Source organism: Numenius arquata, chromosome 1 (genome assembly GCF_964106895.1).
Source record: "Numenius arquata chromosome 1, bNumArq3.hap1.1, whole genome shotgun sequence".
Classification (NCBI taxonomy): Eukaryota; Metazoa; Chordata; class Aves; order Charadriiformes; family Scolopacidae; genus Numenius; species Numenius arquata.
Genome location: NC_133576.1, coordinates 41925287 through 41997375, shown reverse-complemented (window position 1 = coordinate 41997375; position 72089 = coordinate 41925287). Strand labels below are relative to the sequence as shown.

Sequence of the window (72089 nt, the reverse complement as noted above, 5' to 3'; positions counted from 1 at the left end):
TGGGCCAAGAATACTGAATGACTGACTCACAGATCAAAGGCTGCTCAGTGCTTAGTAGTCACATTAGTGCCTTCTCATATCAGAGGTAACCCAGAAAACCTCAACTCTGACTGATTAGCCTACTCGTCCCAGAAAATTTCTTCCTTCAGTCCCTTGCTCCCTAGTGGTTAGTTTAGTCTTGATGCAGGGCACAACAGCTGGCAGTTCCTGGATGGAAGACAATGTTACAGGCGGTGCTCTGTCTCATATAGACCCTGGCTATTTCTCAAAACTGTGGTACAATATGGCACTTCTCACGTGAAAAGACAAAACAGCTTGATGTTAGTAACAGCTTGATTAAATACAAGGTAGAAAAGGCATAGGAACAGTAAAGCTGTGGAAACATTTTGCACTTCTCTCAATCAAGCGTGCTCCTCCTCACTTCCCAGATTTCTCATTAGACTCCCAGAGTCCAGGCTACCTCACCACTGATGTGGAAACTTCAGTGCTTTCTACACAGTTTGCACAAAAATCTTTATACTACCCTGCATTTCCTATGGTGGCTTCATGGTCCAAGTAAATAGGCATGAGGAGATTCAGAGGAAAGTCCTACAGCCCATCAGGTCCCTAGATCTTACATTGTTTCCACAAATAGCTTGATGAGGGAACAGGGACCAGGCACGCCAGGAAGTCAAACCTGTTGGAATTGTTCTGACAAAAAATGGTCTTGAAGAACTTTTTTCTTTGAAAGGCAAAATGTTTAGAAAGGTGGGTTCCAGTTTCAGGAAAAACAGCACTGGGAAGGCTTTGAACTGGACTGTCAGGTCAGAGGGACTGCAGAAGGGAAGACAGGTTAAAAAATCTGATCCTGCCAAGACAAAAAAGGATGTTTTCCACAGATCCATTTCACAAAAAACATTCTTAAGGATTTGTTTTTCCTTCAGCACAGGAAAAAGAACTTCACAACCTCAGAAGCTGTCACAAAAAATGCAGAAGCTGTTGTGAAACACAAATTATTCCCTGGCCAGCTTTACCTGCAAGTCTTTAAACAGCCATGGGTTGAAGTTTAGGTTTGCAAAGTACTCATCTTGCACATTGAGATTTCATACAATATGTCTAATACATCTAGATCTAGACTACTTCTCTTGGGGAAATCTGAAATGAAAGCAATCTCTGGGAAAGCCAAATGATTTTTGGAGTCTTTCTGACTCACCATGGAAGAGTGCTTAACCCATAACAAATTAGAGCAAGGCACATAACTCCTACTTCAACTGTAGTGAATTCCATGTGCAGTGGTGGATTGCGGGACTGTGTCCCTGCAATCAGGGAAAGCAACACATTTAGTGATTCATGTGTTGGCAGGTAGCAGATGAACAGCTACAAGCCCTACTAATACTATAGTCATGATCAGGAAATCATTTCCATGTTGGGAGGACAGACACAGAGCTGAAACCAGACCTTCAACCATTTTCAGTATTAAAACTTTTTTTTTTAAACTCTCGCACTCTTGGAGGTTATTTGGGGTGTTTTGCTTTGTTTCTTAAACCTTGTCAATTGGACCTAATTTACAGGTTTCCAAAGACAGCAGGTATAACCTCAGTTGTTCAGGCAATTACTGGCAAGGGACAATCAAAATGAAGAAATGTGCATTTGACTTTACGTATCTGTTGATTCAGGTACTTTTGGTTTCCATGGAATCTGTGGCTTCTGGCTTTGTTAAACCTGTTAATTTTCAGCTTTGAAAGCAACCGGCTTATTTTAAATGTGTATGTTGATAGCAGTCCTAAGTGAATTACACCTGCCTGCCAAGTTCCAATGCATCATGAAATATACTACACAGAAGGTTTCCTGGATTTTGTAGACAATTGGGTAGCAAAACCAAAGTTGTGATTAAAAGCATTTAATCTCACTTTTGTAGATTAGGAATTTGAAAGTCCTGTTACCATGTTTTTATAATGAGTTTATGCTAAAATTTAAGGATACATTTTGGCAGTGGCTGGATACCTATTAAGCACTTCTTATTTCAGATGCAAGCCAACCGTGCTTAGAAACAAAACTTTATGAAGTGTCTCTACTAATTTTTGCAATCATCCACCTAATGCATATTACAGAATGAATGGAAATTAAAGTCTAGTTGGGGACATCAGGCAGGGATATATTCAGGTTTCTATGACTCAGTCCAGTATGGGAGTCTGAGCAGGCAGTGAAAGCAGGAAAAATACTCCTGAAAAGTTATTTTCACTGTATAGCCTACAGGTCTTTGAACACTACGGGTGTTTTCACCTTCTGGAATCATGCGTTATATGAGAATCTCATATCAAATCTCATAATCTCAATACAAAAGGTGAGTTTCTTCTCTGTCATGATTGCAGAGGTAACCTAAAGGTTCAAAAACCTGTAATGGCTTTTTCCTTTTAAACTTAATCAAAGTGGAAAATGATGTTGGTGTTTGTCCAGTATTCAGAACGGACTCGACTTTATTATTTGCTAAATCATTACCTGAAGAAAAAAAAAATCTTAGAACTCTGTAGTAACAGAGAAAATCAACTTAATTTCTTTTGTCTTTCTAATTTATATCCCTCTATGTTTCCATTTTTTTATATGCTAGGAAAAAATCCATTGTTTAGGTGCTTTGATAAAGTTCTGCAACAAAAAGTTAATATTCTTTGAATTAAGCTTTGAATTCACTTGTTAGATTTCACCTGCAATATTCAGCCCATAGTCTGGAGTGGTAGACAACACAGTCCTTAAGCAGTGCAGATGTGAATGCAGGTCTACAGAACATATTTAGGTGCTACTGTTCATAAAGCTAATGCACACAACCCTTCATTTGGTCCCGTAGAACTTGTAACAAAAATCTTTGATGTTATTTATTCAACACATTATATCTTCCCAAGATTAGAAAGCACAGAAATGCAGCAAAGTATGACTGAGCACTGAATAATCCACTTGAAAGCCAGTTGTGCAAGCTTTTCTTAATCACTGGTTACCACCAGTTAATGGCTGGTTTGTTGTTCCTTTTAATAGCCTGTAAGCATTAGCTTTTGGTATCATTTTAGTAAGTGGGGTTTTTTTCTAAACAGCATCCTGAGGCTAAAGTATGTTAAAAGAAAAGGAAATAATTCTTTAAATAAAAAGACTCGGCAGACACTTGTCAGAAAGAGCTTCACTAAGTGTCAAGTGACTTGACTATCCCTGCCAGGAAAGCTGTACTGGGTGAGCTGTACTAGCTCTCCACAGCTGTGAGAGAGTATCCTCCAAACCCTTCCTAGAGGATGAGACCTCATCCTTCATAACAAAATGGCAAACACAACAAGAGGAAGTCTAACCTTGCAGTAGCATGAGCATCTTGCAATAACCCTGTTCTCTCAGAACAATGCCAAAGCTCGAAGCAAAGCTTTTTAACAAAAATCCCTCTTTGCCTTTCTCCTTCTGACTTCTCACAGGCATATCCATGCCAGAAGACTACCTTTCAGGCAGCTCCAAGGCCAGAGACAGGTTAGCCCCGTTGGAGAGCTATGCTCCCATGCACCCTCAGGGGATGCTCAGGCACGGAGTGTCACACAGCTGGAGAGGTGTGGGTGTAAGGCAACATTTCCATCAGCAGGAGGTGGCCTCCCTGGGCTAGGAGTTCAGGCACAGCACTGTACTAGTATGCCAACAGCTCACTCAGGAGCCTGGCTGGTGTCCCCATGCATTAGGGCACTGTCGCTACACTGCATGAATGTTTGAGCTCGGGGCGCTCAGCTGCACTGATGGCTCCAGTGACAAATTCAGGGTTTACATGTGTTCTCCATCCCATCCAACCAGGGAATGTCAACAATGTCATGGGATTTATGTGACTAGTCCCAGCTGAAGAATCGAACCCAGATTTCAAGTGCAACATATTGAATATTTGCAGTAAACTCTGTAGGACCAGTTCATCAAGGGAAAGTGGAAAGGGAAGAAAGTATCAGAAATTTTTATCAAACGCTTTCCAGCATGAGTGCCAAGAAATCATGGGATGTTTGTGAGTAGAAAATGAAAGAAAAATCATCAAATTTGGCTCTAGAAATTATCTTCTGCTCTCTTTCTGACATAGTTTTGGAAGAACTCTAGCTCCTTGCTGAATAAAAAGCACCTCATGTGACTTACCAACTCTTGCTCAGCTGCATATTCATTTTCCACTTGGGGCTTTCCTTACTGGCTGTAAGAAGGTCCAAAAATGGGCAAAGGGCCCAAGAAAAGATCCGACATAATAAGTTTACTCCAAAAAACTAGAAAAGAAACATTGAAAACATGGATCACAGGTCAGGGTTTATCACAGATAGGGCTGGGGGGGCTTGTTACCATCCAGCCACTAGAGGGGACAGGAGACACTCAGCCAGAGCAGTGAATAAACAAGCAGAAAGCAATACACCATGTGTATAATCCATTCTAATGAAACTGTTTATATGAGAGCCCTTGGAAGGACAGAGTGGGAAACACAGAGACCATACAGAATATCCTACCTGAAATGTAAGTACCTGCCCACAACCTTCAGACTGTCCTTCTCAGTGATGCAGTTTTCACTTTCAAATGTGCAGGCCAAGGAAGCATAAAGACTCTTGGTTTAAAATAAGATAAATTAAATTAAAAAAAGGGGGCCTGCCCTGCTGTTCTGCAGACAGAATGCTCCTGGGAGCAGAGTATGATAATTAAATTCACACTAAAGCTCAATTTTCTAGGTGGAAGAAGCTCTGCATTTTCCCTAGACAAGAGAAACCGTAATTGAGCTGCCTCCTTCTCCCAGGTACTTCCCTCCAATTCAAGCAATAAAAGAAATGAATACAAAGTGATAGGATGATGTTTTGGTTTAACAACAAAACCATACATTTATTCCCCAAAATAATCTTACCATTGCCATGAAAATTGCATCTCACATTCTGTTTTCTGCAGTGAATGTGTTTACAGACATACAAAACTAACTAGTCTGGTAGTGCTAGAAGTTGTAACAGAAGAGCACCGGATGTGCTTGAAAACAAAATTTTAAGGAAAATTCTGGAAAAAGTAGTAATATGAAATTGAAGTACAAATAGTCATAGTTAATAAAACTGTAGCAATGTGAAAACATTTAACTCCTTAATTTCACAATAGGAAAGTTTTCATTTCTTTAAGGTCACCTGAGACAAAGCTCAAAAAATGTAAAATGCTATCTGGGAGGGAGGAAACATCGGAGATATAAAGAAAAAATCAGTAACTCTTGACTTAACTTTCAGTTTAGGTGAAAATTTTCAGATCACAAGACTTCCTTTCCTGCCCCTAAAAACGCTGCTCTTGACAAATGCCTCTCTTCCCAGACAATGTCCCAGTAGCAGTTACACAGCCAAGTGCAATTTTGAATATGCTCTCTGTCCAAAGACAAAGGAGTTGAACTCTTACCCTCTGTGTGGCATAAGCCACGTGTTTCTGTTCTTAGCAGCTTCTTTGAAGACAATTATTTGAGTTTTCCTAAATCCCCTCTTTCTGTACAGTAAGCTTCACAACGGCAAAATATATCACAAGCTCTCCATTGCATTGAACAGTTTACTACAGAATGCAATCTCAACAAAACCAAAAAATCCACGTGTTCCAGCTTTCCAATTCTTCAGTGAGATTTTCAGGTTTTCGATTCCTGGCAGTTTTGGTTTCAGATCTCTTCTTCTCCCCTGGTACCCACCCCAGTCTGCAATGGACCATTGCACATCCACTTGAGTACAATGTCCTGTTTAACTTCAGTCCAAAGAGCATCCTTACTACTGGAGCTTTTGGGGGGAGGGGTCAATCTAAAAAATATTATTTAGGGTGGAAAAAAAAGAAGATAGAGCTTGTATGAGGGAAAGGATAATTTTTTTTTTTTTTTACTGAAAAGAATGACTTAGAAGACTACAACTGGTAGGAGGTGACTAGATTTATAGCATGTGTGAACACTAGGCTAGTGCTCTACATAAAGCTGCCAACTGCCTCATCTGAAATGCTGTAACAGGTTGACAGTTTCCACAATAGAAAGAAGAGGTAATATTGATAGTCTTAACAACTACCTTGGCATGAATAATTACTTTAATGCTAGGTACTGAATGCTGAAAGACATTGTTTAGACAGAACCTGGATAGTAAACTGTATTTGAAAAGGCAGACCAATATCTCCGTTGTGGCTCCCCTGATTTCTCATTGGCTGTTACTCATTTTTCCTCCATGCTTAACACTGTCTACAACCCAGAGATTTAAGACTTTTAAAGCTCTGCTTTTCTACCCACAAGTATGAAGCTCAATAGTTATTGGATTATTTAGCATATTTGGTGAGAAGAGTTTAACATCTGATAACTTGAAGTGTTTAGGGTACTTGTACTGATAAATTACATTAGCCTGACTGACACCTTGACAACTCCTTTTAAAACATGTGAGCAGAGTGCACAATTCAAAAAAGACTATGAGAACACAAGATAAAAAGGTGGTATTAATTTCCACCATTTTTGTAACCAAAACCTGTGCTACAAAGCTCTGAAAAACAGAAAGAGCTATAAAAATGCAAAATAAAATGACAAGGAGAAAAGAAAACAAAACATCCAAATTGGTTTTTACATTCAGATCCATCCCAGTACAACTTGGAAGTCAATTGTTTTCCTCTTGTATTTTAGACAGAAAAGTTATTGAGACTGAAAAGTCTAGTGAAAAGAAATAAAAAACAAATCCTGACACACAACCTGTCTGTCTTCTTCGCTGTTTATTCCATTGCAACTAACATATTATTATCTCCCATGTCAGTTAAACTCTACTTAAGATTTTCCCTTCTTTGAATCCCTTCATTTATAACAGATTCTCTCCATTTCCAGAGCATCTCACTTTTCCATTCCAAAGAGTTACCATACATCCACCACTTCATACAAAGCACAAACTATGAAGTGTTAGCAAATGCTAATAATATCCCTTGTCAACAGAGTGATCATCACACTTCTTTCATACTGATGTTTACAAGGGTCAGGAGAGAAATGAAGTGCTTTCAATACTTCTAATATTCCTTTCTATAGAAGAAGTTTCTTTAGAATTTGCAACTAGCAGGAAGTCTGATTGTCCTCATCAAAGTGGATTTATTAAAGCTAAATATCAGCATGTCCATTAAAATTAGTGAATAGGTTACTTTTATACAATTTTTTAAAAATTAATCAGGATTTTACAAATCCCAAGCTGGAAGATGCACTCCAACAGCCCAATTCTGCAAAACCTTTCAAAAGGGAACAAACATTACTCAAATCAGTTCCTGCTGGAGCACCACTGAAATAGGAAACTGAAACCCTGGAATATCAGGACACAGTGGCGGTCTTAGAGGAGTCAGTAATGGGATCTTTTTACTTCTCTCCATGGTAGGAATAGGATGTTGTAAATTTTTATCCTCCTTAGAATATTAGAATAATTACATCAACAGAAGCCTCAATTGCATTTCCCCCTGGTTTTGCACCATGAAACAAATTGGAAGTTTCTTAACAGTCTTCGAAGAGAGACAATGAGCAGAAAATAGAGACATGGATGCTTCTGAGTCTGTATAACAGCAGTGAAGGGGGTCTATGGGGGACATATGCTACAAATGTCTGAGAGTACAAACAGCCTTTCATAACCAGGCGTGGGAAGATTTGCAGCCAAGCCCCAGCTCAGTGCAGGAGTTTCATACTTGACACCCAGCTTTCTATTAGGCTAATGCTATCGATGACAGGGAAGGCTAAACCCACATCTTAACTCCCATCAGACCTCTCCTTCAGAGCCCACCAGCTCCAGGAGGGCTGAAGTACATCAGGAATCAGCAAGCCCTTCACAATGAAAATAAGCAGATCTGCCAGTAATCCCACAAAGTGTCTATATATAAGCAAGGCACCCACATCATCTTCCTTTATTAAAGCCAAAGGGCAGAGAGGTTTCAGCTGCTGACTGTACTAGAGGACCACACAAAACACGTCTCAGGTCCCTTTCCTTCTCTATTGCCCTCATTTGTAAACAAGCTAACTGGATACAGGAAAGTTACTCTCACTATTTAATAACAAGTTTGCATATAGTTTCCTTCTTTTGTTTTCCTTATCCAATATAAATTGGATTTGGAGCTATAAAACACTTGTAGGCTAAGGCCTACAAAAATGAAGACTCATCACCCTGTAAGCAGGCTGGGCTGCACCACCAGTGGGAAGAGCTGTGTGAGCTGCCTTTCCCATGTCCCCCCATCTGTATGTATGACTGAACAAATTCTTAAGGAGAAACAGATAAACCCAAGATCCCTTCACCAAGACAGCTAGTTTTTCCTACTTACCATTCTCCCCTTGTGGATTATGGGCAGATCTTCCTTTTCAGCACCCAGGTACTAATGGAAAACTGTCTCCCCCTGAGTCCCCCCACTATGCAAACTCCCTGTGTGCATTACTCCTGTGGGCAAGCAGCTGACAAAGCAGCTTCCCACACCCCCTCCCTGGCAACCTTCTCTGCTCTGTGCATGCACTGGTTGAAGTCAGCAGGCACCGAGAGCCCAGGAGTCCTCACCAGCACCCAGATACCCCCACGGCAGGCAGCTTGGCAGAGCCTCAGTCATCAGAAATAATCTGTCCTGGAGTTTACCACGTTACAGAGACAGCTTTTACATTCTTTCTCCTCTGCAGTTGCGCCTTGCAAAGGGGAAGAAAAAAAATTATCTCCTGAACCAGGAGTGTTACAGTTCAGAGCTGGCTACCTCTTTCTGACAATTGCTGGCTCCCAGTTGCCAGTGCCAAACCCCCCCACATTACAGCAGTGTATCTTCTCTGTAGCCCCCTGTGAAAGTACCAGGCCACTTCAGCAACAGCCACTTGGACAAAAACATGTAGGTGCCAGGAGTAAAAAGTCTCCGGGGCAGGTTCATCCCCTGCTTTTGGATCTGACAAGAATTTGAGCACTTAGTCAAGTAAAACAGGATTCGAGGCCAATACTGGGTCTAGTCTTAAGTGCCTCACCAGGTCAGAGATCCTATACCACGTAACTGCCAGTCCTCTACTTTATCCACCGGTCCTGGCTTTACATAGGAAAATAGAGTGTAGGTGTCCCCTCCTATGGATACAGGTTTGTTCCCCAGCTCAAAGTCACTTGGCCAGAGGCCAACAGTTTAATTTTATTTTAAGTAGGAAGAGAACGGAACAGAAGGACTGAAAACAGTGACAGCTTTATGAGGAGGTGGAGGAGAACAAATGCTGGGAGTCTTTTTAATCAAAAGGTCAAAAAGGTCTTTTAAAATTCTAAATCTGATGCACAACATAGTACGGCCCCTGAAATTTCACCCTGTAATTCCTGACTAAGCTATGCTTTTTCTTAGAGGAGATACCGGGCCACCCATATTTGCATTAATGTTCCTAGGGTAACACCACAGAAGATTAAACGTGTTCAGTCTGCCAGTAACTGCCAAAGAGAGGGAGCGTTTTGTGAACGGCACGGAGCACTACTTTTCCCCCACCAATGTGGAGATAACATAATACATTGCTGCCTCCTACAAACATACTTACCAATGTGCCCAGCTGCATTTTTTAGCTCCTATTAATTTTATCTGGACCCAATAATATCAGCACACTTAAACAGTACTGAGAGGATGAGCAGGGTGAGTGTGGAAACACTGTTCCTTATTGATTTGAAGAAAGGCTTTACCAGACACAGGGCATACTAATGCCAAATATAAAAACAAATAACCAAGGTAATTGCAAGAAAAGGAAGGTGAAAGCAAGCAAGTCAGGCAACTTGTTAAAACTGATCACAGATGAAAAGCAAGAGGTTGCCCATTTAGCCCCAGCATTCCTGCAACAGGAACTTGTACTTAATTTACATGTGAATAGTATTACGGTCTGATTGCCTATGCTCAGGTCAGCCATGAAACGCTGAAATCAGTTGTAACTAATAGACATTTATCACAGTCAGCTGTTATTAATGGCTTGCCAGATGTTGCTAGCAGAGCTTGCTCTGTATAAGACGACAGTGATAATAAATACATTAACACAGCGAAGGTGTAGTGGCTGTCATGTTCTGCATGGGAGGCAGTCCTGTGGCAGTTCAGGGCATCAGCTCCTTGTACAGATCAGAGCTCAAACTGGAGATTAACTTAGAAATGGGGTTGCGGTTTCTTTGGTACCTGCACCCAGTGTGGGTCACTGTACATTTCCTTGCTCTTTCTGAAGGTCCATAAGTGACATTCTCTCTGTTTTAGGGGTGATGACTGAGTCCCTGGAAGGCTTAGATGACCGTGCAGCAGGAAGTCTCTTTATTCCCCAACCCCATTTACCAAACCTCAAATAAGCTTGTCTAGGACCCTCAGATAAAGCTCTCCTTAGGGTCCCTATACCTACACTAAAATGAGAAATGTGAGGAGACCGATACCTCCTATTACGTAACAGTCCACAGAAAGTACTTACGTCATTACCTTTTTTATTCCAACATTAGCAGAGGTGTCAAGAGAGTGAATGTCTCATTGCATTATTATAACCCCCTTATCCAGGCCGCCTTCCCAGTGTTGTGTATGGGAGCAGGTAAATCTTACTTGCTAAGTCTGCCACCCTCCACCAAGAGAGTGGCACTCTGTGACAAGAGAAAGCACTGCTTTTTCCACTTCTTTTTAGTGCTGCTCATCATTTCAGGTTCCTCCGGGAATGCTGATTTACAAACTCACTGCTCTCTTGGGCTTCAGAGGAAAACAGTAGTTTGGGAGCTATCTCCAACAGCCAAACACATCAGGCAGAAGGAAATGCTTGCTCTGCTACTGCTCCCTGTTGCCTGCTTGAGGAAGCGTCAGATAAAAATGTCTCAAATGCAGTTTAATGTACTGGCCTTCCAGAATGAAATACCAGTAGCACAAGCTGGAGGAGGAGTAACAGCCCCAAAATAAAGGGTTTAGTCACCATTTCAGAGCTCAATATCCGATGGAAAAAAAATTGTGTTTATATACAGATAAGAAAGAGGTTCCTGTGCATCTCCCCCACTCTTCCTGAACACATTCTTTGTTTTGTATTCCACGTCTCAGGTCCTCATTATTCGTTTCACTCATGACTCCCACATAGTCAGGGTAGATGGAAATAAATATGCATTTGTTAATACAAATAAAGTCTGTATTGGGATATATGGAAGATGTGAAAGTCAGAGACAGGCTCAAAATCATAATCCTTATAAAGATTGTAATAATAATGATAAAACTTCCCTAAGTGACAAGGCTAGAGTAAACTAGCAGATTCTCCGCTTTCTACCCAAGGGTTGAGTCTCAGTAACTCTCCGCCACACTGACCCTTCCACAATCAATAACGCAAAGAACTTCTCTTCTAAGGCTTGTCTTTTAGCATCATCCTAGATGTTGCTGAAAGTTACATGGAGACATAGGCTATGAAGCATTTTAATGGCAAGTAGCTTATTTACTGAACTTATGATGTTCAGTATGCTTGATCTGTGCATTTGGGTCAAACTAGGTAAATATTTTTCAACTAAATTTTTTTTTGTTTGTTTTTCCTAAGGAGTGAAATATAGCTATTATGTACAGAAACAGGACTAAATTTGTGGGTCAGTTTAATAAGGAAATGCAGGTGGCATTCCCAAGAGAGTTAGTAAGAGTTAAGACCCTCCTTACCCCTCCTTCACACTTCCTCACTCCAACACCCATGGTAAGCATCAGGCATAAAGGACAGCCCAAGTTCAAATCCTATCTTTGCCTTACTGAAAGGCAAATCCGAGGCTCTTCACCCCACGTAATGGCTAAGTCTGTGTAGCATAAAATGAGGAACATTTTATGAATGGCACCTGCTTTTGCTCCTCCCTGCCTTATGACTCTATCATTTTCTGAACACTGAGTTATAATTCCAAACTATTATTATTTATAGGCAGGCAGTATAATTTGTTGGATCCTATTTTTAATTGCCAGATATTCTGAAAAAAAATCCCACCCAAAACAATCTGAGGACATTTTTAATTTTTCTGTTCAACCACAAATCTGAAAGCCAGTTGTTTACAAAACGATACTGTGAAGGCAAATGAGGATGCCTTTTCAAAGCCTGAAAAGAACTGATCAGATTGCTTCTGCATACTAGCCATTAAAAGAAAGAACTGTTTTGAAAATTTGATTTTTGCCAAGAAGTTCTTTGTGTCCATCTAGTTCATTTCTGGCTAATTACCACCTTTGCAGACAATCTACATGGTTAGATCTCCTTGGAAACTAGCAAGGCTAGGAAAAAAATAAGTCTAAGACTCTATATTTGAACTCAGAAATCATTTTATGGCAGTGAAGTAAGGCCCAATCACCTCTGATATCAACTGATCACAGTATTTACATGAACAACAAAGTCATCCTATCAGAATAGAGATAGAATATCTTTCTTGGCATCTGTCCATTTTTTATGACATCACCCCACTCCCCATTAACCTCAGAGGACATGTTAATGAATTCAAAAAGAGAAACAGGTATATTATACAGCTGGGAGAATATAAAAATAAAAGCACTCTACCATGCCATGATAGAGTGAGCAGGTAAGACTGGCAGTCCATTACCCACCTACTCCCCTGTAACCCTGCCTCCTGCACTAGCCCTATTGGAGGGAGCATCCCTGCTCATCCTTTCACTGTCTATTCAAAGACCTCTTGTTTATGGGCTTGTCAAACCACTTTTGAACTTCCTGATATTGTCCAACTTCAGTCTCCCAGGGGCAGCAAGCTTCTGAAGCCACTACTTGCTGTTCTTGTAGGAATACGTTCTTGTAACTGTTTTAAAACCAATCTCCTACTAGTTGTGTGAGATCCATAGTATCATGGGATTCTCCATTCTCCATTCCCATACCACCACTCTTGACCTTCACCCTTTGGACTGACGAGTCCAGGCTTTTCTGATCATCTCTTTGAGTGGCATGTACTGGGACCCCTCCACCCTTTTGGCTGCCCATCTCCTTTACCTTCTCCAGTTCTTCCATGGCCTCTGGAGGTCCACGGACCATATGCACACACAGTACAATATGATGTGACCTGGTTTTAGAAGGTGGTTCCTTGCCCTGAGAACAAATGAAACCGTGAATATCTTTTTTTTTTTTTTTTTCTCCTTTTTGGAAGCCAAGCAGCCCTTGGGCCTCAGGTCTCAGATGGGAAATAAGGAATATTAAGATTCACCTTGGCCATCCATGGGATGCCAGGGGAGCTGGGCAGGTACTCTAAACTCATAGCTGGTACGTCCAAGTCCCGAGGCCTCCAGCACCAGCTGAGACCCCAGATGAGAGTTAAGGAGTTGAGTAAGACTTAGGCAAGTCACTGAAAGAAATTGTCAACCCCTTTTTCCTTGTCCCATCACAATTCGTCCCATCACAATTTGTCCCATCACATTTCATCCCATCACCATTTGTCTTGGACAAAGAGAAGGAAGCTACAGCTCAAGCATAAAGGGGGGTTTGCCACCAGAATTGAAAGGTCTGAGACAAAGGTACTCTCTGTAACACAATAAATGAATCTCACCCTACGCACAAACCCAGACAAGTCTGAATATTGCAAACTCTTTCTTTCCCATCACCCTCCCATATACAAATCTGGTCCCTTATCTCTGTTACTGTAGCTCCTCCTTCCTCCTTTCTCCCCAGTTTCCAGCACTTTCTGTTTCTGCCTGCTTACACATGGCCATGCCAGTGCTCAGGTATTTCACTCTGCCCGCCTAATACCCCCCCACATCTCTAAAATCCCAAGATCCTCATTTCTTTCCCACACACCCATGCCCTCTGATGCTCCCACGTCGACACACACAAGGACAGCACAATCAGACCTCTAGGAAAGGTCCTTTAAAGCTTTAGTAATTTCATTAAAAATGAATCCATGTGTATTTCTGCCACTTTACATGCTCTGATATGAAAGTCCTCTTTTGCAACTGCTGTCCCTAGCCACTAGTCGCATCCTTTAGACATCCTTTATACCAGCCAGGTGGGCTCCCATGGTGCTTGAGCTGCTGGGGGTACTCAGGCACCAGGGCAGGCAGCTGAAATCCTACATAATTCCTGGCAAAGCATTACCCTTCTGCTGCTGGTTGCAGCCTCACAAATGGTCTTCATGTTAGTTTTAAACAGAAGAAAACCAGAAACCTACCCAATACATAAGCTAATTTGTTTGCAAATGTTCCACTCACTTCATGTACAGAATGCCACTCTGGAGCAGCCAAGCTCTATTTTTACCATCTCGGTTTTCCATTTAATTTTGCTTTTGGATGCCTAAGAAGTATGTTCTTGTTATCAGTCTATTCATTTATCAAAAGCTCTCCTCCATGGGCTCAATACTTTTGTTTACTGCACAGGAGCTGTTTTCTCTTTAAAAGGCCAGCTCCTTTATCAACAAGTTCTTTAAGTGCATCCAACTACATGTACCTGACTAAAAAAGACATAGAATTCTCATTTTATTCCAGCAAATTTATTGTTTCACATAGCAGCTCTAACAAGAGCAATTGGTATTTCTGATGTCTATTAGCAACTCCCTGAAAGATAGCTCATACATTTCAGAGGTCGATCATCTCCCTATACAAATCAGGAGATATGTGAAAAGCAGAACTACTCTTTTCTCCAAAGACATCTAAAGGCTATGAAAGCTTTGAATTATTTGTGGTCATGCTGAGCTTTGCTATCTCCAATAAGGTAGATGGGCTTTGTTAGCTGAAGGCTAATGTACCATCTAAAATGCCAATTATTTAAAAAACATAATACCAATTCAGCCTGTTCTGGTAAGATCCATACATCTTGTAGAAAGAAAATTTAAATCCACACTAGTATTTTATTTTTTGTATTTAATTCTACATTCAGCCACCCAGAATCAAATGCTATCAAGACTCCTTAACAGATTTGCAGGAACTGGATGTTGCAATCTAGCCAACTGGAACAACATGGGAGTCCAGCACCATCATCTCTTTCTACTCTTTCAGAAAGGTTCCAGTTACTTGTCAAAGTTCCTTATTTTTAGAAAGGAAACTGTTGATCTAGTGGCTCGTGCATGGGACAATCCTGGTGAATGATGGGTTATTTTCAGTCAGACTAGAAAAAACTATAGAAAAAATCAAAGAGCAAATCAAAGAGACTTTTACATGCTTTTTGACAAAGTGTGTAAAAACAAAGAGAAAATCCCTACCTCACCCAAAATAAGCAGTACAAAATCTTTCATATAATCCCTTCATTAAAGTCACTTAATCCTTTTGAACAACTGTGTTTCCTAAAGCTAGGTAAAATTCTACTGTGAAAAAGAAGAGAAAATTTGAATTCTGAAACTGTTGCTAAAAGCTCCTAGATTTCAGTATTTCACAGACAAAATATCACATTTTTGAAAGTTTGAAATTAAATGTTGTCTTTTCCTTCACAAAATATTTTGGAAAATCCTGTTGGTCAAATTGAATCCAATTTACAAAAGGTTTCAGTACTTACAATTCTTTTTTGCTACATGTTTTCCTATAGAAAAGGATAATAGCAATTATAGCAATTATAGCAATTTCACAGTAATTCCTTTGATTGTTTTTTTTGAGCAAGTTTATAGATCTATTTACTTTATTATGTAGCATAAGTGAAATAACATAGTAAATGGTGGTTAAGACACCACTGAATTGTTCATTTCAAGACAAGAAGTTGTTATTTGTTGACATGGAAATTTGTTTTGTTTTGTTTTGATGTATATTTTCAGTCATGTTGGGTCTGATAGTGTACTTTTCCGAATAAAAATTTTCATAAATTCATATGCAGATGGGTGTAAAACCCTGTATAGCTGATGCTCATTGCAGAAAGGGTCTATAGTTTTTCATTCAAATTAAACAAAGGTAAGAAAAAAATCTGGATTGAAACCAAACATATGTTCATTCAATCTTTTGTTCTGATTCAATTAGGCAATTTATTTAAAAAATTAAAAAAAAAAAAAGCATGAGTTGACTCAGTTTTATTTTCTTGCACTCAATTTGCTTAGTAGACAAAGCCACAAACTCTGACCTAAACAAACCTGTTGTTGAATGTGGAAGTCCTTCTATCAAATATTAGCATCAGAAAGATCCAGCCTGTGGCTGCACTCCTACTGCCTGAAAATAAAAGCACACAGCCCTTCAGGTTCCGCACAAAGCAGGAGCAATTTTTTTGAAGATACTTCACAAGGACATTGAGTGGAATAGCTACTTGAAAAAAATATTTGAATGTAACTTTGGGAGCAGTAGCACTCATGAAAAAGAAACATTTCTTGTAGCTCCATCATATAGATTCCTTGGCATCTGATAGTTTGGTTAACTCAGTCTGTTTTCATGACACTGGTAGGAATTCAGTATTTCTGAGACCTCCACACACTGTCAAATGCTGCTATGCCTACCTTTCAGAACTTAACTGAAGATCTGAAAGAAATCTAAAAGCATAAATACCAGCCAGACTTTCAAACGTGATTGGGGGGAGGCCAGACAGAGTGATGGATAGGGCTCATTTCCTCAAAAAACACGGCTAAAGTACTATTCTGCATTTACCATTTCCATCTTATCAAAATACTACAACCTGAAACAAAACACTGACCCAGCTGAAATTATGGAGTTTTTTTTTTAATTTCTTTTTCTAAATGTCTTTTTAAATGTCACTTCCAGCCTTATTTCTCAGTTATTTTTTCTCTGCAGTCTATAAACTGCACAAAGTAGAAATGGGAAGTCAGTAGCGAGAAACTAGGTCTTTGTATTTCACTGTGACTTCTTTTGGCAGGGAATGGGGATGAAGCTAGTGATGATCTAATTATTTAGCTTAAAGAAAGCAGCCAGAATCCTGGTATCAACTGCAGTAAGAAATGGAAGAGGAGGGGGATAGAAAGAACATGGCAGCTGTTCAGATAAACTAAGCAATTGTTAAGAGGCGTAACTGCATGGTCTCTGGGGCAATGTTATTTTGGAGTCAAAGTTTGGATGCAAGAGCTTGGTTTTGTATGGTAGGTCAAATAAACAATGTCACTCACCTCAACCAACAGAAAACTGCGTACAATCATCAATTCACCACCATGAGAGGCAGCAGCAATCACATACATGATGTTTCCCCAGCATCTATGAGGAAAATTTTAGTAACATTTCTTCTCAAGCGTGCAAAAAGTAAAATTAAAATCCTGCCTGATTTTTGTAAGAAAGGAGTACCTTGCTCTTCTGAAATACATTGCCTAGAAGCAAAAGCCACCAAAAACTTCCTCTGACTGCAAAGAAGTTATCAAGAAGGAAATCTCCATTACCAGATTAAATAAATAAATAAATAAATAAATAAATAAAAAGGTTTTGGCTGTTTCAATTTTCTCAGTCTTTCCAGACCCTTACGTAACCTTGTGCAACAGTAATAGCATGAGGAAAATCATGCTTAGGCAATGTCTGTGACCTGGGGCAGCCTGTTTGGGGTGCAGCTGAATGTAAACTGAGGGAGGAAAAAATATAATTTAAGGAAGGAAATTTGTGACATTTTTTCATTCTTCTTTTGAGAATTGGGGGGTGGGAGGAATCAGGTATCTGTACTTCAAAGTCATTCTGTTCTCTGTAGTCCATATTTCTTGAAACAGGAGGCATAGCAAGTAACAGTTCTTTCTTGCTCAAATACTTCATCTTTACCAATGTCATTCAAACTGCTCTGCCAAAGTCTTGCTTCACTAGGAAACTGCTGGTGGGCAAAATCAGCTGCAAAGTAGCAGTCAGTAGTGTGTGTACACACTACTTTACATCATAGCACACACACACTACCCAAAGCGCCAATGTCAGGTGGTTTCACCAGTGAACAATCATCTTGACCTAGGGAAAGTTTACTCAGTGTAGGTGATCCTTCACAGAGAAAAAGTAAACACTCTCAAAGTCATCTCAGATCCCCTAACCCTACGCTGATCAGGTTCAAGATCTGTATCAATACATAACATCTTCTAGCCATTTCTGTAGGAACATACTAGAAGTTCTTGTGCTTGGTCTACAGGTTTACTTCATTTCCTAAGTTATTGGCTTCAGTTGACTGGTACGGCATATTGATTGAATCAACTCCTTCCTTTATGACAAAAATATTCTTCTCCATTCTTTCTATGCCTTATATTTATGATACTTCATTGATCAAAGCAAAGCAAGCTGTCAGAGTATGTCTGTGCAGCAGTCAAGACAGTTCCAACACCTGCCCAAGGAGCTCTATGAATATTCAGGCACAAAGCTATCTCAAGGTTGCTCAGTAATGCAGGAAAAAATTGTATTTGGCTATCCCAAGGAAGAAGATTCAAGTAAAGCCACCCTTACTTTAGGAAGGGGAGGAAAAAAGGACAGGAGCAGAGCTGGGATAGAAAACAGCAAGGAGAGAGAAGAGCTGGCTTCTCCTGCCAACAGGAAACTGGGAAAACTGGTCGTATCAACTCCTTCTCTGAGGGTCTATTTCTCTCCCCTCTAATGACCTAACTGGACAGCTAGACTTTGGCAAGGGCAACTGCTGTCTGCCTTGATTTCTAAACTTTTCACATACTGGAATATGCATCAAGCCCATCACCAATCTGACTACATCTAAAATGCTAAATAAAAAAAGGCGAAGAATTGTTGTGCAGCCTTGAGAGTAAGTGGTACGAGATATCCATGCCATGCTGCAGAACACTTGGCCCGAGTCTTGTCTGGACTTCATGTCTCTTGGTTTTAAAGCATAATTAGTATATTAACAGTGATTTTTTCCCACTTCAAATTATCTGAATAACATTAGGTCTGTGTTGCAGACCAAGTTTATATGTTGCTTGACACAGAGGTGTCATGAGGGCCTGTGGAGATGTCTGAGGGAGCAAAGCCTGCTGGGACAGCATTGGCAGATGGAGTGAAAGAAGCCAAACCTGATGCAATCTCATACATGCTGTCTGCTGGGAGCAGTCCCTGGCACATACTGTCTCCCAAACCGTTCCCACATATTGTCTCAGAGTGCTAGTTGGCATGGGCCAAAGCCAAGATGCATAGCTTGCTAACATTCAGCAGTACAGATAATCAGCATTGGATAGGCCCTCCAAGCTCCTATTTACACTTCAGCTTCCAGAAACAACCAGGGGCACTCTCCAGATATCAGTGACATTACAGGTACAGAATTAAATTAGTCAGAGTCTATAAGAAATGTTCAGCTGATCAGCTAATTTTTGTTTCTAGAGTTTTCAGTTGGGAAAATTTTAATGGGAAGAAATCACGAGAAGAAGGAACTGATTCTTCCCATCTCTTCTCACAAAACTTGGAACTACTCTTTTTCCATGTAATCAGTAAGAAAAATACGTGGGGAAACCATGATTTAACCAGCCCTCACACAACTTCTCTGGAAGGCTGAACTGTAAATTAACCGCACAGATGCAAAAGAGAAACTGCAGAGATGAAGTCATACCCTTCTCAGAGATGCACAGGATAAAACAAGGAGCAATGGGCACAAGCTGCAATGAGGGAAATTCCAATAGGATATAAACAAAAAAAAAGTCCCTGATGAGAGTGGTGTAGTACTGGGACAGGACCCAGAGACACTGTGGAATGTCCCACCCTTGGCCCTGAGCAACTTGATCTAAATTTGAAGTTGGTCCTGTGTTGAGCAGGGGGTTGGTCAAGAGACCTTTAGGGGTCCCTTCTGACCCAAACTATTCTATGATTTTACACAGGTTTAAAATTTGCTTATTTATTATTTCTAGCAGTTACAGCATGTATACACAAACAGTTTAAAACTGGTAACACTCAGGTCAGTATACTTCCTTCATGCTTCTCCTTTTCCTGGTACACCCCACAAAGACGAAGAGTTGAGTTCTTAGTAAACCTCTGAAGAAATAGTACAACTGACAAGTAAAAATTTTGGTATTAGTACATGTGATAGTAACTGGCAGAAATAGCTAGAGTTGAGTAACTGCAAAAAGAAATCTCTCAGGGGGCACATCACACAATGACACGTTACAGCAATTCAAGGAGACATACATCTGACGCAGAGGCATCAGAAAGAAAGCATGTGGCCAGTATTTGCAGCTATTAAGGCCTGTCAGCATTGTGAATCATTAATGATCCCTATTATCCCTACTACAGCAGTTGTCAGTAGTTTTACCACGTGAAAATACTAGACATGAGCCAGGGTCTGATATTACCAGGTGGCATGACTCAGGGTGGGACGCCTGGGCTACCTCTGCCTCTGACCTTACTCCACTGCTTGCAGCAGCAGTGACAATAGTATGCATTTTCCAAGTGCAAAAAAATGCATCCTTTCTATCTTTCTCACCTTCACAGAAGAAACATTGCTTGCGAGGAGGCTGTTTTCTGCATTGGTTGTAGATAAAACAAGAACACTATAGCAAAGGAGATTGATGTCTGATTTTTCCAAAAGAGACAGAGTACCTCTCTGGCTACTTTGTACACTGCTATGAGCAATTGCATGCAAGAGTCTCTGATTTTAATGCCAGCTTTTCACACTTATCTCAGCCAGGAATCTTCATTCTGCCTTTCTCGTAGTCCTTCATTTTTGAGTCTTCCATTGGTAGGCCATGGTTTTCAGGGTAACCACTGCTCCCTCCTTATGTTGAGTTTAGCCTCCATTGTTCTACATTCTCTGAAATTGTATGGGACACCTGTTTGTCTCCCTTTTGTAGCTCTATGGGTTTGTCATTCTCAGACTTTCCTATTTATTACCTGCTTAATGTGAAAGTATCTTTGCTTTTGCCTTTCTGATGAGAGCAAGTGAACAAAAGTGGGGAGGTTGAGCACAGAGTGGTAGTGAGAACTAGACAAGGGTGATAGGCCATCTGCCATAAACGATAAGAAGGAGTTGTTAATTTAATATATAGCTTGTGACAGAGATTACTTGTACCATCCAGGGGGATATGATGAATAAGAACATGGCACAAGCCAGAGCACATGTGCAACATCAGTGACAGCCCATACATATGCTGAGTCTGCTCAAAAGAACAACATCTAGACTCCACTGAACTGGGCCCCCAAAAAACACTCTGAACATTGGTCCCAGTCACCAAATACATAAAGAGGTTGATGGCCAGCATGTATGCTGACATCAAAAACAATAGGTTAATTTGTATAGATTCACAGGGTTTCAGAAGAGCCCTCACCTGCTCTGAACCTCCAGCTCAAGCGTTTCTGGAAGTCAAAAGTCTGGTAAAAAACATGTATAACTAGGCTAATCAGAGAGGAGCAGAGATACGTAACAGCAACCTCTCCTTGTTCCAGAAATCTATTTTCGATGCCAGGCGTTTGCACTAGAGATGGCTCTGAATAAACACTGATTCCAAACACTCAGACTTCAGGTAGTAAACAAGTTTCATAATCCAATTTGGGATCCCCAGCCTAACGAAAGACAGAAGACATTGGTAATTAACTGTCTCCACATCTCTTTGCAGGTTCAGAATGTGTGGCCTTTTTACACTGCCCCATATATATAACAAAGCCGAGGCTGTTTGGCTTTCCTGTGCTTCAAATGAAGCTACATTTAGCAAAGCAGATGTAAAAGCAGCATTCTGGAGCCTTTAGTGGTAAATTCTGTAACAAAATTGGTTAGAATTCAAAACAAAAACTACAAGGTCAGATGAGTACCAAAAACAGTGTCGTGGTTTTAAATTCAGGTATTGGCTTCATTTTGTGTCCTCCATAATAAAAGGGCCAAGGATCAGAAATAAATGGAAAAGCTTTTACTGCGTAGAGGCAAAGTGTTTTCGCAGCTGTACAGGCTTAAAAGAAATGAAAATAGTAGAATGTTGTATTTATCAAGTTGGATTGAAAGGCAATGATAAAGCAGGTAGTGTAAAAAACAAGGTATCATCCTTACAGCCTCTTTTAATCATAAATATACTTTCATTTGCATTTCTTTTCTAGTGAAAACTGCTGTTGAAATAAATGTAAATCACATGCATGCTCTGTCTGAAATTATATTTATGATTCTATGGGTGCAAATAAGTAATTTGGTTCTTGAAGAAATTTGCCAAGTCAGTGTTTATTGAACATTTCACCATTTCAAAATGAGGACTAAACAATGTTCCCAGCCAAGTGAATAGGCAATCTTGCACTGATTTCAACAGCGCAGGACCAGATCTTAATTCCTTTCTTTTTTGGAAGAAAATCTGCATTTTGTGATAATGACTGCTTACAATTGTTAGCTGATCACAAAAAGCTCCATTTTTTTTTCTGTAAACAAGACTCTTTCTCCTCATATCTAGTGATAATACACAGTGTCTTGCAGTAGAGATTACCTGGTCTCACTAAGAGCAATACAGGCTGAGTTCATGAAACAGGCAAATCCCACTCTGTTCTGAGAATATCTCTTCCTGTGCCTTTAGTTCTCATCAGGCCTGAGATTTTACAAAGCTCTGAAACGGTGACTAAAGCAAGCCAGAGAACAGGCAAAGCATTTCAAAAGCTCCCTGTCTGCTTCCTCTGATTTCCCCTTGCATCACGGCAAGAAATGAGACAGAAAGACCATGTCTTAGGGAAGAGTATTGAACATTGAAGAAAATGTCTTGTGCTGTGCAGTGCTATGCCTTTTTCTCCTGGTGTCAAAGCCTAACAACCTCGCAGAGGCAGCGGGGAACAGAAATAGCCGCCTAGTACTGCCAAATATTCCACAGATGAGTTCAGTGTCAGGGAGGCTTGCGATCAGAGCAAATGAGGGGTGAATACTGAAAAATATTCACAAAAGGCAGGCTTGGACCTTACAAATGCGAACACCTGCGTAACTTAAAAGTTGCCTTCATTCTACCAGGAAAGTGGGGAATGACCTGCAGGCAGACAGAAATCACAGTCAAAACAATGTCTGCTTGATGTTTGTATATGTGCAATAAAGCCCATGAGAACAATTTGTAGATTACAAATGACTATTTGAAATTAGTGAATTTTCAATAAATTTGCATACAAACCATTCACAACTATGTTACCAGAGCTAAAATTAGTCTACTAAATTACAGTGAAATACTCACTGAACTCTCTATATCAGCTTCTGTTACAAAAAGGTCAGTTATCATTTGTAATATTCTCTGCTGAAATTCCTAATTTGCAGGTCATCCTACAACTCTAATAAATTATGCAATCAAAATAGACTACAAGTGTTTAAATTAGACAAGTATGCCCTTTACATACGTCCTTTTGCTTTGTATTTATACAGTACCATGACAAGATTTCTGGAGTGCCACCAAAGTACAAAAAAAATCACATCGCTAATGATAAAACGATTGCTTAGGGATTATAATAATATGTTATGTTCACAGCCATGAAGGTCGTGAGAGCATCTCCTGGACAGTTCATAGTTGGTTGTTGACACTGGACTTGTGTTACAAACTCTGAAGAAAAATGTGGTCTTGGAAGCACTGAATTGGGCCTTTCCAGTGCTGTTCTGGAATAGACAAGACCAGGACATCAACATTGGTTGCATCCTTACTAGAAAATAAAGTGTTCCTGAGCACTGGCACCTGACTGCCTGTATGGTAAAATTCCTAGAAAAGCCTCTGGCATGATTTTGACCAGTGGAGAGCTGAGTACACACAATTCCTGGCTACATTTCAGGTGTTAGCATGGGACATAGGCTATTCCTAATAAGCAGATTGTATGAGACTACCCTGCTTTGAAAACAACGGGAGTTCAATAATACAAGCGTGGGCTGTACCACTCCATTTAGCCTCCATGCTAAAGAATAGGCCTGGGCACATTTAATTTACTAATATAGCCACAGCCAGTACATACTGCTATGATGAAACACAAGGGAACTATTCAGAGACTTATTTAGGAGAACTCCTTGTCATTTGCTGGAAAATGAAACAAGTCACCGAAATCGCATACATGTTGTATGCGTTTGCTTAAGGAACTCACTGAAAAAATGCTTTGAACAGAATGCTCTAAATTGGCTTAAATTGGCATGGTATTGCTACCTGGACGTTGTGTTCAAACAAACATATTGTTTACTGGGAGAGGGGGAAGCATTCAGAAGTACATAATTTTTTTGCAGTGCAGATTAATAATATGTATATATTTTTGTCATGAAGAAAAGCGGAGAGAGTAAAAATAGCTCTCAAGTGAGATAGCTGTTATTCACTCCTCTGTTCTTGGAACCATGACAGCCATTATATAACCAAAAGGAAAATTAAATGAAATAAACAGCATAAGCTAATTGGGTTGATATCAAGTAAAAATATAATTAGTCAAAGTGTTTTGTGGCAAAGGCGCTGACAATATGTGGCTGTTCCTCAGCCTTAGTGGTGAACAGGGATCCTGCCATGTGTTTAAAACTTATTCATCAAGCATTTCCATGGAAACACACAGATGCACAATCCTTGGATCACTTCTTTCAGGAATTGCTGCTCCCAAGGTTCCCTCTGGAGTGAGAACTCAGACCAGGAGAGGGTGAAAGGCTGTGATTCTGATCTAAAACCCTCCCCATATAGATATTCATCGGGTGTCACAGTAGGAGAACTTGGGTGAGAGAAAGAGTAAAAAGGCATCTTGCATAAAGAGAAAAAGACTAAACACTTGACCTTAATTTTTCCTCTCAGAAGCTGCCTGAGAGTTGAGAAACGACAGCACTGGAAAGAGCCTGAAGAGTTTACAAAATGGCCAGATGCCCCCAGGGAGATCAAAATGTCTGCAAGAGTGTTAGCGAGATGCTACACCTCTCAAGATGCTAACTTCTCAAGGTTAAGAAAAATTCTGCCACGTTGGAAGTGGCAGGTCTCTGAAGCCCTCTTACAGTGACAGTTACAGCCCACCACCAAGTGCTGGGGAGCACAGTGTCTCCTTGCTCCTGCTACAAAACCTATGGCCACTTGAGAAAATGTGGCCCTTACCTCTCTTTGTGAGTCAGCTCGTGTACTGTAAAAGGCAGAAAAGGCTGGTTATGATGCACAAGGGCTTAATCAGGACAAAGCATTTTGAAAGCATCACTAAAATTTGTTGTATGAATAAAAGGTGCTTCATTGCTAGCAAGTACTTCTATAGGAAATAAACACCATGTGCAAAGAAGGCTAGATGGGTGCAGCATATGCCTGGTAGGCATCCTTGGATGGGGATATCCCTTCAGATTTCCCCTGATGCCATGAATAAAACTAAAAACTGTGTCCCCTCCCAGCCCTGCTATGCTTTTTAGTACACTTTGCTGTTTCTGGCAAAAGATGCTCCGGCAGGGGGGTCTAGGACATGGTTGCCTTTAATAGCAAGGTCAGAAGGCATATTCTCAGAGGCAACAGGTGACACCTGTACCCTGTCTCTGTGTTCATGCCAGGCTCTAACTGGGAGGGGAAAACAAAATATTCATAATGCCTTAAAGATGATGAACCACATTAAACTAGCATTACTGCTCTAACATATATGGCATTAAATCCTCAAAAGCCAGAGACTTCATAGGCTGTTCATAAGTATTTGAGGGGTCTATTACTGCAGTGATGTGATAGCTCCTGTGGACTGAAATCTCCTTAGGCACAGTAGAGAGTTAAGCATAAAGTATGAAGCCTTAACTTCAGATTTTCTAGCTTTGGCTTAAGTCTGCCTCACAAAGCTCCTGCAATGCCTTTTTATTGTGTTTATTTCGTCATACATTATATAGCATTAGTGATAATGCAAGTAGGCACACTGTCACCAACCAGGGTAAGTTCATTCAGAACTGACTGCCTTGTGACATGACTTCCAGTCCTGTCGCTACCATCAGCCTGAATAATGCTCTCTTTAGACACGACATCAAGCTAAAAAAGTGACACAGGATGGAGTGCACAGTCTTTAAAGACAGAGCTGCTATCAGGTTTCCGTGCTACAGTCAGCCTTTGGGCCTTTCTTTTAACACAGAAAAGGCTATGGGGCTGAACAGAGGCTTGGCTGGCAGGAGAGTAGGCCAGAAGGAGAGACAACCAGTCTGCAACCCCTTTTTTTTTGTTCCCCCTGTGTATTTCAGTCACCTCTGAAACTTTACAAAGGTCTCTGATCTTTCTTCACAGGGATGAGTCTGTACATCCTGAAAAAGCTACAGGTGCTGTGAGACTCACAGACCATCTGCTACATAGCACATGTTGCTAAGAGAGGTTAAAACACTCTTTGTGCCATACTGACCCATCAAGAGCAGCCCCTTGTGCAACTCTCTCTCTGGACAAGAGCCCAGGCTTCCCTGGTACGTCCTCCACGCAAAAAGGTTTGGATCTACTGTCCAGGTCAGTGCCAGGCAGACACGCAAACCTGTGAGGTGCCAGAGACAGGACTGCTCTGTCAAGCAGGAGCTTTGGTGGGTTTGTGCCCCCATTTCCCAGCCAGGCAAGAGGTGCTCAGAAGAAACTGGAGCTCAGGGAAATAAAGTGTTTCCCAACCCAAGCTGCTTGCTTGCAGCTCTCTGCTTGAAGGTCGCCACCCACAGCAGGACTGGACAGCACACAACTGAGCCTGCACAGAAGTTACCACAGTACATGAATGTAAACTGTGGCCATCGCAGGGTGCACCAACAACACGCCCTGTTCAGGAAGAGCATCTCTATAAACCGATGGTAGAACTTCACATCAGTGCTACGATATTCAGAGCCAAGCATCTAGGCAGAGCCAGCAGAAGCCTTTTCCCTTCGCAGCCTGGCAGCAGAATGACAACAGTTAGCCAGAATAGAGAAAATTAGGAGTTCAAGAGCTGAAATTCCCACAGGAATAAGCCCCAGAGTGCAGAAGTATTTCCAGCAAAAAGACAACAGCTACCCAGACCTCTCTGTGTCCTCACCTTCATGCAAAACCCATTCAACTAAACCATCTCCTTCTCAGTAAACTCTTCTTTCTTGCATATAAACATAATGAAGCTATTTATCTCAAAAGACTGGGAAGTTAAAGGAAAAAAAAGCAGTTACTGTCATTTCTGCTTTTTAAATTCTGCTAAGGCACTTACGGGCTGACGTTGTGTAGGCCCACACAATTAGAGAAAAAGGCACACTTGAATTAAAGTCCACAGGTATACTGAATTGAAATGAAATCATGTTCTGAAGTACGGTATGTTTTATGTTACTGGGAGAAGGACACACAATTCCCTGTCTCAATATCAGCAATACATTGATTTTCTATGGAAATGTGCTTGAATTGCTCTTGGTATATATTACACTAAAGTCTGCCTTTCCTTCAACAAGAGTAGGATTGGTTCTTTCTGAAAAATGTTGGGTTTTTTTTTTAAATCCTTATACTTATTTAATACTTTCCCCATAGCAATGCAATTGATAGAAAAAAATAGCTCAACAATTGCTCGTTTTCTCTGCTCATCTTGTTGACTGAAACCCCCAAGCAAATCCATTTCCTCATTTATATCCGCTATCTCCCAGAAGATCTTTCTTGGTGCATAAGAAACCTCATTTTTTAAACTGTAAAGGAGGGTGGGGGGAAGAAAGGTCTGCTTGAACACATCTTGCAGAATTTAAGAATGCGTGTAGATAGGATGACTTGATAGAGAGGAAATAAAAGAGTTTTCCTTCAAAGTATTTCTATTTAGCAATAAATTGAAGATGCTTGGCATCATTTGACTTTTCTGTTGTATGTTTCATAAGCAAGCAAAGAACAAAGATAATAAATTTACTAATAGCAATTTCATGCCAGTAATACAGGAAGAAGTTGTGTGTTGACTTAGAGAAATAATAAGAAAAATAATGCCTGCCTTTTTCTTGTTTGTTTGTTTTCAATGGCAGCTAACGTACTGGAAGAAGACTCAATGGAGCAGGACATAGAGAGCCCTGTCACTATCCATCAGCCAAAGTTGCCCAAACAAGCTAGAGAGGATCTTCCAAAAAATATAAGCAAAGAATGTGCCAAGAGAAAAATCCAGAGGTATGTTAGGAAAGATGGGAAATGCAACGTCCACCATGGGAATGTCAGAGAGACTTACCGTTACTTGACTGACATCTTCACTACCTTAGTCGATCTGAAGTGGAGGTTCAACCTGTTGATTTTTGTCATGGTTTACACTGTGACCTGGCTCTTCTTTGGAATGATCTGGTGGCTAATTGCCTACATGCGAGGAGACATGGATCATATAGGGGACAGCACGTGGACCCCATGCGTCAGCAACCTCAATGGGTTTGTCTCAGCCTTTTTATTCTCAATCGAGACAGAAACCACCATTGGGTATGGTTACCGGGTCATCACGGACAAGTGTCCCGAGGGAATTATTCTGCTTTTAGTGCAGTCTGTTTTAGGTTCTATCGTCAACGCTTTCATGGTTGGCTGCATGTTTGTGAAAATATCCCAACCCAAGAAGAGGGCAGAAACCTTGGTTTTTTCTACAAATGCAGTTATTTCTATGCGGGATGGAAAGCTGTGTCTCATGTTCCGAGTAGGAGACCTTAGGAATTCACACATTGTAGAGGCATCAATACGAGCCAAGTTGATCAAATCCAAACAGACAAAGGAGGGGGAATTTATACCACTCAACCAGACAGATATCAACGTAGGTTATTACACAGGGGATGATCGTCTCTTTTTGGTTTCACCACTGATCATCAGCCATGAAATTAACCAGCAGAGTCCTTTCTGGGAGATTTCCAAAGCCCAGTTGCCCAAAGAGGAGCTAGAAATTGTTGTAATCCTAGAAGGAATGGTGGAGGCAACAGGTAACATTTCTTATACTTTGTATAAGGTAAATGCTTTAATTTTAGAAAGGAAAACCAGTGGGTTTGCTTCATGTTAAAGGAATCACTTCAATAGTCATTATATTTGAAAAAGGCATCAGTTATCTGCCTAGCTTCAACATTAAAAGCATGCCCAGTTTGTCTGTTCCATCTTGCCTAATGGATTTAGTGTTTTTTCTACTCTGTTTGGAAAACGGGATAGCATTTCTCATTTTCTAAATTTTTCACAGTGTGTTACCCAGTTATTTGTCATTCTATTGCAGGAGCAACTCAACCACTAGGACCATGTGGGATAAAATGATTTAGAAAAAAAAATCAATACAAAACTTTGTTTATGATTAACATGGAAGCACCATAGTTCCTGCTGCTTCCAGTCACACATGGATAACTGCAGAATAACTGCCTCATCCATGAAATTCCTAGCCTGTTTGGATCCAGTAGGAAGTGATAATGTGTTCAATTTTCTCTTTTTGCTTGCTTGTTTGCTTGGTTTTGTTTTAACTTGTAACGTGGGGCTTGTTCTGCTTTAGTTCACAAAAGATCTGTCTGATTTTGTATTGCACTGAGGCCCCCTACACACTGCAGAAGTGTACAGAACACTTAAAGCTGGTATATATAAATAAGGCATGTTATGTCACCAGAGCCTTGTTAAGAGGCTGTTTGGTCATTATCTACAATTATACAGCAGAATGTCAGAATCACTTGACGCGGAGAAAAGAGTGTTTGGAATTCACGGCAAATGGACTAGTCATGTTTCTTCTTTGCATTAAAACCAGAACAGCAGGAGGATGCTTTCTCTAAAACTGCTGTACCTCCTGCGGTCAGAGTGCTGGTATACTTGTTTTAGGAGCTGGAAGGACTTTTTTCCTGTTAATGACAGCATCAATCTCTAAAGTGAGTAAATATATTCAATACAAGGGAACAGTGACTATAGGATAAAGAAAAGATGTGTTTGGGAGGAGGAAACACTGAATATAGAAATAGAAGAACAAGATTTGCCATTCTTCCCCACTACTGTGGCAAAAGCTAGGAAAGTTTGAGGATGCAGAGTACACATCTCTGACAGAGGTAGAACCTTTCTAACCCTGACTCATGTTTTGCAACTGGAGCAGGAAATAAAGAGCAGTCTCTTGCTAGAACATGTGTGTGTGTTTCACACATCTATTATGTGGTGTCAGAAGAAAACTGCATTTGTCACCATATAATAAACGTGTGAGACAAAAATGGAGGAAAAAAAAATTGAAAGGAACTTGGCAGAGAATTTGAAGTGGTAAATGCAAGGCTTCCAAATTTTACAGGAAGTAGGTGGTACTGAAGAGAAATCAAGATGAAATGTTTAGTGCTTCTGATACATGCAGTAGGCACAAAGGTTTCAAACATCTGCATCACCTTCAGGTGAGACAATGAGGAAATTGTTGTTTGTTGTCTGAAACTATTTTGAAATTTCTGCATTGCAACTAAATGAACTCGATATTCCAAAGAGCAGTGGATATTTTCAGGTTTACTGAACACCATGTTTTCCAGAAAAAAGATTGGCAAGTAGTAGAAGTATGAAAAAAACATCTCACTGAAAATACCAATAAGATCAAAAGACAGTATACTTCTGCAGTGCATCAAATGTAGCTTTGTTGTCTTAAGCCTCGTCACTCTTCATTGTTTAACCTTTCCTCCCTTACCTCATCCTCACTCCTGCACACACACAGCTCTCTGGGCTCTCCTTTGCTGCTTTGATACTGACCACAGCTTCCACTCAGCCATTATCAGCCTTCACCAGAGGGGGCTACCTCTCAGACTGCTCGAACCGGCAAACTCTAAGTTAAAATGCTAGAAGAATCCATATTAACAAAGAAGCTGGATGCAGTGATTTGAAAGCCCACTGAAGCCATCCAGGATTAAGGAGTTACTCTAGCACTGGATAGGTAGCTACGTTTACCATTTTAAGCTGCTCCATTTTGTTCTGTTTGGGTCAGCTCTCTAGCACGCAGCTGCATGAGCATAAGGGGAGAGCATCAAATAAGGCTGCTTAACTATGGCATCAGAAAAGACTAATGTTGTAATTACCAGCACAATCTCTAAAACATGTTTGTGTGGAAGTAGCCAGTTGTTCTGTGCTTTGCCCACATGTATTGGGTTGGGTTTTTTTAAGGTGCAATCAGGCCAACTTTCTACCAAAACTAGACATTTTCCCTTTTTTAATTTACAAATATTTTCCAGTTACATCCTGGAAAACACTGAAAGCAAATTTAGGACATCATATATTCACTTTTCCTTCTTATACCCAACGTAGAGCAAGAGCAACGAAAGAAGTTGCTTGTTAATTGATCTCCAGCCCTGGAGAGCAAGCAACACACTACCCATCAAACCTGTGAACATTGGTCGAAGTCATGGGATATGAAAACATTAAAGCTGAAGCTGTGACCTCAGCTATAGTAATATCATAATTCAGTATTGTCACTCATGGGCCAAAACCAGATTGAGATCATTAGCTTATGTTATTCATCAGAAAAGCCACTCCCAAGTTGGACCAGTGAAAACAATCCTTTCTCTATTTTCAGAGCTTCCCCACTCTGACAACATTTATCCCTTTAAAGAGAAGTGTCAGAGTGTAAAATGCTAATTATAAACATTTGCTATTATTTTTATTAATTATTGATATTATCATTCTGTTTAAAGTTTTAGTGAGCAGGTGATATCATTTTATACATATATAACAGTTTCCACCTTAAGAGCTCCAAAAGCACATCTACCTGTAGCATGAAACACAACTGTTTATATAGTGTCATGTGAACTCTGCATTGCATGTTAGGACAGGAAATGAAGAATAATGCATTTTATTAAATGAAATTGAAATAATTAACCAAACTAAAATTCAGCAGAAAGATCAAATCAAGGACCCCCTAATTCCCCTTGGAAGCATCACCATATCTTTCTGAGATGCAAAAAAGAAGTAGAAGTATCTGTCTTTACCAAGGCAGATACCAAAATATTAGCCTAGGAAGTATCACTACACCTTGACTATTCGCACTCATTCTACCATGAAGATTATTTTGAGGGCAGAATCTTTAACAAGGCACTTCCAACAAGGTGTGAAGTCAATCTGACTACTTCATACAGCATCAGCAAAAACTCAAAACAAGACTGTTTTTTTTAAATGTTTGTTATGAAACCTTCCAATGCATGGTTTTCTTTACTTATTTACAACAACATTCAAAAATATTCCTTCGGGTTCAAAGGATAACACTCTTGCAAAGATTTGCTCCTGTGGTTTTCCTGATACATATCTCTCAAAAGCCCCAAAAAATTAATCATGATGTGAAGTACATTACGTTGTCAAGAAGCAGCCAACAAGCCTTCAGGAATGGGGGGCAAAAATCCAACCAAGCATCACCATATCCGAAGGAGTCATCTGTTATTTCCGCATTTTGCAGTCCTCATTCCATTTCCCACCTTACTAACAATAGGTAGCAGTGCCAGTGAGATGCAAGGATCAATACTAACTCTGCAAAAACTAAAGTAACATCCACCTTTAATAGGAAAGCTGTTTGGAGGCACTTATGTTTCTTTTAGTGTCAGACTACAGCTGCGGCATTGACAGAACAGCCCCATACCAGCAAAAGCTCTGGTCCTACACTTAGGCAGCCCTAAAAAGTAGGATTCTGGCATCCCTCCAGTCTTTATGGGAAAGCTGTAACATTAAATGCAAATGAACTAACTGGAAAGCACATAACTAACACATTAATCTCAGTTCAGCAGCATTGGATATTTGCCATTCAAAATAGTTGGTTTATATTAAAGTGCCACCAAGTGCCTCCAATTAAGAGATTTCTCAAAGTATGCACATTTATAGTAATGGAACTTGAGAATTTTTTTTTTTCCTTAGACCAACAAAAAAAACTTAGGCTCAGAGATCCTGAACCCTGTCTCCCCTAAACAGCAGACACAAAGGCTTGGATTTCAAGAACTTATTTGTTTTAAATTTTAAAAGAAACCTACAATTAAGAATTTTTTATGATAACTTAATAGCTTCTTCCTAACAATAGGCTTGAAATTTTTAAGCCATTTTGGCCTAGTGAAATCCTTTTTTAAGGGAGGTCTTATCATCCTGAGCAAACTAGTCATTTTTAAAAAATCAAACAAGACTTCCAAATGTGTATTCTCATATAGGAAATAAACCAAGACCAAGAAAAGGAAACTCTCTTAAATCTGGGGAGGTGAAGTGGGAAAGTGAGAGGAAGAAACAGAAACTTGGAGAGAGGGGGTTACAAAGAAAGGAGAGAGAAAGAGGAGTATCCTGAACAACCCATAGCCACGTTGGTAATCCTGTTACTGAATCCTAAAGAGCCTGGTTCAAATCGCCCCTCTAAACCTGCATTAATTTATGGAAAGCAGCATTTTCTAACACAGGAAAGGAATATGAGGTATTTCAACCTACTTAAGCCAGCAAGAACCTTAGACTTCGTGAAGTTGTATCTGGCCAGTAGAGTGCACTAGATGACACTCTGGCAATTCCCTCTGCCTAAAAATAAAAACATGAAAATTGAAACAGTACTGAGGAAAGAAAATGAGGAAAACATATATATAACTGTCAAAAAATAAGCAACAAAGCTAAACACATAACTTTATGTTCATATGGATAATTTCACAAATAAACTTGTAATACGGTGCGTTTATAATTCTGACATACGGGCAGCTTGAGAGCTGTATTTGCAGAATGGTTTATAGATACATAAACAAACACTCTTGCCAGCCGTGGAAAATGTGTGTGAAAAGCACTAAAATGTTCACATAGATGGTTATTTATATAGTAAATGATGCTATCAACTAGACAAACACTGTATAAAACTGTTCCCACTCTTCTCTACAGCCCCTTTGACTGACTGATTTATTGTCTTTTTTATTTCTCCCAGATGAATTGCAATATTTATCCATTATCCTTGCCCAATCCTAACAACTATCTCCCTTTGATATGTATGTTAGCAGTTCCAACCTTTCAAAACATCTCAGCAGACTTTGCTCTCTCTCCAAGTAAGTCTTGCTTGGGTTACAGTTTTTCAGTAGAATTTTTTACTGCTATTCAAAGAAGAGATGTGTATGCTCTCAAATTACTTATTAAGGGGATGTAGATGAAAGGAAGAAAGGAACCAGGATTTCTCATAGCCAAGTGTTTCTGTACGGCAACTGGTGAAAGTAGATTTGGTTGTGCTCTGGGATGTGACCAACGTACATTGACTGAAACTCAATTTAAACAGGGTTAAGAGTAAATGGCTTCTGCTCTATGATGGATCATCATCACTTCAGGAATGGTTGGAATACAAAGGTTCTCCAGTCTAGTTCTCCCTTCTTTCTGTTTTAAGAGTTTTAACATCTCTTGATGCTAGGTACTAGACTTAGACATCTAGGTTCACCTTCTCATATACCCCCATTTACCTAGTGCTTGCCAGTAATCCCTTTCACTTATGTTCCTTGCTCACATTTCATTTTGTTAATTCTAACAAAACATTTCATTGTTATTAATTCTAACACAGAAAATTAGGGATGTTAGCACAAGTGACTGTAGTCATGAGCTGGAGTTCCGAATACCGGCAAAGAAAGGCACTCGGATTTCATTGTGATGTTTCTTTCAAGAAGCTTTCTCTGCAGGTAGAAAAGATTAGTCTATTCCATGAAGGAGACTAGAAGGCTTAAATAAGGCAATTAGAATTTCACAATAGTCAAAACAATATGCAAAACGGCAAGAAGTCAAGGGAGCAAAGTTCATGAGAAAAGAAATATGCTGATTGTGAGTACTTCAACCAAAATTTTGGTGAGAGAGTCTATATCACTTTCAGAGAAGGCATGGAAAAGGGATTATATATTTTGTTTAACTGCTTCATTCTCTGAATAGTGCTGTACTATACAAACATGTTACCGAGTGTTTTATAGTAGCCTATTGTCCATCTTCCATTTGTTTCTCACCAATTAGTTGCTCAACTCTTCACAACTACAGCTCCTCCCTCAACCGTAAATGTTCAAATACAATATTCAGATTCAGGCAGTAACTTGTATGTTAAAAAGTAAGATCCCTAAAAAACAGGTTTGAGCCCCTTTGTATAAAAAACACTTCCTTATAGCTAATTGGATATTCTTAAATAATTCTGGTCTGAACATAAAAACAAACTGGCAGAAGAGCTTCATTTTGAACATCATTTCCTTGCAAACTGTATTAGGTCACTCTGGGCAGAGAGAAAGTGCAACTTCCAGTTCTTTGCACACTCCCCTGGACCTCCATTGTCAGCGTCACTCCTTTCCTAGCACAGTGGCAAGCAGAGATAGATGGCCTTTGCTCACCACCCCTTCTCACTAGGGAGCTTACACACGTTATCCCTTGCAGCACTTATGGTCTCCATGGCCATAGGAATGGCAGAATCTCACAGTTTGGGCCAGCTTGGCCAATGACAAGATGACAGATGCTCTCCTCCACCTCTCGCTCCAAGGAGAAGAAGAAGAGAAATAAAGAGATTTATGAGATTAGAAAAAAAAAACTAAACTACTTTAATGAAATATTAATAATGAAATAAAAAGTAAACAATGAAATAGATACAATATATATAAACCTGCATCAAGCTGCCAGGGAGATGTCACTGGCAGACACTGTGGAAGTTCCGGACTGGATTCAGTGACAAAAGGGAACTGGATTCCAGATGGTGATTCAGGAACCCATGGATTGGGATCAAAGGTAGACAAACTGACAAGGTCCTCCTCAAACATCAGTCATTGAAGAAAGAGAGCATTGAAGAAACTAACCACTGAAGAAGACCCTACCCATTGATCCCCCAGCTTTTATGCCGATCTTGGGGCAGATGGGATGGAGTACTCTATTGGTCAGGTTTGGGTCACCTGACCTGTCCACTCCTCCCCACAGGTGTCAACCCTTTCTTGGGGTAAACAGTCAAGTCAGCTGACTCTGATTTCCACAGCAGTAAGTATGAGTAAGAGCGTCTCTCACTGAACAGAAAGGTGGCTCTGCTCCACCCCAAACCGGGACCCAGGATCACAAAGTTGTGCTTTAACACTGTCCCTGTTGCTGTTTCCCCAGCAGAAGGGCGCAGCAGGAAGCTGTGCTGGCACCCTCCTCCTTGACGAGCCCAAACCTCACCAGCCACCACTGGCAGACTCCCCCGAAAACCCTGTGGTGCCAGACACTTAACAAACATCACTGCCTCCAGCATAGCTTCAAGCGATTATGTTTCCAAGCAGTTGTAGCACAGAAACAAAGCATCTGCGAAGCTGCTACTGCAGAGTCCTTGGGTCTCCAGACCCAGCTCGAACACTGAGGAATGACTGTATATTACTGGAGGGACCAAGAAAGTAGAGGCTGAGCTGCATGGAGAAGTGCTTCAGTCCCCTGTGCCCACGCAGTCTCCATCACAAAGATCTCCACTTTGCAAAACCAAAGGGATGATTGTCTGCAAAGGGCACAGCAGCCTTACCCAGGTCAAAGCATGCCCCAGACAGAATTAGCTCACTGAACATTTTTCACCTGCTTACAAAGTGGAGACATGGTTTCTGAGCCCTCCAGAGAAATGCATCAGGACAATGAAGTGCCTTTTACATTTCTGAGCACTTTTCAAGACAATAGCTATTAACCTGAGCATGCTCAGTTTTTCCACTTGCTCTTGGAATGGTATAAATAAAGGGGTCAACACTGAAACAGCTGATTTGGAAAAGTATAGCTATCATTTCTAATTTTAGGCTTTCACTTTTAGTCATCTGAGGTTGTTACCAACCTGGAGATGAAGGCTGCTGAGCCCCTGCAATGAAATCCCAGGCACACGCTGATTTGAGTTAGGGCAGTGTCTCATCCGTGGAACTTTTGCCGAAATGAACTGATTCTTTCACGTTGATTACCTTGTTCACTTGGGTTTGATCTCCAGATATGAAGCATACTTAACTAGCCTGCAGTTCAAAATCATGGGAAATATTTTTGGCAAACTCTGTTCTTGCCCATATTTCTAAAACATCTTTTCACTTCTCCCGTTGGTGCTTATTTACTTCTAACTGTACAATATTGTTTCCTCCTGTTTTGTCTCACTGAATTGTAATGAAGGATAAACATTTTACTTTACACTCCTTGATAACAGTAAGGCCTCTGTACAAAGTTACAAATATTTACATCGGTTTCTAATGAATGTAAGCAGATAGATTATTTAACTTCAGCAGAATGTTTTCACAAAATTGAATAGACCAGAAACTGTAAAGTCAAAAGTGACCTTGAGCTTGATCAAAGAACAAGCAATCAAAGCTGTTAAGTAAATCAGAAATTCAAAATCAAAGTTTGATAGATTAAAAAAAGTAAAGCTGTGGACTGCAGCTAACCCCACTTACTACATAAAAAAAGACAGAGAAGACTTACAAATATATGCTTTCTATCCTAGAAAGCTGCTGCCAGCACTAAAAACTCCCATTATGGCATAGCGTTTGGGTTTCCTGAGGCCAGTACAAAAACGTCCTCAAAGATTTCCAGCAAAAACAAATCACAAAGAATTGCAATGGTCTCAGTGGTCTCAATCATGGCATTTCAAAGAAAAACAAACACAAGTTTGGACTTGCTGACGTGCTCTGCCTGTTTTTCACCACCCTGACACTACAAAGCAGCTGAGCTCCACGTAGCCAAAGGGGGCTCAGAGAGCTGCTCGCTTGTGTCACTGAAGAGGAGCCAACTAACACCACGCTGGTGAGTCTGAGCCCAAATCCAAGCAACGGCGTAGGCACCGACTGCAGCATACGCACATGGACTGCTTATGCTGAGCAGCCACACATTTCTCAGTACTCTGACCTGCAACTCGTAGCAGCATTAATCTGTGCTGCACACCTGGAGAGAAGCTGGCCTGCTTTTTCTACTGAGGACAATCCAGATCTTCAACATGAGAATACACTACCAAATAGCCATATTCCAATGCAGCATGCTCTCAGCTTACAACAGTCACATTAATTTAACAAGTCATTAGGTGCTAACGTTAGGTGCTAATGTCCCAGTAAATTATGCTGATCTATGGTATATTATTATAAAGCTGATTTTGATTTAAAAAGCATTTCCTTGTGTGACAAGCTTTATAATTGCCAATCAACCCACATCTCATTTTTCTGGTTGTACACCACTCCTCACTTCTCCAGAACTGCTGTATTGGCAGAAGAGATGGAAAGAGAGAGGATCTTCGGGAGCAATGAGGCAGCTGTTGTGGCAACAAATCTGAAAGGCACAAAGAGCCCGTGCGATCAGCCTCGTGCTATTGCTCGCTCACTCTCTCTCCTTCGTTCCCATCATTTACAAGAGAATTAGGGAAAAAATGAGACATGACGCTTCCCAAGATTTCTGTTCATAGAATCATATCATAGAATCATAGAATGGTTTGGTTTGGAAGGGACCTTAAAGATCATCTAGTTCCAACCCCCCTGCCATGGCCAGGGACATCTCCCACTAGACTGGATTACTCAAAGCCCCATCCAACCTGGCCTTGAACACTTCCAGGGATGGGGCATCCACAACTTCCCTGGGCAACCTGTTCCAGTGTCTCACCACCTGGTTCTTCCTGGTTTTGACAATTTTCATTTTTTGGGAGTTCTGTGGTATGGAACAAACCTTTTGTTTAAAAAACAGAATTTTAATAAATATAGGATTGTTGATTTTGAATTATTCCATTCTTACAATAGCCAATAAATAAACTTGATGTAAAGAAACATTCAAAACATGAAAACAAAGCAAAATTGAAAGAGATCACCAAAAACAAATTTTCAGTGGTTATGAGAAACCCATTTGAGATTTCTGAAGAACTACAAAATTTTATTTAGAAAACCGAATCAGAGGGAATATTTGAATCAGCCCACTAACTTCTCAGAAATAAATAGTGGGAAGGGTAGCACATGCTCTACAGTATTTTCTGCCCTGCAAAGGATGCCAGGTTGTAGGTTCCCAGGCTCCTTCCAGTAGTTTAATTTTAAAAAGCCATGAACTATACAAATAGTTTCTCCAGACAGAACTGATCAGGATTTGACCTCACACCCTGAGCACCGGATGAGGGCAGTGTCTTACAGTTAAGTCAGTGTGAATGCAGGCCACTATCATAGCAAAGGAAGGGGAAAAGGAAGGGGAAAGGGCAGCCAAGACACCTACTTCAGGACAGTTCATGGCACTGGCCAAGGCTAATAAGGGATCCAAAGCCCCAGAGATTTGTCATTGAATTCATAGCTGTGGCTAAATGGAGTTGGAAGAGGCTAGCATGTCCCTGATGTCACCAAAGTGACAGCGAGAATAGAAAAGGAAAAAGACAAGATGAGGAAGGCAGTCACCACTGCTATCTCTGTCCTTAGGTACAGGCATCCAGAGAAGATGAATGGGCTCAGGTTTGCACGTACAATGAATGTTGCTGCCCACACATAATTCATTGGAGTAAAATGAGTAAAAGTCTCTGCAAACACACTCCTAAGCAATTCATTAAACTACAACTCTTAGCACAGCACAAGCTATTAAACAAGTGAATGATACACACCAAAATAAATCCTTATCGTGAATAAGGCCAGCTGCATCCTGAGCTGTGTTAGTAAAAGTGTACCCAGCAGCTTGAGACAAGTGACTGTTCCTCTCTATCTATCATTTGTGATGCCAGCTCCTGTGTGTGCTGTGTTCAGTTCAAGGCTCCCCAGTACAAGATGGACAGGAACTTAATAGAGCAAGTCCAGCAGGGCCACCAAGATGGTCAGGGGCTGAAGCACAGAACACACGCTAGGAGAGGAGGAGGGAGCTGGGACTGTTCAGCCTGCAGAAGAGACAGTACACGATCTTACTGTTATGTGAACCTGCCTAATGGGAGTTTACAGAGAGGATGGAATGTACCGAAAAGGGTGATAGAACAAGAGGCAACACGTGCAAGTTGCAACGCAGGTAATTCTGACTAGACACTAGGAAGAATTATTTTTTTTAACCATAAAGCTGGTAAGACCCTGAAACAGGGGCCCAGAGGGATAGGGGAATCACCATCCCTGGAAATACCCATAACTTGACTGCATAAACCCTAAGTGACTCAAGTTATTTGGCTGTGCTTTGTGCAGCGGGTAGGGCCAGATGACTTCATAGATCCCTTCCAGCCTATGATTATAAAACTCAAAGCCAGACCCTCCTAGTGTTTTATAGCTGTGAAGAATTGAATGGCTTTGAAAAATGAATAGCCCAGCTAACAACTGGTATTGTTCTCCCATGTCACCACTTAAGAAATTGTGTTTTATATACTTGAAAGCTGTTCTGCAGCCACCATTGAGCCACTGGAGACAGTCATGCCTCAGAGAGGGGAGGCAGAGCTGGGTAAGGAGCATGAGTTCATTGCTCTGGGCAGGCAGGCAGCCTGTACAACCAAGCTTTGCTCCAGGAGGTCTGATAGAAGAGGAAATCTTAAACTTGTAAGGCTGTGCTCCGTCAGACAACTAGTCTTTGAAAAGTGATCCAAAGAGTGCATGAACTCACAGCATTCCCTGCTTGTCCTGGATATTGTCCCACTTCCCTGGCCACAGTCACCCTCTTTTGCATCTTTCTGCCCCTCTAGACAGTGAGGGAGGTTGAGATGGAGATGGGCATCCAACACGGCTATGATTGCCTGCTTGTCTTTCCATTGAACAGTCTTTGTGTGATTCAAACTGCCAACACAAAATCCAACTACAAGCAATTGCTCAATTATCATTATTGTTATTGTCATCATCATTGTTGTCATCATCATTACCACAACTGGTAGCCTTGTATCTAGCAACAGAGTCAAGACTTTTGAGATTTGCCTTTAGGGGGAGCCCTAAGGCACATAAGGGTTGACAACTTCTATTCCACATTTCTGATTGATGCAGACTAATGTGAACTGAAGAGTAGGGGTTTACCACTAAAGGAGGAAAATCAATCTGACTACAGCAGAACTGCCAGGCACCACCATAACAAAAAAAGATTTATGACTCAGCCAGTTCAATTAAATTGTACTGGCACTTTTTTTAACCAGCCATTAGGTTCAATTTTTTTCACCCTTGCATGAGAAGTATTAATTTATTACACTTAGATTTCCAGGACAGGAAAATCCCCCATTCCCTTTTCATAGTTTTCAGATTCTTTTTCCATTATTCTCTTTTTACAGTAAGAACACAACAAATGAGCTACTTTTTCAGATAATAAATGCCACAATGAGTTTCTAACTGTCAATAGGGCCATGACAGATGCCATGAAAAAGTGTAGAAGAGTCCAAAGGTTTCAAGTCAGTCAAGGATTCTTGTCTGGCCAAAAATCTGCTTCAAAGGCAGTAGCCACATCTACACAGCTGTGAAGTGGAGGAGGTTTGTCTTTGCCATCGAGGAAAATGCCCTTCTCCTACCATGAGTCAAGGGCAGGCTCTCTTAGGAAGACAGAGGCCAGCAGCTGCCTTCACAACACAACTGCCCCGTGGTTTGCCAGCACCTGGCTAATCAAGTCTGACGCTTTAGGAGTGATTGATCTGGCTTCATATTATGAACCCTGGCCACAGCAACTCAAGTGCATTTTTGCAGAATATTCATTTTGGAAATTCAGGCCATAAGTACCATTACGGTTTTGTGTCAAGACCACACAGCAAAGCAGTCACTCGCAGAACTTCCAACATGATCTGCAGTGTAGGGCAGGGCAGGACAGGGAGCTAATACACCTGGAGAAGAGAAGGCTCTGGGGAGACCTCATAGCAGCCTTCCAACATCTGAAGGGAGCCTACAGGAGAGCCGGAGAGGGACTCTTTGTCAGGAGATGTAGTGACAGGACAAGGGGTAATGGTTTTAAATTGGAAGAGGGGAGATTTAGATTAGATATTAGGAGGAAATTCTTTACTGTGAGGGTGGTGAAGCACAGGTTGCCCAGGGAAGTTGTGGATGCCCCATCCCTGGAAGTGTTTAAGGCCAGGCTGGATGGGGCTTTGAGCAACCTGGTCTAGGGGGAGGTGTCCCTGCCCATGGCAGGGGGGTTGGAACTCGATGATCTTTAAGGTCCCTTCCAGCTCTAACCATTCTATGATTCTATGATTCTAGGACATCAAGGGAGGCATTACAGCAGCTATTGGAGAATGACCACAAGCCCACCCTTCACAACTGGCTTCCTCCAGCTCTACCCTTGCAGAACAACCGCTCTGTTCCCCTTCCTGATTTTACAATTAAATTAGGTTTTATTATTATTTTCTGTAGCAAAGAATAATGAGGAAAAGATCTAAGTCTTTTCAAAAGACAAATATTTCAAAGTAGACCCAGTACTCATTTTTCAACTTAAAGATGAATTAGAAACAGTTGAATGAAAGTTGCCTGTCTGTGCTCCAGCTTATTCTATAGCTATGCTCAAGCTCCTCTTTAAGACTCTTCCCTCAGGGCTCGAACACAACTACAACAGGGTTTTAAAACCCTGTTAAATTAGTCAAGACCATGGTTTAAGACACAAAACATGAATCTTAACCTTCCTACATCAGCCTTCCTTTACCCCCCAAAGGGATATAAAATACTGTTTAAATATTCAAAAGCCATCAGTGATAGAAATCCAGTCCAGAAACACCCTCTACCAATGTGTATCAAATGTTTAATATACAACTTTGAAACTGATGCAAAGCTCTCCCAAACCTATGGAGTAGGTCTCAGTCTCTGGTGGCCTTTGAATTAGGACCCTAAAGGAATAAATTGAGCTGTGCAATGCCTGTCAACTCCCTAATGGCCTCAGAGGAGAAGCAATTAAGACTCTAATTAAAAGACAAATGGAAGATTAGAAGCAGATAAATGTTTATCATCTAGATAAAGTACCCATACTGGAAGTTTTGTCTATTGAAAGGGGACTTCAGAATATTTGAGGAGACTCCATACCTATGGGAGGAATGTTGGTATCAGGCAGGATGTCTTTCCCTTGGGCATGCCATATTGCAGCAGTCCTGCAGTCATTCTGTTCTCCGCAGTCACTGTTCCTTCTGCGTATGGATGGAACAAGCCGTTCTATAAAGACAGCCCCAACAAATCTTGAATATTTCATAATACAAACTGTTCATGGCAAATGCAAACACTGCTATGTATGAAAATGCTTGGTCCATGAAAATACACCTTACTCTACCTCACTTTCTTGTGTACTCAGTTCACTGCCTCCTACCATGCTTTCCATCTGTCATATGTGATTTAGTGCATAATCTGTTACAAAGAAAAGAACCAAGAGCCAAAATTATACCAGGTATAGCAGGTCCATTACAAATATGTGCTAATGATTTCATTTAAAATATAACAGAACTAGAGCAGAGAGCTAGAGGCTCTTGTAAACACACACAGATCTCAAGGCTGATCCTCATGGCAGCAAAGACAGAGGTCAGATCTCTCTCAAAACTTTTTTCATTACACTATGTAAATATCGCATCAAGCAGACCAGAAGAACGCTCAGAGCAAAACAATTAAAATATCTCCAGGAGTTCCCCTGGAATTTTTTTCCAGGTTAAGCCCCTCTCCTTTCAGAAGCAAGGAGGTTTCTTGAGCAGGAAACCCTCTTTAAAATATGAGGTCTGGACATCACTATAACATTGCCATACTCCCCTCCTCCTCATTTTGTTATATTCTCCCTTCTTTTTAGGAGAACCCAATAGGCAGACAATCTTAACATTTCAAAATTATCTTCTGAAGAGCTCAGTAGCCCAACCTGTGATGCTGAAAAGGCAGCAACCAGGTTTTACTGATGTCTGCGAAGCAACAAATACAAAATGCACAAAAAACAATAAATAATCATAGCAATTTATATCCAGATACTCAGACAGTATCTTCCACTTGAGGACTGCAGTGCATGATAGGTTGGTGCTGTGAGTCCCTCATTCCCATGTTCTCCAGCCAGTTTTGATTTCCGGCTTTCTCCCAGTGCTCTGCTGTGATGTAGAAACCTCTGCGGAGAGAACAGAAAATGACCACATTCATCTTTTGGGGGCCAAAACAGTAATGTAAATCTCCAGTGATGCAATCAATATCAGCAGCCAAGCTAGAGGTGAAAAATTATAGGCTGATTTGAACTGAGCTGAAAGGGGACTGAGGAAGACTGGTGTGAGGAATTGCAACAAAGTGGAGGCACTTGAGAGACATTTAGTCATAGGGTAGGAGTGATGTCTAACTTCCTATGGCAATACCACATCTTATCGATTACTATGCTATCCAGCTATGCAGGACTTGATAAGATAAGGAAAAATAAATTTTAAAGCAATTTAATATTTAATTTGAGGATGGACATAACTTACTTAAATGGACAAAATACATAACGTACCTGTAGGTTGTTTGAACAAAAGGAGAAGAAAATAGCACTTAGCAGGAACAGGTGTACTGGCAGAAGATTAGCACTCAGTGTACAATTGGTCCAGCAAAAGCAAAAAAAAAGCAGGTCGGCTCATAAATCCATACTAGTATTTATAATATGTGTTATAATGTCTTTATCATGAGACACATGTAGCATCACATTACAACTGAATGATGAAACCATGCTGATATAAAGAGGGTATTCCAAGCAGGTGGTGATAATATATAGCAACTGTATTTTCCATATATGTCATGTAATTACAGTAAGCTCAGTCTAGAAAATCTTATAAAAACAATATTTGTACTGGGGTAATACCCTGCTGTTTTCCAGACTGTAAAATCTTCAGCTTTCATTATCGTGAGTCTGAAGACTTGGTGCTAAAGGGACCCTGAAAAGTGTTGTAATCTGCCAAGGAAGAACAGTAATTTTCTCAATGAATTTTGAATCACAGATTTTTAAAAACGCCCAAGTTTATAAGATTGCAATAAGTACCAGGTAAAGTGTTTGGGCAGAGGCCACTAAAATATACACGGTCACTCAAATCCTAGGCAAAGTAATAAATGAGTAATGGGGTCCTCTAACTCATTTTGTGGATGTGGTGTTTACATATGTGGGAAGGAAGGCTAGAGAAAAGTAGAGCTAATACAAGTCAAAATGTACTTGCTAACACAGAATATCTTGTCGGCTGAGTTATACAACAGTCGGTTGTCATTTCGGTTGCAGTCAGGGTCAATTAACTCCTCCATTGCAAATCCAGAAATGAATAATCATGCTAAGAAATAAATTAGCTGCTTTCTACAACCTGGCATAAAGTATTTAGAGGCAGATTATGTTTTATCTTATTTTTCTACCAGTTTGAAACTTGTACAAATTTGTTGAGGAGGAGAAATGGAAATTTGCTTTTGGAGAAGTTTGTTTACAGCAGAAAACCATTTTGATAGTAAAACACAGGATCTTGAAAGGTATTGCTATGGGCTGCTACCCAGAGAGCACTTGCTTATATTAAAATGCTGAGACCCTAAGATGAAGCAGTTGCCAGCGTGTGTGTACACTCTGACTTCACTGAAATCAACAGAAAGAATCCTGTCGCTTTGAGTCAAGTCCAACTGCATTGTCACCAGGGTTTATTACATTTGCATAATCACTACCTGGGATTTTATTGTATCCAAACCATAAAATATTACACTAGATCTACCTCAGATGCTGTACTTATTAGGTTTTCAGTGCAGATTTTCTGCTTCCTCCCACCTTTCTCGTGTTAGAGTAATTGATGCAAGACCATTTAATTAGAAAAAAAAAAAAAAAGTACCTATGATCAGTCCTTCAAGCCTAAATATGAATACTTCAAGCTCTAAATTTGAACTCCCAAATTTTGCACAATACTCTTTGTTTCCACATTGAAATAAGATGTGGGAGAAAAAAATGCTCAGATCCAAGTCGTTTGGCCTCATTTGGCTTTGGGTTGGTCCCACAGAGAGAAACCAGGAACAGGCCCAGTGAAGAAGCCATGCTCCAAAAGCAGGACAGCAAAGAAAGGAGCAGAGGGTCTGAAACTCCAGAGGTGAAACCTGCTTCAGAAAAAGCCTAGACCTTTCAGCATCAGCTGGTGCCCAGTTCACACGCAACACCACGCTCTCCCCGCACTGCTGCCGCTGCCCTGCAGCTGCTCTCAGGGCACTTGACTGCCTGCAGTGGTGCCAGCTTTGGGCACCGCTGCGTGTCAAGGTGCTGAGCACGTGCCTTAAGCCAAGGCATAAGTTAAGGAAATGTTTGCACACACCAGCGTAACAGCCTCTTTAAGGCTGCTGGGCTGAAGCCTCAGAGGCTGGTTGGAGACCCCCACGTGACTCAGAGCCCTGGAAGGGGTGAGTTATCCATGCTGGAGCAGCATTGTCCCCCTGAAGAGCATCACACAACCTTGAACTAGGACTCAGGTCAGGCCAACAAGAATGAAACAGATGAACAGATGAGAAAATAGATCCCTGGGCTGCTGCAATACAGACTGACAGGTAGACACTGGCGTGACCCGGGTAAGACCGAAATTCTCTCTTACCTCACCCTCTGCCTCTTTGTTTCTACATCTGAAAAAGTAAGCACACACTAGACTTGAACTGTACAACTCTGTAACAATTTAGACTCGTTTTATAGGCAATTTGCATGGATGTGAACAATTACAGAGAAGGCACATCAACAGAGAATCAAGCCCAGCATCTAATGTTGCTGATGCACTTAATAACAACAACCCCACTTTCCTGGAAGAGAACATTAAACCTGTTCAAAACACAGTATTTTTTCCAAATGATAGTATTTCTTCCCTCCTACATCATATCTACCTTAATCATCTGACTCCCACATAACTGGCTCGACTTCAATGACAGTCTCCTCTACTTGTTTAAAAGTCATGTTATTTCCACTGCCATCAAAAAGGCATGATTTTCGAGTGAAGTTATTAAGTTTCCAATACAAGGAACAGTGCGTGGGTGCTACTGAAGTAGACTCTCAGGAATGAAAAAGAGATTCCCTTCCTTCTAACAGAAGATTGGGTCTTCCTTCTCTTTGAGGCCAGGAGACACCTTTATTTATTATGATGTTTTGGCCCTTTCCAAAGAAGTGAAACCTATGTTCCAGTGTCAGCCCAGTCATCTAACCCTGGCTCCATCAGAAAGAAACCAGAGACCTTTCCACCTTTCCTTGGAGTGTCTTTCATAGCACCAGAGAAACAGAAAAATATTCAGTTATTTTAACTAGCTTGCTTACATCCAAAGTGTTCTAGCCAAAACATAAATATGAAGTGCAGTTTATGAACCCAGATTTCTCTTGGAGGCTCCATTAGGCCATCCCATCTATCTATCTGCAAACCAGAGTCCAAGTGAACCTGATCCATTCAAGCTAAGAGCAGTTAGGTCTGACCCACATGTCTGATTCCCACCCCACCACTACGGCCCTCATACGGGACACAGGAGAAAAAATTTGGACTACTTTCTGAGAAAGTCCAAGTGAAAAAAAACATCTCTTCAATTCTGACCTATAGCTTTTCACTTCAAGCTTTGTATCTGCACTGACAACATCGTGGACTTTAATCAACTTTACTGAGTTTCAACTAGTTTTATACCAGCCCCCATGTGTAAGTACAGACTTTGTCAAGTGACACCAGTTTATTAATTTTGTGACACTGATGTGAACTGAGAGCTGAGAAATTAATCTCAAACCTATTCTGTGTTTTGTGAGAGTTTCAGCTTTTTTTCCACACAGACCTCTCAGCAGCTGTCAAATCACTGCAGGTCTTCATTTGCTGAATCCAGCCTCCCTGAAGTTTCACTTCATTAGCTGCCCCTTTCACAAGATCTTTCAGCTCTATTCAGTCCCTCTGAATTCAGCAGGATGAGTAGACAGAGGGATGTTCCAGCTGCTACAGTAGGAAAGGTTTATGAAAACTGTATTATGCAGCACCTACACTATTAATGAATGAAATCCTCCTGGTTCAATCTTAAAACACTGCCATTGTTTCGAAAGCTGCCAGAACCCCTTAATCAAATTACAGCCTTCATTCAGCTCAAGATTATACCCGATGGTGTGTCGGTTTGACATACAGGCATCTGTCATTCTCTGACAAGGAGAGAAAGAGAAAAAAATAGACAAAAGGAAAAAGTAAAGAAAGTTTTCTCATCCTCCCCACTGCCCTCCCCTTAAGGCAGATCTGCCACACAGGGGCCAGATTTACATTCAACTCAGGTTTACCTGAGCTGATGACCTCGAAATGCTGAATTGTACAACCAGTAGCAGGAACATTATCAATACCAGGACCAGAAGGGCTCAGGACACAGAAAATGCAGGCACATTCTTCCTGAACATGGGAAACTTGCTCTTCTCTTGTAGCTCACATTGATGTGCACAGTTCAAAACTTCTCCAGCTACTGCTATTGACATTCTAGGTTGTGTTCTGGTATTAACAACCTACAGATACACTCTGAGAGTTATGCCTCTCCAAGTTGCCATGAAAAACTAAGATTTAGGACTAACTTTTTCTGGAATCAAATGTCTTTCTGAAGTTCTCTGTGACGTTGTGAATCTATGCTAACCTAACAGGCAGAAGGGGTAAGCCTGCTCCTATGCCAGCCACTTCTCTACACCTTCAGTTTTCCATCACACAGCATTTTTGCTTAGCCTGGATGCTATCTGTGCTGCTCCTGCATTGCAGTCCTTCAGGGAAGTGCAGTATGGGAGTGGCTTAGCAGCAATCTTTGGGTTAGCCTGGAGATTTTGTCCCCTCTAGAGTATCAAAGCCTAATGCAAAGCAAAGAATCAGCCCTCCACCCCAGCTGCTTAGATGGTCATGATCCCTGAAAGCTTGTCCCACTGAGCCATCCACTCTGCTCATGGGTGGCCTAGCTGATTTACCCTTTGCTTCCTCACATTTGGCACAAGAGGAACAGAAAAGGAAAATTCAGACCTGCCCTTTCATCTTGTTCCCAGTCTTGTCTGGGGAAAAAGAAAAGATGCTCTTGACCACTCAAGTTGCAATTCTGTACTTCAGATTTTTCAGTGCTGTATCATTTCCCACAGCCCCTTCCTGACTGCCCCAAAAAACAAGATTCCTTTTGTAAGTGACACTTTTCCCAGGAAGAAGAGTTCCCTGTTGGTCTCATTACTGTCTTCCCAGGGAGCTCCTTTTCGTCCCATTCACAGACAGATCCCTCCTGCTGCAGTATCCAAAGACTTTATGCAGCATGACTTAAACGTATTGGAAGTAGTCCATAGCCTCCTTTCATCAGGAGAATTGTGTGTCAGACGTGATGGGTGGTTCTATTTTGTCTTTGATCCATGCTATTCTGTATTTGTATTAAAAAGACAAGGTCAAAAATGCCTGTCTGGCATTTTACTAAGTTTTAGCTGTCATTGGACTTTATTCTTCAGTCTTTCACCTCTGTAAAAACAGGAAAGTTCTGTTTTGATCATCCTTACCCAAGATGGAAACAGTCCACAGTTATTGTTTTCTCAAGTAATGAGCACCTTGAAAATAAGCACAAGATTCTTATTCTTGCTGTAGAGATTAAATGACAGGTGAGATGTACCTCTGGAAGTGTTTTGGCATTTGGCATGGATTGGACCCATGGTTTTATGCCCTGCTAAATTGCATTGTATTGCCTAGGTAGGAGATGAATAAGGACCACGTCAGTCCACTTACCTGAAATGAAGGAGAATCATCAGCTGTGCTTAAGACCTCTCCACATCTTTAGTTTCAGAATAATTCCAATGAAATCATTCATTCAACTGAAAAACAGCAACAATAACCTTAACCTCTTGTGTGGAAAACTTCTAGTCCAAAATGGAAAGCCTGTCTAAACCCTTGCATGATGACAGAATTAAGCTGCAGGAAGTTTAAACTATTTCTATATGATGGCACCAAGTTTAAGCAGTGACCAGTCTGATTGCCTATTCACTTCTGTTTCCTTTTATAGACTCCTCGTTCATGTTGGTTTACTGTGGGCTTGCATTCTCATCAGAAGGGTGAAGCAAACAGAGGGCAGAGCTTGGGCCTCTCTCCCTGCAGCCAGTCCTCCTTTCAGTGTCTCTCCCTGGCTTGGAGTCAGACTGACTTAAAAAAGGAGATTAAAACTGGCCAGCTAAAGTTGTTACTGCTCCCTGCCAGCCTCCTCTTCTTTGTAGTAAGTGTTATCGCAGTTGGTGCTGTTTTAATGGACATCATTGGTCCTGAATCCTGTGGCATTTCAGGGTATCGACACAAACGTTCCAAGCCCCCTGGTTCAGACCATGTAAGCATGGAGTTAGTAAGGGGGTGCAGTGAAGGATTTGGGTAGATGGCACAACCCAAGGCTCTAGCCTTTAGTTTAGACTCCCCTTTGGCTGCACAGCGGGTGTATCAGTGTCCCCGCTGGATCAGCATCCCCCTCAGGTCCCAGAGCAGCTGGTGCCTAGCTCAGAACAGCATGCACCGACCACAGCCATGTGCCAGTAGGTGTAACTCATGCAAAACAAAAAAAGGGAACCGGTCATTTTGTCAGACACACCTGAGGAAGTGTGCAAGAAGGTAATCATTTATCTCTCACCGTTTTTCAAGCCTTCTTCCAAGTATGTAGTCCAAAGTGGCACAGACCCACATCTACTGATTGTGTGGAGGAGCCATGGCAAAGCAAAACACCTCTGACAGTCTTTCAGTGCCCTTCTAGTCTTGGGTCTATTTGTTCTATCAGTAGCTTGTAGAATTACTTTTGCTGGCAGCCCACAGCCACACGGCAGTCGTCACTCAAAATCGGAGTGTACAGTTACTTCTCTCATCCTGCTTCTTTCCCAGAAGCTTTTGCTCCACACATATCAGGGCTTATGAAAGATCCCTTCTGCCTGACCCGTATTGCCCAGCAGTTCCCTGGTACAAGGGAAAACCTCCAGCAACAGAAGGAGACTGCTTTAGTGCTCTTTCACACCACTGAAGCAGTACAATGTAGTATTAGCACATCGAAGGATCTAGTCCATTAACTTTTAAAATTAGCTTACAAAGGGAGATGGAAGCTCTTGTGGGAAAACAAGACGTTCAAATCTTCTTGCAAATCCAAACTGTCTTCCTCTAAAGCATCACACCTCATCAGTTATACTTGTTTCTTTCTCTTTTAAATATGACAGTGTAAAAAGGCTGCAAAGTGAATTTTCTTCTGCAGCCGCCATCTTAATCTCCATCTTTCTCATGTTAGCAACAGAATCGCAAGCTACAGCATTATTCAGGAGTGTCAGGGCTCTGATTGTGCTCCTTCTTTTGAGATATTTGTTCACAGCGATTTAGTTCAAGGTACAACAATAACCCAAACAGCAGCAGGCCAGCCTGATCTGGCTTGAATGTGGCACTGTATGTAGTGGAAAGCTGTTGTGGTATTGTTGCTAGGTATTGCAGAGTTCATGAATCTGAATTATACCTTTTAGATATTAATAACTCAAGTCATGACATCCTCATTACTTTCAGCTGATTTCCTTTGGATGAGTTCTTTTGTTGAAACTCCATTTGTATTCCCACACTTGGATTCACAAACATTAAGGTGAATCAGCAGTCAGACAAAAAACTGGATACATTTCCCAAAAGTAAGGGATCCTGAAGAACAACCCCATTCCTATAGAGACTTTTGCAACCCACGCCCATCCAGATTTAAACCATTCCCTTCCAAAAGCCAAGAAATATAGCCAGAAGATAACTTTTGACTTTTGTGAAGCCTGGATTGGGCCATCATCTTGCCATTGGCTTTGGACACATCAGCTGGCTAGTTGACAACCTGTAGAAATGTGATCACCAGTTAGCCCAAAAGGCACAGATCACAGCTAGAGCAGTCAGTTCACAAGGAGAAAATATCATATTTCTCTTTCTCATTATCAGTCAGGAAGGTAAACAAAATATTAATCGGCTTCTCCTTCTTTTGCAGACACACACACACATCGACACACACATAACCCAGCCAAGTTCACAAACGGATTTGATAAATTAAAGCCTTCATACTTGACCAAACTTTGAGGAATGCTCCCTGAAATACTGGGCTGGAAGCCTGTATTCAATCATGGGAGCAGTATACGATTAGCTGCACTTTTATCCCTGTGCTGGCATCTGAGAGGATCATAGGTTTTTTTATGTTAGTATTCCTGGTGAAATCAGAGAAAACCCTTTGCTCTGTGATTAATAATGTGTTAAGCCACAGTTCCAAATTATTTCAACTTTTCAATGGTTATGGGAACATTTACAAGACTGATGGCTGGACTGTATACTGCCAACAGGCTGAAAGAGCTATCATTTATTACAGAGTTTTCTTGCAGCCAAAATGTGTAATACTACCCTGGTAAACTGTGCAGAAAAAGAATTATGAGTTTTGGTACAGCATTTTCCCAAATTAGAAATCAAGTGAAGCTTCCTGCTCTACAAATGTTGGGGTTTTTTTTGCGGGGGGGAGGGAGGAAATACCATTAAACTTTTCCAAAAATGTAAACCCCAAATATTTCCACACTGTGATGGTGCAACAGAGCTTTGCTCACTATGTTGGCTGATTTAATCCCATCATACCACAATATTTTGTGGTGATTTGTTGTTCAGGTTAACCATATGCTTATAATAGCCTGATCTATCCATCATTTCCCAGTTATTTTCTTGTAACAACATCTTAACTGTCCCAGTGCCTCTCTGAAGTCTGTTAATTGTCTTCTCACTGCTGACAGTTAAATTCTCTTCTCCTCCCCTCATGCGACAGAAGTAATTTTCAATTGATGATAATCAACCTATCTCATTAAGCATTTGAAGAGACTGAGGATTTCCAAGGCTCACACATCAAGGATTTGCTATTTTGGGTATAGCAGAACCGCAAAATCACTGACCTCGGTATTGCTGTACATCTCTGCATATCTATGTGCGTGCGTGTGCACGTGCCACAGCCTCATGTTGTCACAGCACCCACAGGCAAAATCTCCATTATTCTGAAAGCAGAAATTTTTCATTTGCGATTAAAAGAAGGGGAGAGCTCCAGTGTGCAGAGAACAGGAAAAGGCTGAGGAAGCACAATTGTGACTCCAGGAAAACACATTCACATTCCATAACATGACCCATCACATCCGCCTTCTGTTCCCAAAACAAGCTCTCCAGTTTTGTCATCCATATTCTGCTCTGCTTAAAGCAAAGGAGAGAAATGATCTTAGGTAAGATTTTGAGCTCTGCTGAGACCCTGGTAGCAAGCAGAAGCTTGCCCCATGTCGAAATAACAGGATCTGAAAAAAGTGCTGTTCCAAAACATTAGCTCTCCATGAAAACTGCATCAGTGCTTTAGGCCAAAAAATCCTCCTAGCTCACATCAAAGGACAGCAGATAGCCAGCATGCCCCCAAATGACTATCAAAATGTGTGTATCCTTACCACAATAGCATTTTTTTGCTACACACCTTCAGTAAGGCCTGAGGGCAAGTCACTGGTCTCTGCCTCAGTTTCCCCATTGGTAAAACAAAAATAATAATGCTATTTCCCTTCCTTTGAGACTTTCAGATAAAAGGTCATGGGAAATAAGAGCCAAACATTACTAGTACTATCCTTTCTGAGCCTCAGTTATTCATTCCCCGCTGAGCTGCTAGATTCTGATGCAAACTTATTGGCATAATACATTCTATGCTTGTATTGTTGTATTTGCATTGACCTCCATTTCCAGCAAAATCAGAATAAAATGTGATTTAAAAATTGATAGGAAACACAAGAAACAAATAACCTGAGTTGTACCAAATAAGTAGTAGCTAATGCTCTATGCACGTAGGACCCAGCATGTGCCAGTTCTATAGCTGCTTCTTAAAGTGATGTGTAATGTCAGGGTTTGGGCTTTTTAGGGTGCAGCTATATTTTTCAACTCATTTCCAGTGGTCAAGTCCATGCTGGGGATAAGCTATCACAGTTTTTTCTCCCTTTTCTCTTTAGAAATGTGTGATTAAAAAGAAAGAGTCTTCATTCTTTGAGACAGTTCTGTCCACACTGATCTCAGATTAGCCAGGCAGGAGTTCAGCCTCGGGGCAGGGGGGAGTGATGAACACTTACTCACATCAGGGCCCAGATCCTCAGCTGGAGGAGAAGCAATTGGAAGAACCAAGGTGGTCCTATCAATCTGTCACCTGTCCCAGGAGCCCCTCCTGGGTTTAGTTAGATAATAAAGTGCCTTGTGCAGAGTTTTTGCTTCTTTTACCTTTCTGGTTAAAAAAAATCTCTGCCTGGAGTAAGTATGAAGTGAAGGCAGTAGCAGTGTATTTCATTTGGCAGCCAGGGAAAACTTATGTCATGGTGGGAGGAGAAGGGCTCACTGCGTGGTACAGAGGTGGTTGGATTTGGCATTCTTCTGATGCCTTCTTGAACTGCTCCCCAACTCACATCCCCTTCTTCAGCCTGTCTTGTCTCCAAACTCTTATTCCTCCTGGGCATTGTGATTAACTGTTTGAAGGAAGTACAGTTAGTTTTATAGCTTTTCCTGAGCTCCCCTACTAGCCAAGCCTAGTTCACTGCAAGCATGAGAGGGAGAAGGGATCAGCAAGCTTTCACAGAGAGCATGCCAAGTTTTATTTCTCTTCCCCATCCTGGAGGTTAAGCATGCCTTAGGAACACAGCAGGAGCCAGAGGATGTTGCCTCACAAGCAGACATCTGCTAGATTGCTTGGGACTTAGCAAGGATCCCATGGAGATGTAAAACTGTGGAGATCTGAGTCAGGTCCACAGTCTGGAATAGCTATATTCTCATGGAAGATGCTCCGGGTTTGAACTGCTGCTGACTGAGACTAGAATCTGGTGCTGTGGTTTCCATTTGTTATGGCATACATTTTTTAAAACCTTATATTAAATACTCGTATGCAATGTTAGAGACAGATCTCTTTAGCCAGCAATGCCTGGGTTTGGGATTTTTTCCCCTGTTTACCTCTGAAACTGGGAGACTGATCTAGTTCATTCTCTGAAAGGCAGGATATTGACAGAGTAAAGGATGTCCAGTTTTAGCCAAGTGCTCATTGTACAAAGCATATACCAATGAAGTGCTCCAAATTAGCAGTGGTCTGGCAGCAGCAATAAAAGCTGCAAGAAAGAGACTGTGTAATTGCGCTTGTCATGGACAAGAATATAGTCTGCAGCTGGTGTACAGAAATGCCTCAAATCTTTATGGGAGTCAGAAGAAAATCAAGTAAGCTACCAACCTCTAGCTCAAAGAGAGTTCAGGAAGGTATCCTCTTCAAATACTACACTCCTGCCACAAACACACAGCATCCCGGTGGTGTCTCATCTGCCTGCCCACCCAGACATTTCAAAAGTTACTCTTGCAATAATCTCTTAACAATATTTTCCTGGCATTGCTTCATTTTTCTTGGTTTATATAGATGCAGGCTTCAAAATCTTTATGAGCTATCTCTTCTGGTAGAAGAGTGCCACCTCATGACTGATACAGAGGAATGAAACAACTCACAGCAGTAAAGCTGAAAGCACTCAAGAGCTCACAGCCGGGGAAGACTGACACAGTTCATGCCCTGTGTGTCCACCCAGCAATACAGCATCCTGAAACAGAACACTCCTTTGCCAACCAAGTGCTTTGTGATCATTGTTCCAGGAGAAAAAACATAGGATCTTTGCTGAACCCAAGCCCATCCTCAGTGTTGATCTCAAATTAATTGCTCAGAAGAAACAAACGTTATGCAGGCCTTTATACAAGGTGCCACTTGCTTCAAAACGCTGGTCTTTTCGTTTCAGACTCCTCTGCAGTATATTAGGTACCTCTCCTCTGGGAACAGCACAATTCCGAGTGTGAGCACCCTCTTTTCCTTGTTTCCTCAGGCAGCTTTCCACATGCCTAGCTACCTCTTCTCAAGCTCATTATTTTGTCCTTACTAAAACAACTAAAATTTCTCACCACCTGAGATAATTTTTGTTAAACTAAGGAGAATTTTGAGGTCCAAAAAAGTCCTAATGATGTTGTTGCTTCCATGAATGAGATGCACATGTCAAAGAAACTCAGAATTTCTGTGCTCCATCACCAGTTGGAAGTATTCATGGCAAAACCAGACACAGCATGTTCTCGTGGATTGATTTGTCTATGCTCCTCCCAGAAACAGATAGTTTAAATATTTACAAACCATGAACAAGGAATAGAGCAAAATACTTTTTTACTGGGGTTTTTTGCTTCTTTTTTTTTTTTCCCTTTTAAATGAATTCAGGCATTGAGGAAAGTGCTAGGTTGAGAAGGCTAGTTCTTGAAGTATGTTTTTCCTATTTTTTCGTAGAATAGAAATATCAGGAGAGTAATACTGAAGCTTTCCTAAAATCCCAACTCTACTGCTGCTATTCTTCTTTATTGGACTCCTTGCTAAACACTAGGCAGTAATTAAAGATCAGAATCAGCTTCTTCCTCGCCATCTCAAGTAGAAGCAAAGTCAATTAAAACCAAGTGAAGCATTAATTTTTCTATTGATCTACTAGCAGGTATATTAATAGCACCTATTATCAGACAGGATGCCAAGCAGCTAAAATATGGATACAATTTTTGACATAACTTGAATATTAAATAGTGTTTCAGAAGGGAGAGATTTTGCATCTCATTCCCTGAGGCAGCCAGTTTTTGCTGTCCTGCATTTCAAAAATACGCTGCTAAAGTTGTCAGATAGCCAATATTATTAATCTGAAAGCATCAGCTTAATAAGTCTCATCCTATGAACTGAAGAAAAAAATTCAAAACCCACTTGCTATTCAGTGGGAGGATTTTAACAGCACAGATGATTTTCTTTGCATAACTGCTAGAAGGCCTGCAAAAGTTCATCAAAAATCAGAGCTGCATGAAGTCAGTGATTGTCTGATTCTTTTGTTACAATAAAGATAACAATAGCTGAATCAATAAACGTAATTTAAACTTTAATTACAGGTTATTGCTATGACAGATGAATTTTTAAGCTTTCTGTGTTTAACAGTTTCCCTTAAAAAGATTTTTATACAGGAGTTTACCAATCACGCTAACTGGTTGCCTACACTTTCTCCCACTAAGAAAATGAAAGGATATAAGGTCTACTATCCAAATTCATCATTTCAAATACTAACAAAACTAGCCCAGATATTCCTCCTCCTCTTCCTCCCAGAGCACATAAGTTAGCTCTGGACCATGTAGCGTATGGGAGACCTTCAGACAGGACCACAGCACTGAGCCCCTTCAGCTCTTACACTGAAGATCTTTAAAACTGGTCTCTGGTGAGACCCCACCTGGAGACACCACCTGAGCTTCATCTAAATGCCCAGAGAAAGGGCTAGTTGCTTGTTTGCTTGCTTAAAGAACCAGAAAGGAGCTGTACTGCTATTAGCCGGTGCTACAGAGCTGGATCAATCCAGCTCTCACACATCCCTATGCCCAGCTGCTTTTTGTAGGCTGACGTGTGATAATAGCTGGCCTGCTCACATGGTAGCTATGACAGTTTCAGTGATGCTGTCAGGATTTAGAGCTTTCTTCTGAAAACCATGGAGCACCTCTACACCAGTCCTCTTGGTACTCTTTAGGTGAAATATAAATCAAAAATATCATCTCTGAAGCTAAGATATCTTTAGAAAAACTGATTTCTTCAAGTTGTCTCTTCTAAAAGCAAGTACCACCTACTCACGTTTAGCTTGTTTTCCAGCCCACCTAAAAGGATGCACTGTTATGAAACTGCCCAGGCAACCACACTGAAATGTTTTCTTGCTTACCAAGAATCCCAGTGATTTTAGATAGAACATAATTTCTCTTTATTTATGTTGCATTTCCAAACATCACTTCTCACCAGCATCTGCCTAGCAGAAGCAAGTGCTTTATCCTGAACTCTCTTTCATCTCCTCCTCCAATTTCACAACAGCTGAACCAGGCTTCAGCAATGCCTTTAGCCACAAACCTAGAAACAACCACCAGAATACTTTGTGGATGATCCACAGATTTTGTTGTCAAAAAGCTAGTGATCTTCCTTATTTCCTGAATTTTACAGCATGCCGAGCTGTGTGTTCATGCTGTTTTGTCTTTAATCCTGGGTTCACAAACATTTCCAGAGTAAAATGTGACATTTTTATAACAAGCTCTAAGTCCATAAAGTTCAGGATAGAGCAAACCTTGGATGTTCTGTTCTCTTTGTAAGTAGCATTTTAAGAATAGAAACAGAAGCCATCCAAACATGCAGACTCAAATTACGTGTTTAAGAAGTCTGCACAGCAAGAGGTGAAATAGATCACACGTATATTTTAATTAAACGTTTATCTCACAGCCATGACAACATAAGAGTGCAGCAGGTACAAACCGTTACAGAAAACGCTTCTTTCGCAGCAAGCATTATTCCAACTAAACAGGGTTTTCTCCCAGTCATCCTTGGCATTAATGCTACTGTGGGATTTCAGAAATGTCCAAACATGTCTTGTTCTAGTCTCAGTGTCAGTTACCACTGTGTGCTAAATACATGTTCCTCAAGAGAGTTGCATATGCTACACATTATGTAGCATACAGCCAATATAGCAGTCAGCTATATTTTCCCACAGAAGATTGGCCATCTTAGAAGAGCTCTCACATAAACAATACTTCTACCCCTTTCCAAGGCCAAATGCATTCAGGGTCCATATTCTCAGCAGCTGAGCAGGCAGCCTGAAGGGCTTCCAGCTCTACTAGTGCCGTCCCTGGGCATTGCCCTGGGAGGATTGCTGCAGGTGTGTTCAAGTGATTGCATCTTGCAATGCTAGCCTGAACGTTTTGGAGAAGAAGCAGTTTGCATCCAACCCGCACATCAAAGTTGGAGTTTTCAAAAAGACATAAGGTTTTATCAAACTGTGAAGCTTAGAAGTGTTAAAGGATTCTCTTTTCTTTTCTTCATTTCCTACCCACGATTTATATCTGTTCCTTTCCCATCTTCTGCCTCCCCAGCAAGGAGTGGAGAGAGAGGAACCTGCTTCTGAGGTGTTGATCTCATTTAGCCTTTGGGTTTATGCAGAACAGAGAAAAACAGGAGCTGTTCTACTGCTTTCTTGCCCAAGATGAGTAATGCAGCAGCTCAGGCAGCTCCTTCTTCACCCTTCTTTTATCCAAAGCTAGATTTTCCGTGGTGCTCCACCCCTTCATGAAAGGTGAGGGAAGGGTCAGGGGAGTCAGAGCCCCTGGAAGAAAAGGGACTCCCTTTGGCTACCCTCGGCCTGAGATTTTGCTGCAGGAAGACAGTTATGGCACAGCATCCCTTCACACCAGTGTGCAGCTGAGTGAGCCCCCCATCCTCTCCTGGTATTTTTATGAGATGTTTTTTACAAGTAGCAGTGAATCTAGTGACTGCAGAGAGACCATAAAACACACTAAGCCCAAAGTGATTTCAAATGCCAAGGTAACCAAACTGGAATATTTGTGTAAACTCTGTATTTCCTGAGGTTTTCTGGTATAAGAATTAAAGATGTTGCTTATGACTGTGGAAAAGAACTAGGGAGCCAACAGGAACTCATGCAAAGGCTGTGATTCTTGCTGGCTGGTCATCCTCTCTGTTATGGAAGCAACCTAGCAAGAGACATGGATAGGTGCATAGGTGCAAAAACATAAGCAAGACTACGAGCCTTAATGTACTGCCAGGAGCCTTCTACACACCCCCTGTCATCGAGGATCCTCTCTGCTCCATGCTGTACCTCTACCTTGATGGTTTCAGGTTGTGCTGCTTAGAAAAAAAGCCTGCCAAGATCCTTCTCTGGCGAGGCAGCAGCAGGCGGCTCAGCTGGAGCCCAGCAGTTTGTCGTGGAACTGAGGAGCAGGCTGCGCTGGAGGAGGGTATCCCATCTGCAGGCCAAAATTCAGGAGGAAACCCATGGATCGATCGCAATGTATTTTTAAAAGGTCAGGACAGGTCTTCTGTTTACACAGCACTTTGCATTTTGAAAGGAGAGCCATCGAAGACATAACTATGTACTGCAGCTTCTTTAAAACACAATTCCCCTATATGCTCCTGTGTGGGCATCTGCTAGGAGAAATAAAGCACTTGTGTAGTGCTGGTTCGATGTCTGAGGAACCACTGAATCTATAAATGTATCCCAACAGTCAAACACAGAATAGGATACAAAATCCTGGTACTTCATGTTCCAGCTCCACCGAATTGAGTCTCCCGTTTCCAAGGACTCTCAGTGCCAATTCTGGAACAAGCTTCTCTCTCTGGTCAGACACTGCGTTATTTGATATATTAAATTTCCACAGATTTAGATGACAGAAAAATGTAATCATCATCCATTTAAAAAAGCACAGCTGAAAAAATGATTAAAATTCATGCACATCAGGCAGCTTGATTTGCTGGGCATGGCCTGAATATAAGGCTAAATGAAGGTTAAATATTTGCTGAATAGTAATTGTACTGTCTCTTTGAGAAGCTGTTTATTGAGAATGTATATGGTACTGTTAGCTAAAAAGTGGCAGCACATTTGAGATTGAATCAGACAAGCTTTTCTGCCTTATGCATGTACCATTTCTCAGACTAAGCTACATCTAACTGCAGTGTTAGAAAGCAAGAAATTAGACACAAAATGTTCAATGCCGTATGTTTAATTCCTGATAGGAGAAATATTAACCAAATAAATCAAATGTTTCTAACTCAGCAGTTTTCCATTGGAAAATATTATTTCACTGGCATTGAAATCTTCTATGGGGTTGAAAAATGTGCATTTCTTTAATATTTTGAAAAAGACTAAAACACATCCATCTTTTTCTAATTTAGATGCTGCATTATACAACGTATCACATTTGCACAAGTCAAAATGAAAACAGAATGCTTTGACTGATCCAAGTCAGACTGTGTTTAACTTAAGAATTCTTAACTTTACGAATTTAACTTGATATCAGTTCTTTTTTTCAAATATACACTTGCTATTTGTTTTCATCTTGTTTAGAAAGAAATAGATTTTGGAGTGTAAGAAAGTCCCACTGACTTGACAGTACGGCCTCAGTTTCCTATGCGTCTTCACCTCTTGTGCAAACATGACCTAATAATAATGCATGCTTTCTCCCATGGGGGGGTGTGATTTTACTGCTGTTGGTGGTGGTCAGGCCAGCCACTCCAGCCCACTCGATGGCAACTTGCCTTTTCTGATGTGGAGCCTGTCCCTGGTCCCATCATCAGCTGTGCGACGAAGACAGCAGCTACCACAAAGACCTCTGATCAGAATTCACAGATGGCACCAGATCAAAGCTATAAAATTTCAAATATAGCGATCAGCTTCTTGGTCTGACTAAATAAGAAACACAAAAATAGAAATCGCAAATTACTCCATTTACAGGGAAAAAAAAAGGACAGGTTTTAACATTAAAAATGGAAAAAGAAAACAAACAAAAAAGCGATGAAAATTAATTCCTTATATTCCTGTGGGAAAAAAATCTATCCCCACCCCTTCCTCTCCCAGTCACACACACATTCCCTGCACCAGGGCCAGGAGCGGCCATCCTGCAATATAGCTGGGACATGGAGAAGATGTGCACACCATTCGTAACCTACAACACGAGGCTGTTGTGCACAGACTCCCAGGCACACTGAAGTGAAGATACAGTGAAAATGTTAGCAGCACCTGTCCAGTTTTTATTCCTTTCAAGAGCTTTGGAAGTTGCTCAGGATGAGATAAGCATCCAATTTCCAGGTGTGTTCTGCATCAGATTATCAGAACCCCTGGGAATTTCCCATTGCTAGCTCTGAAAAAGAGGTTATACATATTTATCGGGTTTTTACTGAAATAAATCTGAAAAAAACACTGATTTCTTGTCAGACGTACATAAATACAAAAGGGAGGGGGAAAATGTCTTACCAAAGCATGGTATTGCAACATTTTCCAGCAATGACAACTGATGCTCTGAGCTTTAAAAAAGTGGCAAATTCAGGGTACAATGTGACTTTTTTGTTTTGGTTTGGTTTGGTTAATTAAAGAGAACAAATTAACTAATATGGAATGTTTCTGACAATAACTTGGTGGCATTATGGAAACTTTATTCTAAATCTCTGTCCTTTTCTGAGGCAATCATTTTCACACCAGCGAGAATTGTTTAGTAGAAATTTGACAGTGAATGTCTAGATGAGGAAGAAAATATACTGCAAGCACATCTACTGCCTTTAAATCTCAGCATGTTCCTTGTGGCACACCAATAAAACAGACCTAGCAAAGCTAGGTAATTTGCCAAAGCCCACACAGTGTCTGCAGGAGAACCAAGATATCAATCAGGAGTTCTTAACTCCTAGCCTTTTGCTTGTTTTTAATAGCACGTATTGCTTTCTCATTCTCCCTAACATCTAAAAATAGCAGACTGACAAATCTTGCACCACATATATTTGAGACCAAAAGGTCACCTGGGCAGAGACCATCTCTCTGCCTTGTAGGACGCTGCTTGGTGATACTTAATGAACACACACACAGTGATCAGATACAAACCTACAAAGTCACCGTAGCTTTTTTGAGCACTGTACTGGTGCACATTCATTAAATTACCTCAATATTAGTGTCATTATCACAGTGCTTAAGTAAAATTCTCTCATCTTCTCACCCTTGCCTCAGGCAAGGTGCAAAAGTCAGGTCTAGCGCTATGGGTCAGCACCTCCCCCCTTCTTCATAATTCCTACAGTAAACTGGTTTCATCATGTGCACTGACACAGAGGCTGTAGAAATTAATCTCAAGGGGTAGCAAATTTCCTACAAGTTTGGGTTTGTTTTAAAAAAGTTCTTATCGTGCAAATGAACTTTTGACAAAGTAGATCAAAATCTCTACGGTGATACTTCAGCAAAGGAAATTATGAATAAAGACAGGATAGAAGTAATTTAATAGGAGCACCTCAGTGCACATGGAAGTCTCAGCTCCCAGCTGGAGACCCGAGACCAAATTCTGCGCTCCTGTACATGAGTGAAACTCCACTCACCCCAGAAAAGGGGACACCACTATTTTCTGTGCACGCATGAGTTCTCTGCTGCTGAGGTCTTACTCCAAACTGAACTGTGAAGCAAGATCCCTGTGCAATGGTTGAAAATGGGTCATTCTTATGGGATATCCCATTTAATTTTTGCAGCAGAAATTCTGTCTCATTCTAAGCCCTGGCAGAAAATCGCCAAACCTTGAAAACAGCTTGACATCATGGCTGACAGCCAAAAAGATGCAGTCAGTAATGGGCTGTAATTCTTGTCCCTCTCATTTTATTTACAGTCCTTTTTTTATCACAGGAGTAGAATTTGAAAATAAAAGGTCCTGTTGTAATAAAGACGGCCCCAAGTAAAACAAAAGCTGAATAAGGCTGTTCTTCTGTGTAATCTGCAGTAGCCTGACCTGGAGCTGAAAATCACTCTATTTTGGCCCAAACATGTATTTGATTCCATGATGCTGAAGTACCATTTTTCCCCTAACCTTTTTATAGCATTTTGGTTTTGATGGCTCCCATCACAAAGTGAAATAATATACAGTAAGAGTGTATGACACAACATATTATTGTGTAAGCTACCATGAAATCTTAAATTTAGTGTGCTGTGAGGAAATGCATCAAGTCACTCTGGGTCACCACACCAAACCCTTGTAGCACTGTAAGACAGTGCAAAGCATAAGCCTAAATAGCAGTAGACAGCATGAACAAACTGTAACCTCAAAATAACTGCACAGGGCAACTTTTCAAGAATAATGAATCTGGAGGTGGCATCAACTTGGTTATTAATTCTAATCAGTCAAAGGTGGGGTTGTAACCTTACCCATTTATCAGCAACAGCTGAAGGGAATTATTCTGTCATTTACGTAGACTACATTGTGCAAATATTAAGCTTGATAAAACCTTTCATTCTAGCTGCAAAAAAAATTTAAATAGCGTCCACGCTCCCAGTCAGGCAAAGGAAGCCACCACAGCCTGTGCTCTGGAGAGGAACAGCCCGCGTTATCAGGAGCCAGCATGGTTCCACCTTCTTGTTGAAGCAAATAGGACATAATGTCATGGATGTGACCAAGCTCTCTCCAGCCTAATCCATGGGCAGATGACCAGCATCCCCACCACAGCACAGGTACCTTGTGGCAGGAGCACAGCTGTGTGTCAAACTCAAAGCAGGCACAAAGTGGCTCAGCAGCCTGGCTCCTGATCTAATTGCTGATTCCAGGTACATGGAGCAGAACCTTTTTTTGTTCCTGTTTGAAAGCAAAACAATAAATGTGTTGCCACGTTAGATTGATTGCCTAAAGAAAAAAAAAAAGTCTCCTTCACCTAATCCGAATAGTTTAGTTTGCTTCCTCCATTATAACAAGGACCAAAATTCAGCTTGGAACTCTGCCTGCACAGTTCTGAACCAGGAATGGGAATGGGGGAGCAACAGGAACAGTATTCACTGTGGTGTGTCTTTCACAGAGAAGTGGCAAGCCTTATGACACTGGTTACAGCCCACAAAGCTCTAACTGAACATGAAACATAATTTTAAAAAACCACAATGAAGTAAGATGGCAATTAATTTTACTTCTTAGGTAACTTGCCCAGCAATCAAGTATTTGCACAACATTCAGTCGTGATTCCCTAGCCTGTACAAACATAAAACAAACAGACCAAAAACCTGTCATTAAGAGCTAACAGAAAACTGCAACATATACAAAGGCTCATTACAGCTCATTAAAAATGCCTTGAGTTTAAAGGAGTGAGACAGCAGTTAAGGGCAACCATCAGAGGTCCCACCAGCTCACGGCACATGTAAAACACAGTATGCAGCGAGGTGACCAGGTCCAAGCCCACTGCACTGCAGCCTAATCCTGCTGCTGCCATCCCCCCGTGCCAGGCAGCAGGGACAGGCAGGGTAGCCATGCAGCCACCAGGATGGGATGGGATGGGATGGGATGGGATGGGATAGGCAGGGGCAGGCAGCTGCCCAGCCCAGTGAGAATGCTCCCCTGTCACCTCCCTCTGCCCCAGCTTCACTCCACACCCGTGACTGCAGGGCCCGAGAGTCCAGCCTCGCGGTTTTCATTGGGATCCAACACTCCTTCTCAAATACACCATTCCTTCAAGTCATAGTTTTAATTAATTTAGAATGAATTATTTGGGTCTCTTAGTTTCCCGGCTTATTTGAAAAAGTCCAATTAATGCTGAGCTAAGTAGCTCCAAAGGTTCCCCAGCTCTCGTCTGCCCTGAAGGGATCCAATTAAGATGAGACACTAGTCAAAATGTCAAACCACAATCATTTTTAGAGTCATTGTGCAACAGATCTATGGCTACATATAAACCACACAATTACTGAATAAATCATGCAATATCTGGAAACCTAAAGCCTAAAATGCTCTCACTCAAGATACAACCCTCCCTGTCAACCAAGAGCATGTTCAGAACTTACAGCAAATCATAAAAGTCACATTTCCTTTCACAGGACAATTAAAACCATAGAGTATAATGAAATGTGTAAATTAGACTATAATATAAGATAAGGGCTTAAATGGAGGAAAGACAGTCCAGAAGCTCTGCTGAGTGTGGAGCTGAAGGAACCTTTGAGGCAGCACAAGCAGAGGCTGGTAAAGCCTCACCATGCAGAACTGCAGAAATCTCTCTATTCTGCTTCCAGAGCCACACAGGCACACTGGCAATCACTTCAAGGGTCTCCAGAACTGTGGCACATTTTAATCTGGAATCTTTGTGATCCACTTACAAATTTTTTTTCTCAAACCTTTAGAGAGCGTAATAAAGTCTCTCTCATACACACATCCCTCACTAGATAAAGTCTTTATTTCAACTTACTTGCTTGAAAAATCCTAACTCTGTCCTTCTAGCTCTGAAAGTATTTTGTCTAGCTGTGGAAAAGAAACAGGTATTAAATCATTGTTGAATGGAAGACTAAATTAAAAACTGAGACAGGTCAAAATTTCAGATGAGGGTTTGTTTTTAATGAGCTGTAAGTCTAACAATTCAATTAATCTTCTTGACTCCTGCAGAAAATTGCCCCCCCTCTTTCCCACCAGTCAAATGAATTTTTCCAACAAAAGCAGCAGAATCACTGAGTATTTGGTCTGAACACAGGAAGGTAATACTGTTTAAAAGGGTCTTCAATTTTTATTTTTTTTTAATCTCATTGCCCTTCTAATGAAAACTCCAAATTTCCCACTCACTTGAAGTTAAATTTCAACAACAGAGAAAGGGATTAGAAACACATGAGTCTCAGGAACAGTACACCCCTTTGGGGAAACCCATCCAGGGGTCACTGGTCTGGGCATGCCACCAAGGGAGCAGCAAAGGAGCTCATAGGAGATCAGCCCAGAGGGGTGCCTGAGACAGCAGGACAACACTGGCTGCTGCTGCCTCTTTCTGCCCCCCAGCCTGCTGGTGCCTCCCTCCCAAGGCAGGGAGATCCTGTCTTCTGGGTCTGCCCAGAAGAGCACTGCAAAAAACCAAATGACCCTTTGGGGAAGCTGCTGCACAACTAGTGCGTCTCTCATATGTGTAGTGCTCTGTGAGCCACCATGTTCCTCTGCCTCTGTCATTTTGTGGGAAAGAAGATCTCCTTTGGACTCAAAATAGCACAGGAAATCTCACAAGAGATGATTTTTGTCGTATGATTTCGCATCCCTCTGCCCATCCTACCTGTGAAAAGAACAGAAAAATGGTAAGATCTTTGTATTTCCATTTGTGAGTTACTTGAGAAGTGAAATGCAAACATGTCTTGTCCTGCAAAACTGAGAAAACGAAGGCTTCAGTGTTTCTGTCAGGCATAAGGAAAGAGAAATTAAGATCAGGAAGCGCAGTAGAAGCACAGTCCCGCTTCTGCCTGGCTGCAACAGGTAGGTACAGTGCAGCAGTTCTCACGCTAAAGCTTTCCCTGACAGTCACCCCTCCGCAGGGTCTGTGGCGCTGCAGCAAGTGGAGGGAAACACTGGAGAAGGGCTGAAGTACCACAGTGTGGTAACAACTGGTAAATGTCTTTCTAAACGTAATGTTACGTGTGAAAAAGAGTACTAAGAAACAGCAGTTTTCACCCATCAGAAGGATGTTATCCGAGCTTGAAGAGGAGGCACGGGAGAATGAGGGCAGAATTATCTGGAGCAGTTTGCACAGCCCTGAAGAAGATCAGAGACATTAAACTACCAATGTTTGCTCTTCCCGAGACTCTCCATGTGACTTTATATGATGCCAGCAGTGCAGAGAAACAACATACATTTCTATGGACTGCCATTTGTGACCCCCAAATTAAACGTTTTTTTTAGTTGCTTATGATTACCTTCTAAATAACTGACATGTGACAGCTTGTTCAGGGGTGATGTAACTTTATTTACTAAGTATTCAACATACACTCTTTGGCTGAAGTTTGCTTAGTAACACGTAGCTAATAATGTGCAAGTAATTAAACGAAAACTGTCAGATTCTATTCATGTACTCCCATTTTGTTGACAGCATGTTTTTACCTCTTAAATTCACTTCTCCTGACATTTTTCCTGGTCAGCTGGGTTTCCCCTTCTGCTCCTGAGCATTAATATTTTATTGTAGTGCTTCCCTGAGTTGTCTGTTTCAGATGGGGCTGGTTCTCCATGTCACAGGTCCCTGCCATGGCCAGGTGTCTCTTCACCCAGAGGACGCTCTGGACTACACTTTGAGGTTGGAACAGACACCTCTCTCCATGCCTCTTAATAAAATATAGTATTTTACAGATTTTTTTGCCCTATAATAGCTCCCAGGGTGAGGTTCAGCAGAGCTGTGAAGGGAAGGTAAGAAAATTAGTCCCAGCAATCTGAATTCAACACCACACACTGTCGCAATCTCCTTCAGGAGTTTTGCTGATGTTTGTGCATTGGCCACCAGCCCAAACCTCATAGCAGCATAACTGAAAGGTAGCTCCAATCTTTAGGGGAACCAAGTCAACCCATAGATCGCATACTCGGGGTTTAGCTCCAGCAGAGAAAAACTTTTGTGTAAGTTCTTCAGCCTGGGCAAGTGCTGCATGTGGTAGCGTGCATTCATTACATGCTGGGGAACCAAAGGATGGCACGATGCAAGTCATGTATACTCTCAATAAGTCATCTGAGACTTGTCAGAGAGTGAGTTACTCATTGATGGAATGTAGAAAGAAGAACTGCTTTTAATAAAGAAATGTTAAACTTTGTTCACAGACTCACCACTTATTATTTACATGAACAGGAAGAAAGGGCATCAAATAGGTCACACATTGTACAATTGCTTTCTAAGCTCAACCTCATATGATGTCAAACCTATTTCTTGTCTGTCATATGTCTTTTTACAAATACTTCTCTGCCTAGATGAATAAATAATTAAGGATTTGAAAAAGCAGTGGGTCCTTATTACAGCACTTCTTCCTTCTCTGTTACAGGAATGACCTGCCAAGCTCGAAGTTCATACATTACGAGTGAGATCCTGTGGGGTTACCGTTTCACCCCTGTCCTCACTCTGGAGGATGGATTTTATGAAGTTGACTACAACAGTTTTCATGAAACTTATGAGACCAACACACCAGTTCATAGTGCCAAAGAGCTGGCAGAGATGGCCAGCCGAGCAGAACTGCCCCTGACATGGTCTGTTTCCAGCAAGCTGGACCAACATGCTGAGCTGGAAACTGAAGAAGAAGAAAAGAATCAAGAAGACCAAAATGAAAGAAATGGTGATGTGGCCAACTTGGAGAATGAGTCCAAAGTGTAGAAACACCAGAGGCATAAGAGCCACACCACCTGCTTTATCTTCTCCCTCTTTGCTCCCCTTTTCTTTCTCCAACGTGGGTTTTTTTTTTTTTTTCCTTCCTTGTTATTCTTAATTCCGGGAAAATAAATACTTAAGATGCAAAATAGCTACCTGCCCAATTTTAACTCAAGAGATTCACAGACTAAGAAAAGGCGTGGGTTAAAGCTGCAATACCCATTATCGATGGTGGAATCTCAGTCCCCACCCTGGTAATGACTGCTGGCTTCCTCGGCACCTCTCTGAGTTCAGACCTCCAAGTTTATTCGCATCAACAACAAAATAATACCAAAAGTAATGGGAATACATACAAGGGACTTAAAAGGAAAGACTAATTAATGCTCATCAAAGTAAGGGGCCTTGGCTCCAGTTTTTATGTATTTCAGGACTGTTTCGCAAACTGGGTGACAAGCCTCTATGAAATGGGCCTTGCAGCTTTAAGATGAAGGTGAGCAGAGGGATCTGCAATCCAACACTATACTGTACATATGCCTTATGTAATTACTTTCTCTTTACATTTAGTAATAAACAACGCATGTACAAAAGTACTGTAGTAAAGAACTTCTAAATAATGTACATAGATGTGTAATTAATGTAGGTTTAGAAACAGAGTTCTAGAAATATTGGGATGCAAAAACTAACTACCCATCGAGTAGGCATTTCTCTTCAAATATTTGGACTGTAATATCGAATTTTTTTCCCCCTATATCTATGGCTCTTTTAGTGCATGACACTTTCTTCAGTGTACCAGACTGGCAGCTATTTAGAGTACCTCACTGTTTGCCAAACAGATCGTTACACTGACTCTAAAAAGCCATAAGTCTGGGAGAGGGCAGGGTAGAGAAATTGTAATATAATTACTGATATACTGTGAAAATGTTTACAAATAAGAAAATTTTTTCCTGGTTATTTTTTTGGCAGTTCAACCTAAAATTTAGGCTGTGGCAGACTCATGGCAAACCAGAATTTCCTGTATACTCTTAATATAGCGAGCATGTTTCATGTGGAGGTATTATCCTTTATGTGCAATATCTAGGGAAACTTCCCTTCTCCCCACCCAAACCATGGAATTTCAGCAGAGTAGTTTGCTACACAAACAGCACAAGCCATTGAAAACCAAACGTTGCACCTTAGCAAGTAGATTTTAGCTACTCAGCTGGGAAAGGAACAGCTGAATTTCATCTGAAGCCGTAATCAATTAAATTCATTTGTTGACAGTGCCGGTACTTGGCCGGTCCGGCAGGGTCACAGATGGTGCGACATCCCTGGGTATTATGCATCAACAGGGTTTCTCAGCTAAACACATGGTTCCTGCCACCCGTGCTCAGGAGAGTGGTTCCCTAACGACTTTCCTCACCTTAGGTTAGCTCCTTGGCTGTTGTAAATCCGTGTAAATCCTGTACATTCTGACTCGACAACTTTAAAATTAACGGGGCAGTGATAATTTGCATTGCTTACACGGCAACACTCATGCGAGAGGGGAGCTGATGTGCACGGTGACAGTGCCATGGACATGCTCCCTCAGAGGCTGCTACACACGGTGCAGCGTTGCCCAGTGCGACGGACCGCTCAGTCAGGCCCAGCATGCATAAAATACTACCTGTTGAAAAAAGCATTGCTTTCGGTGGGCTTTCACTCAGGCCCATCAAGAGCAGCATTTCTGTCAGCAAAGGAGAAGAAGCTGCAGCCTTAATTTTGTTTTTTATGCCTGCCTACTCCAGAAAGGAAGAATACACTGAAGAGAATCTGAAGCATTTTTGTATAGAAACATTTGCATTAAAAAATAGAAGAGAAAAAAATAATAACCTCAGGAGAAACCTAGTGGGCAGGTGGAAATTTTGCACTGTGATATAGCTTTCACGTTAATTTCACACCGATTTTCAATTTTTTTGCCGAAACAACTGCCCCTTGCTAGTTTTCACAGTGTGTGGCTAATCAGTGGGGTTTCTGCAGGTCCCGTAGCTGTGCTTCATCCTGAAATGGGCAGAGTAGGGTGTGGGGAAAGGGTTGCACACCAGGGACTGGCAGATCAGGCTGGATGGAAAGAGGTTTTTGTTTCAGCTCTGAACGTTTTCCCTAGAAGGCTTTCACAAAGCAGCATGCTCTAAGGAATGGTGCAGAATATGGATTTTTGCTCCCTCCACCCAGGCTGGTTGATCCTGCCAACTCGGTGAAGGTTACTTACACTTAACTTTTGTGAAACAACACTCGTTTTGCTGCAGACCTTTCAAAGCTCGTTCTTCTGCCCCAGCATCAGCAGCTGCCGAGTGCTCCGGTTCATCCATCACAACCTGCCCGTAAGGCTACCTATAGTGGGTACTGAGCGTTTTTAAGGAAGGTTGGCTCCCCAAGCTCCACTGGAAGACAGAAACCTTAGAGCAGAGGAGACAGGGGGAGCAGAGCATCAATAGCGACAAGCCACCCACCTGTGTCAGTCCTAGCAAAAGGTGCATGAGCTGAAAGCAAAGCATTCCTCTGAGGACAAACCTGCTTTTTGCTCTTGTAATTTACTGGGCCACCCTATTATTCATTGCTGCAGTTTAACAAAAGTTTGCATTAATTAGAACAGCAGCTCAGGGCCCTAATTAAACCTTTCTTGTGTCCTTCAGCACAAAAAAAAATAGACTTTCCGCCACTGGGGCATGCGCATGTGTAAGCTATATTTTTGTGAATAGGGCACTTAAAGCTTAAGGTGTGTGTGTTCGTCTCTTTCTCTCTCTCCCCTTGTATTTTATGGTCTTTGGTATCAATGTAGTATGGACTGTAAAGTTTATGAAATCTCATTTTTGTAACATAAGCTTAAAAAAAAATAGAAGCCTCCAGAGCTTTCAACGGGGAAGCTTCACGTAAACTTTGTACTAGAATGTCCCTATCAAACACCTCTATTTTTCTACAACGATTGATTAAGCAGTTTAACAATGTATTTTGTGTCAATGATTTCAACTGAAATGGTAAAAAGACAATTAAGAATTGAATGCTGTTAATTAACAATGGATTTTCAAGCCGTACATACTGAGTGGTGTTTTCATTAACAGTGAATAACTTAACCTGGGAACTTCATCTCCTAATCCAAAGCAATATACTATGAAATATCAGTGCCATATGGGAATATATTTGGCAAATCACATTTAAGGAACATGAATAATGCAACATTTTAATATAATTGACTACATAATTAATCAAGACCCATTACATCTCTATATACTTCGCTAATATATTTTGATGTTTTTTTCTCAGAGTATCTTGTGATTTCCAGGAGCAAAAGAATTTGCAGAGATAAATGGGAGCTCTCAGTAATCTACTGCAGCTCTCAATTCCTTTTTCCAATGAACAGAAATGCCATAAAAGTGCTTTGTACAGACTTCATGCACAGTTCTGTCTGTCTCCTACTCACATTTTTTTCTTTTTTCCTTTTTTTTGAATGGCAGACTAATTGTTTCTCCCCCAGCCAAGTTTCCAAACCAGATCTTTCAGGTGTTGATAATAGACATGGACATACTGCTTTCAATGGAGCAACACAAATTTATATCAGGTGAGAATTTGACCTTCAGCAAATACTTTAAGCTCTGGCTTATCATTTAGCAGCAAATACCATCTTACCAATGTAAAATAAATTTCAGAAATTATTTCAAAATAGGCATTAAAAAAAAAAAGGAAACAACCTCCTAGCAATATATAGCTGTTATGACCTAGATCTTTGCCCTACAAAACCACAGTCATTGGCATTGATGTGAGCCATCCTAACAAACTTAACTTCTGTGATCAAAGTTGAACACCTGCTTCTACAAAGGGCTTTGCTGCAAGTGTGCAGGTACCTGCAGTGTATGCAGAGAGGATTGCACAGCCTTGAAACAGAGCTCTGCACATCCCTTGCAAGCGGAGAAAGGAGGTGGCCTGCCAGAGAAGGGTCCCCAGCCAGAAGCTGCTGAGCCAGGTGGGACAGGGTGCTGGCAGAGGAAAACCCTTGATGGATGGTTTGAAGTTAACTTCAAGACAGGCTCTGGATTTAACCCTGCTTCACGGGGGTGCCCAGGTGTGGGGTTACCCATGTTTCTCTGCTGGAGTTAAAGAGGAAACTCAGGCTTTTCAAAACCAGGGA

At 41.1% G+C, this 72089-nt stretch overlaps 1 protein-coding gene across 1 annotated transcript; it reads left to right on the top strand.

The window, feature by feature from the left end:
• Window positions 1-27567: 27567 nt before the first annotated feature.
• KCNJ6 (potassium inwardly rectifying channel subfamily J member 6) lies at window positions 27568-67954 on the top strand. Its single transcript, XM_074165379.1, has 2 exons — window positions 27568-28495; window positions 67629-67954. The coding sequence occupies exons 1-2, from the start codon at window positions 27568-27570 to the stop codon at window positions 67952-67954; spliced, it is 1254 nt and encodes a 417-aa protein (XP_074021480.1).
• Window positions 67955-72089: the final 4135 nt, after the last annotated feature.

Coding starts and splice junctions, on each gene's coding strand:
- KCNJ6 (XM_074165379.1), top strand. CDS start 27,568: ATGGCAGCTAACGTACTGGAAGAAGACTCAATGGAGCAGGACATAGAG. Junction 28,496..67,628: donor AGGAATGGTGGAGGCAACAG/GTAACATTTCTT, acceptor TCTCTGTTACAG/GAATGACCTGCCAAGCTCGA.